The 72,089-nt window shown below is 51.3% G+C and overlaps 1 protein-coding gene across 1 annotated transcript; it reads right to left on the bottom strand.

The window, feature by feature from the left end:
* Positions 1 to 35,546: 35,546 nt before the first annotated feature.
* LOC144721136 (uncharacterized) lies at positions 35,547 to 58,753 on the bottom strand. The gene is made up of 4 exons (XM_078598532.1): positions 58,235 to 58,753; positions 49,716 to 49,776; positions 44,140 to 44,456; positions 35,547 to 36,224 (listed from the first exon to the last, which is right to left on the bottom strand). Exons 1-4 carry the CDS (start codon positions 58,751 to 58,753, stop codon positions 35,547 to 35,549), a joined length of 1,575 nt encoding a protein of 524 aa, XP_078454658.1.
* Between the last annotated feature and the right edge of the window lie 13,336 nt (positions 58,754 to 72,089).

Raw genomic sequence — 72,089 nt, 5'->3', positions numbered from 1 at the left:
GCGTGGTTCACCCCGTGACGAGACACACGACGACACAAGGCGCACGCGCACGCACGTTTGCACGGGAACGCGCTCAGACAAAGATCCCACCCCCCCTATAGCCCGAACAGGCTGTCGATGCAAGCACCCGATACGGCACACGAGGGGGTGAGTGCCCAGCACCACACACCTGTCCGCCGTTGTATTTGCACACCGCACCAGGTACACGTTTGACGCTGAGTCGACCTAGGCGAGTCCCCAGGACCGGTTCAGATCAATCGTCGCCGGTTTTGGCCGTGGTGCGGGAATCGAACTCGGTAAGTCGGGTGGTCTCGACTTTATCGCCGCCGCTGCCCGTGCACTGACGTTTCGCGCGCACACGTACGCACACCTTCAGAGACAACCCTCGAGTAATTAACGCATTGCCTCCGCTGTTTCACAATGGCTCATATCCCTAATTACAGACAAGCTCTGTAAGTAAGGCCCGGCATAATTTCAGGTTGTGGATCATTCGAGTCACGGGGGTGCAATTTCCCACGTTTCAGTGCAGCCCCGACTCTCGACCACTCGGCTGCCTCCGTTCCTCCCGTCTCCCCCCCCCCCCCCCCCCCCCCGAGCTGCCAGTATTGATGTATCGATGTATTTCCAGACCCCGGTCCTTCCCCAATCACGGGCGCTAACACAAAGAGCGAGATCATCATTAGAGCTGTAAAAGCCCTGAATTATCCTTCCAAACAACTGCTACATCAAAGAGACTACAGAGCCCTGGTCAATGTGAGGCTAGCCTGGGAGGATGGTGGGGAGGAGCGGGCTGGGGGGGGGCTTGAAGAGGAAGGCCCGTCTCTTGGCCAATCATTGGCTGCATTATTGGTTTAATCACGCGAGTTTAAACAAAGTAACGAGCGGAGAGATCTGGGAACTCGAGGGTGGGGGGGGGGGTTTAAGAGACACGTGGAGTTCACAGACGGCCGCTTCTTCCTGTCTTCCCGCCTGCCTTACACAGTCCCCTTTCTCCACTCAATTCCTCTCTTCGAGGTTATAATCATGATCATCATCATTATCATGATCATCATCATCATCATCAGCCACAGCTCACGATCTCGTGATGCTGCAAACCAATCGGCACCTGCCCACCAGCCGATGTCATCGCTCCGTGCCGCTCCGTGACTATCCTCTGGGACGCGTTCCAATTATTTGATTGCCACTCGGTTAACATTCTCGACCGTGTCATGATCACTGCAGGCGACTATGGGGGGGGGGGGGGCAAGATAGGTTCAAATAGCACTCTCCACTGGCATTAGCCGTGGTCGGGAATCGACCTTAGGTTGCCAGAGTAACCTCCAATTAGAAGGTTTGGCTATGAACGATTTCAAAAGAACTTCAACATACATTGTGCCACCACTCCGCCCAAACTTGACTATAAATTGTATTCAATGATAACGCATAATAGTAAATTCAACTTATAACGCGCCACACGTAATTATCTCGAGAGAGAGAGAAAGAGCGGCTGAGAGGCACGAGGAGGAATCGCAAGACAAGTAGAAAGGCAGCAGCCAGGCGGCCAACCGGCTCCAACGATTGCCCAAGCTCTGCAGTTCTCTGTATATTAAGGTGTTACCGACAAATGAATGAGTGTTTCTACACGTGGGAGGACACCGGAGCACCCGGAGGAGACCCACGCGTGCGAGGGGGCAACCCGCTATCCCATGCAGATGGAACATGCGGAGTCCGTATTGGACTCGTGCTGTACTATCTTCTCCTGGCGAGCCAGAGTACGACACCTCCGTGACGACCACGGGAAGGAGGTTTCACAGCATCTGCGCGGTGATCCACCGACCCTCACTGCCTTCACATTGCTGATAGATATCAGCGTGCGCCCCACCATCGATGGCCTTGTAACTGAGGGGTATACACTGGGAGACGCAAACAAAAATTGCACATGGATTAGGAAAGAAGCACGTGTGAGACGTCGCATTGGGAAAAAAAACGTGAGCGTGCTTGGGCAGGACACATCGCTCAAAGGCATGATGGCCGATGGACAATGTTGCTAATGGAATCGCAACCAAAGGAGATAAAAAAAATATCCTAATAACCATACTGTTTGTTCTTTCGGTAAAGTCACGTAGGTAAAAAATGAAATTAAAATTAATAAAAATCTTATGTTTGTTTAGAATTTTGGAGATCTTTTTGGTCACGCCTGCTATGTACCATACATGTACCATACATAGCAGACGTGACCAAAAAGATCTACAAAATTCTAAACAAACATACGATTTTTATAAATTTTTATTTCATTTTTTACCTACGTGACTTTACCGAAAGAACTAAGAGTATGAATCCTTGCAGTCACGAAAGCTTCAAATCTAGAATCCTAATAACCAGTTTATTTTATTTTACCGTGTAAGGCCCCACTGAGCTATATAACTTATTTTCAGAAGCAAGCTAGCCACAAATGATAGCTCACGAAGTGGCTCATAACGTGAACATTTATAGCAGCCAAATACTATAAACGCACGATTCTAAATGTGGGAGGGAAAAACCGGAGGATCCGGATAAAAAAGCAGGGCGACCACGAGGAGAGATACGTGCAAAGTCCAAATAGATAGGGGCCAGGATCGAACCCACGACCTCCTGTATACCGTGCGAGGGAGTTAACATCTCATAGCCACCGCGACACCCCAGATATTGACCACTGCAGAGATGGAGCGATGAGATGAGTCCATGTGGAATTGCGACATCGTTTGTGGCATCGTAGGACCCTGACAGATGGCGTGGGGATGCCTCTATCCAGCCGTGGAGAAACCGTAATATATATATATTTTTTTACTTTTAATGATATATGTTTGCAAACAAAAATCCAACATCATGCGTGAATGCAGTACTTGAAGTTATGTATGACCAATTACACATTTTATTTGGGTTAATCTTGCCTCTTGCTTGAATGAGATGGTTGAGGTGACCTCTGGAAGCTATAGCCAGATTTATATACCAGTCACCACTAGTGATGATGATTATCGTGGCTTTGGAGTTGAACTCATGTGTGTACTGTATATATAACTCCAAAGACTGTTGGGGCAAGTGCTGTTAGCAAGCACCAATGAAGGTCCACATGGCACAGGAGGGGGGTGGGTGGCCAGCACCACGCACGACCTCCTTTGTCTCCCCAGTGGCGATGTTTACACACCGCACCAATTAGTAATTTGAGGCTGAATCGATCTAGGGGAGGCCTAGGACCGATTCAGATAAACGGTCCCACTGTTCTTTACATCGTCTCGAGGCGCGGTAGTAATGCGATATTTCATAGCCAACGAAAATGCTACTTATAATATGCGCGTTACTGAAAACATATACACATGTGAATGAATACACAGAAGACGAATACTGTATATGCATATGCCTGCAATGTGTCCATCTATAATAGAGGTTTTTGCGTTAGATCGCGTAAATATATAAATGTGTCGTTAAAACTCCGTCGTTAAAATGTATACGTGATATATTTGGCCTTGCGGGTGCTGCTGCCGCACCAGTGAATATTCCGGTTTGTCAAACTGACGATTTGTATCGAGAAGGGATCGGGGTGGGAGTGGCACGAGATGGCTTCATCCAACAGTGAATAGACACTGACTCACGACGATGATGATGATGATGATCTGGAGAAGAAGGCTTCATCCAACAGTGAATAGACACTGAGTCACGACGATAATGATGATGATGATGATGATCTGGAGGAGAAGGCTTCATCCAACAGTGAATAGACACTGAGTCACGACGATAATGATGATGATGATCTGGAGGAGAAGGCTTCATCCAACAGTGAATAGACACTGACTCACGACGATAATGATGATGATGATGATGATCTGGAGGAGAAGACTTCATCCAACAGTGAATAGACACTGACTCACGACGATAATGATGATGATGATGATCTGGAGGAGATGGCTTCATCCAACAGTGAATAGACACTTACTCACGACAATGATGATGATGATGATCTGGAGGAGAAGGCTTCATCCAACAGTGAGTAGACACTGACTCACGACGATAATTGATGATGATGATGATGATCTGGAGGAGAAGGCTTCATCCAACAGTGAATAGACACTGACTCACGACGATAATGATGATGATGATCTGGAGGAGAAGGCTTCATCCAACAGTGAATAGACACTGACTCACGACGATGATGATGATGATCTGGAGGAGAATGCTTCATCCAACAGTGAATAGACACTGACTCACGACGATAATGATGATGATGATGATGATGATCTGGAGGAGAAGGCTTCATCCAACAGTGAATAGACACTGACTAACGACGATAATGATGATGATGATGATCTGGAGGAAAAGGCTTCATCCAACAGTGAATAGACACTGACTCACGACGATAATGATGATGATCTGGAGGAGATGGCTTCATCCAACAGTGAATAGACACTGACTCACGACGATGATGATGATGATGATGATTTGGAGGAGAAGACTTCATCCAACAGTGAAAAGACACTGAGTCACGACGATGATGATGATGATCTGGAGGAGAAGGCTTCATCCAACAGTGAATAGACACTGACTCACGACGATGATGATGATGATCTGGAGGAGAAGGCTTCATCCAACAGTGAATAGACACTGAGTCACGACGATAATGATGATGATGATGATCTGGAGGAGAAGGCTTCATCCAACAGTGAATAGACACTGAGTCACGACGATAATGATGATGATGATCTGGAGGAGAAGGCTTCATCCAACAGTGAATAGACACTGACTCACGACGATAATGATGATGATGATGATCTGGAGGAGAAGACTTCATCCAACAGTGAATAGACACTGACTCACGACGATAATGATGATGATGATGATCTGGAGGAAAAGGCTTCATCCAACAGTGAATAGACACTGACTCACGACGATAATGATGATGATCTGGAGGAGATGGCTTCATCCAACAGTGAATAGACACTGACTCACGACGATGATGATGATGATGATTTGGAGGAGAAGACTTCATCCAACAGTGAAAAGACACTGAGTCACGACGATGATGATGATGATCTGGAGGAGAAGGCTTCATCCAACAGTGAATAGACACTGACTCACGACGATGATGATGATGATCTGGAGGAGAAGGCTTCATCCAACAGTGAATAGACACTGACTCACGACGATAATGATGATGATGATCTGGAGGAGAAGGCTTCATCCAACAGTGAATAGACACTGACTCGCGACGGCGATGATGATGATGATCTGGAAAAGAAGGCTTCATCCAACAGTGAATAGACACTGCCTCACGACGATAATGATGATGATGATGATCTGGAGGAGAATAATAGTAAACCCACTAAAGCCCCGACCGGGTAATAAAATGAGATCTGATTTTACACCGAAATCGATCCATGTGTTCGGGTGGAGGGGGCTCAGTTTCCGAGCGGTGGTGCCGTGTGCCGCGTGAGTGTCGCGCGCGCCACGGTGGCTGTGAGATGTTAACTATCTCGCCTGGTATACAGGAGGTCGTGGCTTAGAACCAGAACCCTGACGCCTGCTGTGCATTTGGAGTTTACATGTTCTCCACGTGGTCGCGTGAAGCTTTTTCTGGGCCCTCCGGGTTTTTCCCTGCACATTAAAAAAAGCCACACGCGTTTAGAGTATCTGGCTGGTATAAATTTCCACATAAAGGCCGCTACGTTGACCTATCGTTTGTGGCCAGGTCGCTTCTGGAAAACAGCTACATAGCTCAGTGGGCCTTAGCTGGTAAAATAAAATATATATATTAGTTTCGTGTGTGTCCGCACTGAACCCTCATGTCCCGCTCTCTCCGTTGCCCGTGTGGTTTTGAATTAATCTCTCGCTCGATATTTTGCACTCAGCTGGCTTGGAGTAGGGATTATTATTGGCGCTGCCACTGGAGAACAATGGATGTACGGTGTGTCGAACTTCTTCCGCACCGTACGTAGCCAACCGCGCCAATCGGAGGTGCGGGCGATGGGCAACAAGCTAAACACAAACAGCAGTTCTAAAGAAGTGAGTTTTCAATCTAACATGAGTTTCCAATCAAGGTACGCCACATATGTTGCTATCATTATTATACGAACATGATTGACATGACAATACGATGTTTGCTTGATTTTATTTTATGAACTCAAAGAGATTTCCTCTTCAAATGAGCATTGAGCCATCGGTTTTCATCTCTTGTTTACAGCCCTGAGCCGAGTGGCGGACATTACACATTCATATGACAGGAGCGCGTCTTTCCATAGGAGAACCACTATTGACTTCGTCAGGAAATGGTACTCGTTTTATCGACCCCCAAATGTAAGATGGCCTGAGTCAAACCTCCCCCTTATACCCAGTTAACCAGGACTTGTACGTCGCAACCGTCCGATTGTCGAGCGGCTCGCTCTATAGTCTATAGTCCAGGCATCCACTTTACCATGGAAGTCCAGTTTACCATGGGAGTCCAGTTTACCATGGACCATGGGAGTCAAGTTTACCATGGGAGTCCAGTTTACCATGGGCCATGAGAGTCCAGTTTACCATGGGAGTTTAGTTTACCATGGGCCATGGGAGTCCAGTTCACCATGGAAGTCCAGTTCACCATGGACAATGGTAGTCAAGTTTACCATTAGAGTCCAGTTCACCATGGAAGTCCAGTTCACCATGGGAGTCCAGTTTACCATGGACCATGGGAGTCCAGTTGACCAGGGAAGTCCAGTTTATTATGGGAGTTCAGTTTACCATGGGAGTCTAGTTTACGATAGGAGTCTAGTTTACCATGGGCCATGGGAGTCCAGTTTACCATGGCTCCGTAGCCGCGTGCGGCTCTTTGAGGACTGCTTCGTCACGTCGTGTATGAAGTGCCACTGTCTCGTATTAACATTGAGGTTTTTTGTTTGTTTGTTACCGAATTCGAAACACAAATGTCTCTTTATGTTATTTCGGTTGCTGAACCCTGGTCTACACGCCGTGCCCACTGGTCTGGCATTTAACAAGATGCCCAAATACATTTCAGAGAACCAGCGTTTCTGGAACGGTTCCGGCTGAAATTAAGCGATGTGCGCTTCTCCCCAAAGCAAAACAATAGCAGCTGCAGCTGCAGCAGCAGCAGGAGCAGCAGCAGCAGCAACAACAAAGAGGTCGCGCGTTCGTCCAGGTTTGTTTCACGGAGCGCGGTGATGGAGTGCGCTCACGGGCGCCCGTATTGATGACATCTGTCGCGCTGCTTGTAAAACACGAGCTGGGTCAATGCCTCAGCCGACATGGAGCCGAGCTGGCCTGTAATTGAGCGTTGAATCAAGGCACGCCTCAACCCCTCCCCTCCCTCCCCTCCCCCTCCCTCTCCTCTCCCTCCCTCTCCCTGCCCCCCGCCCGCCCGCTCACCCCCACCCCGCCTCCTACCCCTCTCCGGCTCTCCCTCCCTCCCCCCCTCACGTCTCCATCTCTTCTCTACCCCATCTTTACATCTCTCTCTCTCCCACCAACCTCCCTCCCTCTCCACTCCCTCATCTCCGTCCACTCCTTAATCTCTCCGGCTCTGTTTCCCTCTCGCGGTCGCTCTCTCACTCTCCCTCTCCCCACTCCCTCGTGTCTCCATCTCTGCGATCCCCAACATTTCTACATTCTCCCGTCCATCGTTGTTTATCTCTCTCCCCACCGACAACTCCCTCGTCTCTCATTCTTTCTCACCGTCCCCCTTCTCCCCCCTCGCTCTCCACTCTGCGATCTCTCTCTCTTTCTCCACCCTTACATATCTCCCGATACCCCCCCCAACACCACCCCGTCTCATATCCCCAGATATTGCATCTCTCACCTGGCATCGCGTTTCTCATCACACCTTCTCTCCATCCTTCCACCCTCCATCTCTCTCCACTTCCCTATCTCCCTACCTCTCTCTCCCTCTCTCTATCTCCCCCCCCCCCCATCGCACCTTCTCTCTCTCTCTTCCGTCCTCTCTCCCTCCCCTGTCCGTGCCCAGGCGACGGTAATGAAGCAAGTTGCTGTGAACCATAATGCGCCTTTACGCGCGGGGGGAGACGCGGCTGACGGATGTTTGCGCGCGGCGACAGCGCCGCTAATTCGCCGTTACCTCCCAGGGCGCCCACCGCCCAAATGGAGAAACGGAGAAAAGGGGGCCTCCTTCTATTGATTCTTTAGCATCGCCCCTTAATGGGAATCCCTCTAGCTCTCTCTCATCTCTCTTCGCTCTCTCTCTCTTGCTCTGCTCTTTCTTCCGGCGCCCATGCCTCGCATGTCTTTCGCTCTCTCTTTTTTTTTACGATCAGTGGAAGCAAGAAGATGCTCGGTGTATTTGGCACTTTCTTCGTTCATCATTTTGTATGTTTTTTTTATATGTCTGCTCTCTCCTGCAACTCTCCTGCCCCGCGTCTTTTTCGTGCTTTCTCTTTCTCTCTAATCTCTCCTCCAACTTGTCTGCCTCACATCTGTTTCGTTCTCTCTCTGCTCTCTCCTCCGACTCCCCTGTCACGCATCCATTTCGCTCTCTCCCTCTGATCTCTCCTCCAACTCCGCTGCCTCGCGTCTCTTTCGCTCTCTCCCGTAATACACATTTACACAGAGACCCGTAGACTCACATAGAGGGCCGTGCTCTCACATAACAAAATTAATAAAACACAATATGGCTTCTTCACATATCCGTCTGTCCACACGAATTGAAAAAAAACTAAAATATTTCACAACCAATCAGGCGCACGTCATTGTGGGAGTCCATAATTTCAGCAGCAATTGTTTCAAGATAATCAAACTCTGGACCGGTTTCGACACGCAGTGTCTCATTAGCAGAGTCAGGCTTCTTTGAATCAAGATTCACTCACGTAGGTTCACACAATCGTAGACTCTCATTGACTTACACAACGACCCATAGAATCACATGGACACGCATATGCAAAGTCACCCACAGACTCATAAACACACCCGAGTAATCATCCGAACTGCTCGCTCGCGAATTATGGAAGCCGGCAAGTGGTGTTAGCGTGGTCCATGGGCTGAAGATCTAGACCCACGTGTAGTTACAAAGACTTCCATAGAGACCCATTGACATGCAATGATCAAAGGGGGCAGTGAGTGGTATGACTGTGCGTGATCCATCGTTTCAGAGCGGTGACCGCGGTAGCACCGTGGGCTCTTCCGCAATTGGCCATCGCCGGTGTGGGAAGAGGTCGCCGCATCTGGCGTGCCGTCGACATTCACTCGCCCGTCGCACGCAGCGACGTGCAAAGAAAAGGACCACCCGTATAGCCTTGACGGACCTTGGGGGCAAGTGCTGTTCGCGAGAAAGCGCCTATAAAGGCCGGCGTGGCGCACGAGGGGGTGGGTGACCAGCACCACGGCCGACCGCCTTTGTCTCCCAAGCGTGGAGAGCACCTGGTGCGATGTATGTTAATACAAAAAAAACCCAAATCTTTGTTAACACATCGCACCAGATACTAATTTGAGGCTGAGTCGACCTAGGGGAGTCCCAGGACCGCGGTGTTTGTTGATCGTGGGCGGTAATCGAACCTCGGTCGCCGGATTCGTAGCGCAACGCGCGACCCGCTAGACTACGACGCACCGCGCTCATCCCCGTCCTTCGCTCGCCTCAAATAGCAGGAACAACAACAACAACAATAACCACAAACAAACAAACAACAAACAACGTCGTGATTCTGCGGCGGTGCGACGCGACGGGTGGCGGGAGACGGATGCAGCCGGCGCGCAGGCTGATTGAAACAACAGCAAATTGCAGCCATTATCCTAAAATGATATTAGGCAAAACTGGCGAGATGGTTATTAAACGAATCACATTGCAAAAGTCATCTGGCTCATCTCGCCCGCATTTGCATAAAAGCAATTAGCAACATCAGTAGAGTCTAAATAAGTATAATCGTTCCGGCAGGCGTCCCGAAAAACCATCCAATTTACTTTTATTGCTGCCGAGCGATAAATGCGCGTATCATGTACCCTTAAATAAATGCGCCAACCTTTAACGAGCCCCCGAAGTTCCCTCCGCGGGATAAGCGCGAGCGGAGGAGGGCGAACGTAGTTAGCGGAGCGCCTCGTAAGCCCGCGAGTGCAATGGCGAATTTCCAGGATTAAATAGCTAATTAGAGGCACTTTAATGTGTTCATAATACCTCGTTTAATACAAACCAAACAGAACAGGCGCGAGATGCAATTAATCTTGGCTAAAGCCGTTGGCAGCCACTTCATTAAGCCACTCCTCCGCACACGCGATGCAACAGACAGGCAGACGCGCGTGTGTGTGTGTGTTTACGTGTGTCTCTGTGTCTGTGTGTGTGTGTACGTACGCGTGGCTGCGTGGGGAGCGGTAGCGTAGCGGTTAGCGCGCTGCACTACGAACCCGGCCACCCGAGTTTCATTCCCGCTTAACGGCCAACACTGGTAGCGATTATTCTGAACCGGTCCTGGGTCTTCCCGAGGTCGACTCAGCCTTAAAATAGTAGCTGGTGCAGTGTGTAAAAAAACATCGCCACGGGGGAAACAAAGGCGGCCGGGCGTAGTGCTGACCAAACCACCCCAGCGTGTGCCGTGTCGGCCTTCATAGGTGCTCGCTAACAGCACTTGCCCCTACAGTCGGTGAAAGCCTATATGGGGGATCTTTGTCTTTATTCCCTACATCACCTTTCTTCCCCGAAGCCCCCCCCACGACCCATCCCCTCTGTATCCGCTCCCCAAACCCACCCCTGCCATTGCCTCCCCCCACCCCCCTCCTCTCGGCTCTCTCTTTATGTTTTTTTTCCGAGCGCGCATAATTTCATACGAAGGGCACTTAGGATGGCAATGCTATTATGAGCGCCGGAATGTTGTTCTAGTTTACGAAGGGGTTAGAATATTAAAAGTTAAAATATACCCCCACTAAATACGCCCACACGGATGTAATTGTTGTGCGTGTGTGCGTGTGCATATTTGCGCGCGCGCGCGCGTGTGTGTGTGTGTTCTGTATGGGTGAAGCGATAGCGCATTGCGGTACAAACCTGGGGGTTCAATTCCCGGTCACGGCAATTCCCGGTCACGGCAACCCCCCCTCCCTCCCTCTCTCCCTCCCCCCGTGTCGACCATGGATCTAAACAAGCCCCATGGAAGTAGGTTTGGTGTACATTATGAAATTGCAACGAATGTATATGTATGTTAGTTGCACAGGGACAAAAATCATCCGCAAAGCCTTTCGGGTTGCCGGCTGACAGGCGCTGTGAGCGAGCATCTTCGACGTGAGTGGGTGGGTAGCCACCATCACGCCAGCCTCCCCAGTGCTGATGTTTGCACACCGCAGCAGGTGCTCAGTTAAGGCTCAGTCCGATTTAGGGAACGTCCCAGGACTGCTTTAGATATTCCTCACTGTGTCAGCCGTTATTTATTGCTCGTTCATCAATCGTGCCCTAACCACTACGCCACCGCTCCTCCGCGCGTTGGTGCGTACACGGACACACACACACACACGCGCGGGCACAACACACGCCTCACATCACAATAAGTTTGTGTGAATAATTGGGGGAATGACGCGCACGTTAATGCGTAAAAGTGGCCCTGATTCTCACGCGCGCGTTACTAACGGCAACGATTAATGAATGTTCCGAATGACCAAATAGCGAAATTAAACTCATTAAGCCCTTTATATATTTTCGTCACAAGCGCACTCATTTACAAAGACAAAGAGCCACTTATAGCCTCCACGGCAGGCTGTTGCATCAAGTGCTGCTAGCGAGTACCGATTAAGGCCAGCAAGGCGAACGAGGGGGGCGGCGTGGACAGGCACACGCACACACGTGCAACACACACGCACACACGTGCAACACACACGCACACACGTGCAATACACACGCACACACGTGCAACACACATGCACACACGTGCAACGCACACGCACACACGTGCAACACACACGCACACACGTGCACCACACACGCACACACGTGCAACACACGCACACACGTGAAACACACACGCACACACGCACACACGTGCAACACACACGCACACACGTGCAACACACACACACACACACTCGTGCTCCACACACGCACACACGTGCTCCACACACGCACACACGTGCACCACACACGCACACACGTGCAACACACACGCACACACGTGAAATACACACGCAAACACGCACACACGTGCAACACACACGCACACACGTGCAACACACACGCACACACGTGCAACACACATGCACACACGTGCAACGTACACGCACACACGTGCAACACACAAGCACACACGTGCACCACACACGCACACACGTGCACCACACACGCACACACGTGCAACACACACGCACACACGTGAAACACACACGCACACACGCACACACGTGCAACACACACGCACACACGTGCAACACACACACACACTCGTGCTCCACACACGCACACACGTGCAACACACACGCACACACGTGCAACACACACGCACACACGTGCACCACACACGCACACACGTGCTACAAACACGCACACACGTGCTACAAACACGCACGCGCATACACATGTATATAGACAGTCACTTAAAAGAAGACACACACCAAGAGCCCCTTGTCAGTGAGCACCTATTAAAGCAACTTGGCTGGCCCCACGCCTGACCGCCTTTGTCGCCCCACTAATAAAGATTACACACCGCACCGGGAAGTATTTCAAAGCCGAGTTGAACTAAGGGGAAGTACCCCAAATCGCATGCGACATGACTCTCCACCCGTTTCGTAGACGGTGCGCAAACCTCTGCGCCACCGCTCCCCAAATGTACAACACCAACGGAACTCGTCATTCTCCGCGAACGTGAGACGGTGACCTCACCACGCGGCACCTGCGCACCTTGATACCACGCGAAGCGTCCAGGGCTCGCCGGCACGAGGCAGAGCCGGGAGTTGAAAGGTTAACTGACAGATACGCGCGCATCTACGCGCACGCAAAGATCCCCCGCGTCGTCTTTAACAGACAGTTGGGGCCAGGTGCTGTGAGCGAGAACCGCCTACGAAGGCCGGAACGGCACACGAGGGGGCGGGTGGGCCAGCGCCACGCCCGGCCGCCTTTGTCTCTCCAATGCAGATATGTTTACACATCTCACCAGCTACTCGTTTCAGATATTCGTCTCTGGTGTTGGCCGCGATCAGGAATTTAACTCGAGTGGCCGGATTGGATGCACAGTGCGCTACACGCTACACTGCACCACCACAAATACAAAGCTCCCCGCCCGTACAGCCTTCTGGTGGCGCAAGGACTGTTAGTGAGCATCACACACATGCATCGTGTCTACACCAGCGCCGTATTGCGATATTGTCCAATCACTTCTTCCTAAATTGGCTACCGTTTTAGCCAGTTCATCAATCATATTCCGTACACACACACACAATAATAATATGAAGCCGCGTGCGCACGCACACGCACGCACACAATAATAATATGAAGCCGCGTGCGCACACATACACACACAGCGAGCCGGATAATTTGAACTAAGTTATCCAAGAAGCATTTCATATGCAGTGATATGGAGGAGCAGCAGCAGCCACATTTTTTTTTCAATCTTCGCTTAAAGCAGCCCGCTGGGGTAAACGTCGGTCCGCATTAGCAGCGCGGATGTAAGGGAGCGGCGGTGGTGGTGGCTGCGGGGTTACCTGGGGGAGTGGAGCGGTGTACGGGAGGGGGGGGGTCTACCTTGACCCACGTGCGACAACCACGGGGTGGTGCGGAGAGATGGGAGTAGAGGGGGGGGGGGGCGAAGGGAGAAGGGGGACACGGAAGGGTGAAGGGGGGGGGGGGTATATATTTATTCATTTCTATGCGGCGAGCGAGGCAAGAGGGAAGGGCAGGAGGGGCGTTTAGAGGGGTAGGGAGTGGGGCGGTGTAGAAGTGGGGGGCTGGTTCCGGGGGTTGGGGCGGTGTAGAAGTGGTGGGTGAAGGGGGGGGGGTATTAGTGGGCGGTGTGTTAGTAGCAGGTGGTGGAGTGGGGGTGGGGGCGGTGTATACGTAGAGGGTAGTGGGTGGGGGGCTGTATAAGTGGGGGAGTGGGGGGGGATGTTGAAGTGGGGGGGGGTGTTTATACCGGGCCCATCCGACGAGACCTTTAACTCAGCCGGGGTGGGCGGACACGCGCATTGATTGGAGCGCTGACCTCGCTATTCAAAGTGTTATTTGAGAACTATTAAAATAGATCAACGCATAAATTGACTTCCTTGTAGTCGCCTTAATGCGCCATTTATCATCATTACCTCCTGACGACTTAATTCGCGAGCGAGGCGAGGGGCTGTTAGCGGCGGGCGGCGTGAATGTGCGGAATAAATGCGGCTGCCGGTACGAGTGGCAGCCTATCCAGCGCTAAGCACTCGCTAACGGCGCGTCGTTTGTCACGATTATAGCGCGAAAGCTGTTCCCGTTGGCATGGGGGCAACCCCGGAGCCCAGCGAATTGAATGAGCCGCTTTCGCTTCCGTCCCTATGCCGTGTGGGTTTTTTTGTGTTTCATGATGAGGAGCGGGGAGGGAGGGAGGAGTGAGGTGGGAGGAGCTCTGGCGAAGACGGAGCTGAGTTTGTGGTGGTTTCGTTTTTCGGTTGTTCGGTCACGGCGCTCGAATGGGTCACACGAGCGCGCTCGCAAATTGGATGCACTCAGATATAAAAGCGACAGAACACCGCCACTGAGTGGATGCGACGTCACCAGGGCGCTTGCGCCAGGCTAGGTGCACGTTGAGGCCACGTGGAGTGTTGGAAGGCTCGCAGCTGGCAGGAGGTATCGGGGAAAATAAAAACCAGGGTGCAATGGGTTGGCTGACTGAGATTAGCTGGCAAATGCACCACCTGTGCTCCACACTGTGCCAACTCACTGCGTTTTAAACGCCCGGCGATCTGCCCGTTGTTGTGAGCGTCGCTCCTCTGCCCTCCGTTGCTGTTGGGGGGGCGACTGCCATCCAACTGCCCAGTAGTGTCCAAGGTCAGCCTCCTCCACAGAAGCCGATCTTGACACGGCTGTTACCCGCCATCGGCAAGTCCACTCAGGTCCACACACTCCTGTATCACATCTTTCCAGCACGTGCTGCACCCGTTTATCTCACGTACAGACACAAATGCAAATATCTCCCATATAGCCTTCAACAGTTAAGGCAAGTGCTATTAGCGAGGACCTATGAAGGCCGGCACGGCCAACCCCACCCTTTGTCCTCCCAGTGGTGATATTTACGCACAACACCAGATACTAATTTTCAGGCTGAGTCGACCTAGTGGAGGCCCATGACCGGTTCAGATGATCGTCACTGGTGTTGACCGTGAGCGGGAATCGAACTCGGGTCGCCGGCTTCATGGCGCAGCGCGCTAACCACGACACTTCCGCTCCCCATACGCACACACACACACACGTACACACAAACACACGTACACACACACACCGCGTGAACACGAGGTGGCTGGCATATGGCACGGGGCGTGCGAGTCATGAGGGAGGGAGTGAGCTTAACTCGCCAACATAATCAGCCCCGAGTTAAATAACAACGACAACAATGACAATAATAGTACACGTGACGTGAAAAGTGACACTGCTGCTCAGAATCAGACTGAGCATCTTTATTGATGCTGGAGGAATCCGATGAGCTATGAAGCTCTTTTCACGGATGTCCAGTCACGTGCCGATGGGCGAGACTGGTGACGGAATGGCAGTCAGAGGAGGGTGACGCGTCCGAGAGGACGACCACGTGGGAGATGGAGCTATGAGATCAGCTCGCGTGGAGGAGCGAGATGGATGGATTGTAAGTAAGCAGCACTGGACGTTTGGCGACGGCGTGAGGAGGCCTTCATCCAGCAGTGGATTGAACACAGCTGGTGATTGATGATGATGAGCGTCCATGTCACGTGTCCACGCTTTCCTCTGTATTATTAAAAAAAAAATTGCACGTTTTGGCAGTTATTAGCGGAGTTTAGTCTGACGTTTCGGGCAATAGTCCTTTAGAAGGGTTTACTGGCGTTTCATTGGCAGTACCTCTGACGTAGAACAATTGTGCATGAGTAAGATATCAAACATATCTTCATTTAATTTTGTATCAGTTATGTTATCCATATTTATGGTTTGTCTACTCCTCATTATCTGATTTATTATTAAAAATAAACTGTTCGTGCATACATGCATATAAAAGGTTATTATTTAAAATAAATAGCCAACAAAACAAAAGGCTCGTCTCTCGACATAAAATAAAACATTATAACTAAAACACAAAAATACAGTATTTTATTTTGAATATTGATAAGCACCTGCCTTGTAAAAACATTTTTTTTTTGCCAGCAGAATATTTTTAGTAGCAAACTCTCAATAACCCAACCTCTAAAGAGCATATCATGAGTATAAATACATATATAGTAAATACATACGCTATATTTCGTACATATTTATATACAAATACATTTACTGTTCTTACCTCGACAGTTTAAAACGAGATATCGAACTTTAAGCCAGTTTAAAATTGTGTCGATTTAAATCGTTCATTCAAGTCCATTAATCGCTCGTTCTCTGAGTTGAATAGATTTGTAATACGCATCATTCAACGCATCACAATCTTAATAATGTATCGATTAATCGATCGGAATCGATTATTTTGGGGGGGGGGCACGACGATAATGCATCGATTATTTCTGATGAACGCGAGTCACGCACGCGCGTCACATCGATGTCAATGACGTCACAAAGGAGATAGACAGCCAACGAAGGAAATTCACTCCAATTCTAAACGCCGTGGGGTTTACTCTCCTACACTCCGGTGTGCTCACGCACTTTACGCGACGAACCTCACTAATCGGCTGCGTCGGGTGTTGAAGGTGGTTTAACGACACATTTCATATTCACCCGATCTAACCCGAAAGCAAGTGCGATCATAGATTGTCGAATCGATCATTCCATCGCGAATCGTGGCCACGCGCGTGCACTCTGCGAAGTGAAATAACGAAGTCCGCGGGGGGTCGGATGCGAACCGCGGGTCGCCGGGTTCTCTACCCCGTTCGTGTTTCCGCGACCGGCGGCATGATGCAATTTACAAAAATAAAAAATATCCTCTCCCTGCCTGCCTGCCTGCCTCCTCCTTCTCCTGCTCATTCCTTCCTTCCTCCCCTCCTGCCGGCTCGTGTTATTTGATTTCATTTTTTTTATACCCCGCCATCATTCACGGCGCTCTTTATTTGTCACGCCAATTGGGGGGGGCGGGGCGGGGCGGGGGGGGGGCAGGGGGGGAGGGCTCGCTAATACAGGCGCGGCGTCACGCTCCGTTTTGGTTAAGTGGATTTTATCCTAAGCATATTGCATTGTAATCCGCGCGGTCACACTTACAAGAGCGCGACGTAATAGCGCTATCAATCACCGAGAAACCACCACCACCATAACCACCACCCCCACCACCACCATCACCACCCCCACCACCACCACCACCACCCCCACCACCATCACCCTCACCCCCCCACCCAGCCCACCAACCCCAATCACAACACGCGCACACACACAGCCACTCAATCAGCATCACACCCAGCCAACACACATCACACCCAGCCCACCACCACAATCACCACACACACACACACAGTCACTCACCCATCCACCCACCGTCAATCACCACTCAACCCGCCCCACCACCACACACAAGACACCCCCCCCACCCATGCAACCACCCCGCGATCACCACATGCACCCGACCGACCCAACTCAACGCGCCGCTCACGCCTCGCTTGAACCGCCCATGAGCGACACGGCGACTCATTGGGGAGCCCACTCCACAGCGGAGTTCAATTCTCGAGCACGCCTAACGGCAATGGCGGGCTGCAGCTGAAACGATCGTGGGGGCCGTCCATCCTCCGCGCCCATGACGTTTCACGACGCGGGGTGTCGATTATAAGCGTGATTTCTCTTGTGCGGCACTGTATGTGTCATGCCGTATACTGTGTGCGGAATCGGCAGAAGCATCTGCCGAATTTAATGATCCACCCGCGGGAAGACGTGGCCGCAATAATCGATGTGAATCGATTAATCGTGACGTCACAAGAGCACGTGCGTGGTCACGTGCTCCAGCACAGCGCTTTACTAAGACCGTGTGCCATAATGCGCATCAGCATCACCATAATCACTAACATCATCACCATCATCACTAACATCATCACCATCATCACTAACATAATCACCATTATCACTAATATCATCACCATCATCACTAACATCATCACCATCATCACTAACATCATCACCATCATCACTAACATCATCACCATCATCACTAACATCATCACCATCATCACTAACATCATCACCATCATCACTAACATCATCACCATCATCACCATCATCACTAACATAATCATCATCATCGCTAACATCATCACCATCATCACTAACATCATCACCATCATCACTAACATCACCACCATCATCACTAACATCATCACCATCATCACTAGCATTATCATAATCATCACTAACATCATCACCATCATCACTAACATCATCACCATCATCACTAACATTATCACCATCATCACTAACATCATCACTAACATCATCACTAACATCATCACCATCATCACTAACATCATCACGAACTTCAATATCGTCGTCATCATCGACATCTTCAACATCGGTGTCATTCTGAGCGTGAACGGCAATCGACATAGTCATCAAATACGATACCATCGTCATCATGATCAGCATCAACATTAGCATGAGCATCGTTCATAGCATCATCAACATCAACAACATCGGACTAATATATCATCCCGAATGAATCACATCTAAAAGTTATCTTACATCGCCATAATATATCAGAACCGGAATTTGAATTTATCCTGGAGGAATCCGATGAGCTGTGAAGCACTTAAAAGCTTTTTCATGATGTCGAGGATGGGGCGGGTGAGATATTATAATTAATGTACATCGTTGTGGCATGCAATTAGCACGAATGATATTGTATAAAACGGAATTATTAGTGTTAAGACGAAGGATGCAAATACGTGGAATGTTCAAACGTTAATGTGTGTGGGATATAAACACGTGGTCTGGTGATGCGTTTGCGTTGATGGTGCTGCACAAGCACAATGAATAACATACAACTGATTGTGTGTGTGTGTACCCTGTAGGCCGGGCGTGGCGCTGGCCACCCACCCCCTCGTGTGCCGTTCTGGCCTTCATAGGCGCTCGCTAATAGCACTTGCCCCAACAGTCTGTTAAGGCTATACGGGGCGTCTTTGTCTTTGTACCCTATAGTGGGGAACGGTAGTGTCGTCGTTTGCACGCAGCGCTATAAACCCGGCCGCCCGAGTTCGATTCCCGCTCACGACCAATACAAGTGACGATTATTTGAACCGGTCCTGGGCCTCCCCAAGGTCGACTCAGCCTCAAATGGATACCTAGTATGACGTGTAACCATCTCCATTAGGGAGACAAAGGCGATCGGGCGTGGTGCTGGCCACCCACCCCCTCTTGTTCCTTTCCGGCCTTCATTGATGCTCACTAACAGCACTTGCCCCACGGGTCTGTTAAGGCTATGTGGGAGGTCTTTGCCTTTTTACCCTATACATTGCACAGTGCCATATATTGACACGCAGTACTGTAAAGTGATTATAAACGAGTACACCACTACATATAGAGATAGACACGCGAGAAAATGCGTGCGGGTTTTATTGTTGGGAATACTGAACTTGAGAATAGAAAGCAACACAGCCTGACGAAGAACGTCTTCAATCACGTCAAGTGGATGAGTTCACAACAACAGCCGATATTCGCCACCAAATGCCGGTGACTTCACCGCTGCACTTTGAGGCCACGTGAAGTGTCGAAGGCTCGCTGGCAGGAGGTCTCGGGACAGACCCTGAGGTTACATTTGATTCACTGACTGAGACGATTTGCGGATGCACCACCGGTGCTCCCTACTGCGTCATCGCAGTACCTCCGATTAGCATGATTGGATACGTACGGCGCGAAAGAAGTTCAACATTCCTGTACATACAACACACACACACACGCTGACAAGGGAAGTTCGCTGAGAAGTACGCGAAGAAGCGTGGGCAGATACATATTTAAAATTAGGCTGAGAGACACAAAGAAGAACACGTGGATTAGCGAACACGTGCAAATTAGAGGCGTAATTGACTGATCACGGAAATTAAGTGGCTTGCCCGGAATATATTCCATGGAAGTTATTATAATAATAATAACAACTTAGATTTACAAGGCGCCATTAAACAATTGATCTCAGAGTTGACCCATGCGTGCAAATGAGGACAATGATTGAGAAGCAGCCGCAGAGAGAAGCGCTAAAGAGACAAGAGAGAGAGAGACCCCGAGAGAGAAGCTTTGTTAAACACGTGGGACTCAAACGTCTCACGTGGTCAGGATTCGCGATCGAATGCTTGATTTTTGGCGAGATCGCGTAAATACGAACGCGTCGCGTGAACACACACGGGGCTCAGAAAGTCTCGAGTGACTGGGAGTTCCTTGACCCTTCAAGGGTCAAGGGAATCCCAAAAAGGCCGGTGGCCACTCCAGGATCGGAGCCAAAGGGCAGCCAGAGGGAGCGGAAGTCGCCCTTGCCTCCGAGAGCACGTGACCACTGCCGAGACTGTGACGTCATCGCCGCATATGCGCAAGGTTGGGTGCACTTTGAGATCAGGGGAAATGTATGAGGCTGGCGATGAAGGAGGTCAGGGGATGCAGACCTAGAAGTTTATGGGTTTACCTGGCTGAGATTATGGGCCACTCCACACGAGTATAGCATGTAACAGACAGACTGTTGGTGACAAGTGCTGTTCAAGAGCACCTATGAAGGCCGACACGGCACACGAGGGGGTGGGTGGCCAGAAAACACGCCCGGCCGCCTTTGTCTCCCTGGTGGCAACTATAAACTAAACTGTAAACTATTTTTGTTTTACCAGGTAAGGCCCACTGAGCTGTATAGGTCTTTTTCAGAAGCGACCTGGCAACTCAACGAAGTGGCTTATCACGTGGCCATTTCTGACAGCCAAATATTGTACTCTAATGTTTCTAAATGTGGAGGGAAAACCCGGAAGACACGGAGGAAAACCCACGCGAACACGGGGAGAGCATGCACACTCCAAATATACAGCAGGCTTGGGATCAAGCCCACGACCTCCTGTATACCAGGCGATGTGGTTAACATCTCGCCACCGTGGCACCCAACATACCAAGTGCTCATTTGATGCTGAGTCGACACAGGGAAGGCCCATGGTCGATTTAAATTTCCGTCCCTGATGTTGGTCGTGAACGGGAATAAAACTCGGGTTACCGGGTTCGTAGCACAGTGGGTTAACCGCTGTCCCACCACTCCACACAACAACTACAACAACCGCCATTCGCCACTATGTGACGGTGACGTCACCATGTGACGGTGACGTCACCACGGCGCTTGTGGCAGGCTATGTGCACGTTAAGTCCACGTTAAGTGTCGAGGCACAAGCTTAGATGTTTAACTCGTGTTTTAGTGGTGCATGTATTGAAGGTGGAGGGGTTTTACCAGCCCCCTCGCACCCGTCCACCACCAGTGACGATAATTTGAATCGGTCCCGGGCCTCCCGTAGGTCGACTCAGCCTCAAATGAGTAAACCACACAATAGTTGAGGCTGTAGTTAGTGTGAGCTAATAACGGCCTCGGCCTGCTACCGTAAGTACCAAATGATGCTTCCGGAGCGCACTGAGTGTTGCGGTGCGCGCTACCACAATGCTCACGTACCGTGCAAAACACGGGTGCCCCAATATGCCCCCCCCCGCCGCCCCCTTAAAACGGAATCAAATGCCCTGCATCATCGCGACATGGCCAGACGCAGGAGTTTCACCGCCGTCTGTAATTATTAAGATCGGTTCAGGTAATCGCCTGAGGATGTGGCCCGCGCCACGGAATGGAAGTACGCGCGCGCGCACACACACACGGGGGACACACGTGCCCCTGCACGCTTCCGCACGATCCCGCACACTCACACGCACTCCCCTGCACATATCTCTATACACACGTGCGCGCACGAACCTGCACCCTCACGGCCATGCATGATACTGCACTCTCCCGCAGACACGCGCCCAAGCACGTGAACTACACTTGCACACTTCTGTACACACGCACGCTCCTGCACACTCACACACAGGCTCCTGCGAGCATACACACACGCTCCTGCACGATACGCACACACGCCCCTGCACTAACGTACAAACATTTCTGCGAACACATTCGCACGCTGCGAGACATGCACACACGCTGCTGCACGCACATACCCACGCCCCTACACTCACATACACACACATTACTGCACTAACACACACACGCACACTCCTGCAGACACACACGCGCTCCTGCACGAACACACACCTGCACACACGTACACACACATTTCTGATCTCACACACTGCTGCACGAACACATACACACGTTCCTGCACACCGACATATCCGTGCGAACGCGCTCACCGCAAACAGACCGCGTAAACTGCGCGCTCCTGCACACACACGCACGCACAAGCCGTACACCCGCACGCCTTATATTCCACTCTCCCGCACATCATGTGACGCGTGCACACACCCCCCTCCCTCTCAACATCCCCCCCTCACTCTTCGCCCCCCCCACCACCCCCCCCCCCTGCTCCACCCCCCACTATTCGCCCCCCCCCTGCTCCACCGCCCCCCCCGGCCCCCCCTCCCGACAGCAACTTAAACGGCCCGCGCCCGCGCGAGCTAGCAGCTCAATTACCCAGAAAATATAGTCAATTAAAGGCAACTGAAAGGACAGCGAGACGGGTCATCGATCTTTGCCAGTCTAATTTCGTAGCCCGACATCTAATTTTGTTTCGCCTATTAACGGGCGAGATCAGGACAATATAACACGCATTAAACAAGCGATGAAGTTATTTTCTTGTCAAAACCAATATCGCGACACAATCGACGCGATACGCGTGTTCGTGTGTGCGCGTGCGTGTGTTTGTGCGCGTGCGTGCGTGTGTTTGTGTGCGTGCGTGTTTGTGTGCGTGCGTGTGTGCGCGTGATGCCTTTGGAGAGCGCGCTCGCGCGAGACAGAGAGACGGCGAGAACTCATCAAGGCACACACAGCTAAAGATCCCCCGTGTAGCCTTGACAGACTTTTGGGGCAAGTTACTGCTTGCGAGCACCTGTGAATGCCGAGCACGGCACACGAGGGGGTTTGGGTGGTTAGCACCACGCCCGACCGCCTTTGTCTTCCCCAGTTCTGATGTTTTAAAACACACCGGACCAGTAGTCATTTTGAGGCTGAGTCGACCTATGGGAGGACCAGGACCCTACAGTACACACACGCACCGCACACACTACACACTCACCACACACACTACACACACTCACCACACACAGTACACACACTCACCACACACGGTACACACACTCACCACACACACTACACACACGCACCACACACACTACACACACTCACCACACACACTACACACTCACCACACACACTACACACACACTACACACACTCACCGCACACACTACACACACTCACCACACACACTACACACACTCACCACACACACTGCATACACTCACCACACTCACTACACACACTCACCACACACACTACACACACTCACCACACACACTACACACACTCACCACACACACTGCACACACACTACACACACCACACACACTACACACACTACACACACTACACACACTCACCACACACACTATACACACACTACACACACTCACCACACACACTACACACACTACACACACTACACACACGCACTCCCCACAATATACACACGCACCACACGTGCCCGACAGCCGAGTCCTAAATAAGATGTGCGTCGGTTGTTGTTAAAGAGAAGATGGATCTAGTGCGAGATGTTTAGTAAGGAACCCAGATCACTTCACGTGCCCCAAAGTGGCTGTGTTTGCGTTGTCAATGTGCATCTCCAGAGAAGTGTGTATATGTTTGTGTGTGGGGGGGGGGAGCGGTGGTTTAGCGGTTAGCGCGCTGCGCTACGAACCTGGCGACCCGAGTTCGATTCCCGTTCACGGCCAAAACCAGTGACGATTATCTGAACCGGTATTGGGCCTCCTCTAGGTCGACTTGGCCTCAAATGAGTACCTGGTGCGATGTGTAAACATCGCCATTTGTGAGACAAAGGCGGCCGGGCGTGGTGTTGGCCACCCACCCCGTCGTGTGCTGTGCCGGCCTTTATAGGTGCTCGCTAACAGCACTTGCTCCTACAGTCTGTTAAGGCTATACGGGGGATTTTTGTCTTTGTGTTGGGAGGAGGCTCATGAAGGACGCTGCTATCCGGCAGTCGGAAGCAGTCGCCCTTCAGCAACAACGGAGGGCAGAGGAGCGACGCTCACAACAACGAGCGGAGCGCCGGGTAGCTAAAGCACAGCAAGTTGGCACAGTCGGGGGCACAGGTGGTGCATCGGCCACTCATCTCAGTCAGTCGACCCGTGGCACCTGCTGGGTCTGCCGCGTGACCTCCTGCCGGCGGGCGTTCGAGACTTCACGTGGCCTCAACGTGCACCTAGCCTGGCACAAACGCCGTGGTGACTTCACCACCACTCAGTGGCGAACGGCGGTTGTTGTTGTTGTTGTTGTTGTGTTTGGGGATGATTTAGTGCAACGCTTTGTGCGCTGCGCTGCGAAGCCGACTTCCCCGAGTTCGATTCCCGCTCACGGCTACGCGGCCAACACCAGTGACAATTATCTGATCCGGTTCCTGCCCTCCCCTATGTCGACTCAGCCTCAAATGCATACCTGTTCCGACGTGTGAACATCACCAAGTGGGGGAGACAAAGGCGGCCGGGCGTGGTGCTTCGCCACAAAAACCCCATCGCGTGTTGTGCTGGCCTGCATCGGTGCTCGCTGTGCGTGAGGTTTTGTGTTCCTATAGGTGTATGAATAGTACGTGTACATAGTACGTAGCACATATACATCGTGCGCAGCACTTGCCCCATATGTCCTCTTGTAACACACGTGTCGTGCGCCGTTATGCTTGTGTGTGTGTCTGTCTTTATTGGTTTAGATGCACCTAGCCTGGCACAGACGCAGTGTTGTTGTGTTTGCATTTCTTTATAGGAACATACACGCGTGTATTTGTTTTAATGTGTGTGTGTACCCGTGTCTGTTAGTCAACCCGCTCACAGCACTTGCCCCAACAATCAGCCAAGGCTATATGGGTGGTAGGGGGGGGGCGTCTTTGTCTCTGTGTCTACACTGTGTGTCCGCGCGCGTGCGTGCGCGTGCGTGCGTGTGTGTACATGTGTGTGTGTAGTGCGTGTGGTGAGTGTGTGTACTGTGTGTGGTGCGTGTGTGTAGTGTGTGTGGTGAGTCTGTGTGTACGTGTGTGTACACGTGTGTGTGTGTATACGTGTGTACACGTGTGTGTGTGTGTACACGTGTGTGTGTGTACACGTGTGTGTGTACACGTGTGTGTGTGTACACGTGTGTGTGTGTACACGTGTGTGTGTGTGTGGGTGTACACGTGTGTGTGTACACGTGTGTGTGTGTGTACACGTGTGTGTGTACACGTGTGTGTGTATACGTGTGTGTGTACACGTGTGTGTGTGTACACGTGTGTGTGTGTACACGTGTGTGTGTACACGTGTGTGTGTATACGTGTGTGTGTACACGTGTGTGTGTGTACACGTGTGTGTGTGTGTACACGTGTGTGTGTGTACACGTGTGTGTGTACACGTGGGGAGCGGTAGTGTAGCGGTTAGCGCGCTGCGCTATGAACCTGGCGACCCGGGTTCGATTCCCGCTCACGGCTAACACCAGTGACGATTATCTGAACCGGTCCTGGGCCTCCCCTAGGTCGACTCAGCCTTAAATGAGTACCTGGTGCGGTGTGTAAACATCGCCACTGGGGAGACAAAGGCGGTCGGGCGTGGTGCTGGCCACCCACCCCCTCGTGTACCGTTCCGGCCTTCATAGGTGCTCGCTAACAGCACTTGCCCCTACAGTCTGTTAAGGCTATACGGGGGATCTTTGTGTGTACACGTGTGTGTGTGTGTGTACACGTGTGTGTGTGTCACGTGTGTGTACACGTGTGTGTGTGTACTCGTGCGTGTGTGTGTGTACACGTCCACCGCATTTCCCCAGCGCGTGTCGCCCCTTCGTCCAAGTCCATTATTTACCGCGTCTCGGCGCCGCGCATCGGAAGGTTGCTGCAGCGCCGCCTTTAATGAACGGCCCCATCGATTTAGCTTCTCTCCATCATTGTTAGAGGCGTCTGGCTGTTAGTCTCTAATGATGCCGCTTGTGCGCGCCGTGTCTTCGCTGCGGCCTCACCACCCACCCACCCTGCCCCCCCTCCACCACACCACCACCACCTCCACCACCACCTCCACCACCACCTCCCTCCTCCTCCTCCTCCTCACCCCGCAACCCTCAGCCCAAGAGACTCCTCTGGCCCAAATCGATGGCGGAATTGCTCCTCATGTTGCCCTTCCGCGCAATGCGAAGTGGCAGGCGGAGCGAGGAGCGGAGAAATCCGCGCAGACGCCTCCCCCCCCCCCCTAACCAACCCCCCCTAACCACCACTACCCACCCCCGCCATAGCCCCCCCTCTACCCCCCCTACTCACCCCCCCCATAGCCCCCCCCTACCCCCCCGTACCCCCCCCTACCCACCCCCCCCCATAGCCCCCCCCCACCCCCCCTACCCAACCCACCCCCCATAGCCCCTCCCCATAGCCCTCTTAGCCCCCCAATATCCCCCCCACCCACCGACAAAGACAACAAAGACCTCCCATATAGCCTCAACAGACTGTTGTGGCAAGTGCTGTTCGCTGTGAGCAGGAATCAGAATGTGCATTGCCACTGGAGGAATCCGAAGAGCTGTGAAGCTCGTTTTCGCAGATGTCCAGAGAGGGAGGGGCACGGCACGCGATGCGGCGTGGACGGTATCGCGATGTTTACGCATCGCGGCAGGTACTGATTTGAGGCCGAGTCGACCTAGGGGAGGCCCAGGACCGATTCAGATCATGGTGGTGGTGGTGGTGTTGGCGGAGCATGGGTGGCTGGGTTGGTAGCGCAGCGCGCTGATTGCTGCTACTGCTGGCCTTGTACTCGGCATTTGGGTGCGTGTGTGTCAAGTATGCGTGTGTTAAGTATGTGTGTGTGTGTTAAGTACGTGTGTGTGTGGTGTCAAGTACGTGTGTGTGTATAAAATACGTGTGTCTCTAGCATGCATATGTTAAATAAAGTGTGTGTTAGTATGTGTGTGTCTCAAGTATGTGTGTGTCAAATATGTGTGTGTGTGTGTGTGTAAAGTACGTGTGTGTGAAGAATGCGTGTACGTCAAGTATGCGTGTGACGAGTATGTGTGCGCGTGCCAGGTATGTGCGTGAGTGAAGTGTGTGTGTGTGTGTCAAGTATGCTTGTATATCATCCACGTACACACGGATGTTCATGTGGCTGTAAGCGCGCGTGTCACCTGTACGTGCCAAGTATGTGTGTCAAGTATGTGTGTGTTGAGTGTGTGTTCAGTATGTGCGTGTGTCAAGAATTTGTTGTGCGTGTGTATGTGTGTGTGTTCATATCCACGCACATGCTGCTATTGACTTTGCGGTGCAAAGTGTGTTCATATCATTGGCGTCAAACGCGTGTGTGTATTATGTGTATGTGAGTGTATTGATATACATGCACACACGACTATCGATTGTGTACGCCACGTGTCCGCGTGTGTGTGTGTGTGTGTGTTCGTCAGTTGTGGATGTGTCCGTGTGTCGTATTCATGTCCATCTGTTAGTTGCGTTCGCGCCACGGCATTGCGGGACATCACACACAACAAGAAGCACCGTGGAGAACGGCTGTTCGTGTGTATAGTGACGTTGGGATTTTGACATGTAGGTATGTATGTGCATGTACGCAGTGTGACATGTAGGTATGTATGTGCATGTACGCAGTGTGACGTGTACATACATACATGTGGGGAGCGGTGGTGTAGCGGGTTAGCGCTACGCTGCGCTACGAACACGGCCAACACCACGTGACGATTCTCTGAACCGGTCCCGGGCCTCCCCTAGGTCGCCTCAGCCTCAAATTTGTACCTGGTGCGGTGTGTAAACATCGCCACTAGGGAGACAAAGGCGGCCGGGCGTAGTGCTGGCCACCCACCCCCTCCTGTGCCGTGCCAGCCTTCATATGTGCTCGCTGACAGCTCTTGCCCCAACAGTCTGTTAAGGCTACACGGGGGATGTTTGTCTTTGTACAGTATTAGACATTGATGCTTTAATTAACATCGATTATTATCCTTCTAATAGCAGGACCCTCCTGCAAAGAGAGTCATGAGACTCGGCGAGGCTGTCCCGGATTAAACCAGCGTAGTCATAATCCAACATTAACTAAACAAATATCCTTAACTCTGGAAACATCCTGACAATTCATCGAATCGATGGAACGTGCTTGGAGTTTCGATGGGGTTATGTGAATTGCCTGTCCACATCGAGGCCACGATACAGACTCAGGCGTCGTGAGTTGACCCATCACACCTGGTTCTGTCCCGTGGCCTCCCTGGCAGCGAGCGAGCCTACCACACTGCAGGTAAACGGCCTCAAAGTGCACCTAGCCTGGCACGGGCGCCGTGGTGACGTCCCCGCAACTTAAGAGTTGCGTATGGCGGCAGTTGTTGTGTTTGCTGTCCACATACACACGGCAACGGACTCCTTACAATTACGGCAAAGTGTGAATTTGCATCGCGTATAAAGTGTGAATTTGCATCGCGTATAAAGTGTGCGTACGACATTCAACCGCATCGAAGGGACTCATCACCTTGACCAGTGGGGCAGATCGGGGTGGGGGTGTTTGGGGGTCAGTCAGAGGCCGCCTGGACTTGAACAGGGGTCACGGATTCGACAGCACGGATGTCCGCGTGAAGGGAGTTCTAGACATTGAGAGCAGCGAAGGATAGTGAGCGACCTCCCACCGAGTGAGGGTTCACGCGGGGGGGGGGGTGGGGGGGGGAGAGCATCGATTGGTGGTGCTGAGACTGCGTGTAGGGGCAGACAGGGGTAGATGATAGGGGATGGATAGACAAGGAGAGTACAGTATATACAGTATATATATGTGTGTCACATTTGATTAATTATTATTTATATCTCGCCCCTTTTGCCAAGCCGCTGCTGGACTAAGCCTCCTCAGGTCGTGTCGGTCAAGTCTGGTGGTTTCAGGCATACGTCAACGCGACGATGATGAGGTGTGGTGAGGGGAGGGTTCACAAACGGTGCAGATATTCCTCGATCACCAAAACATTCGTCGACGGAGTCGGGGATTGACAGCAATGGATTGGGCAGATAGCTGCAAATGATGAATAATAATAGTATTGCTATTATTAGTATTACTACCACTCCTACATGACGTGATATCAACTTTCTGTTGTTATGTTTGGCCGGGATTGCCGATGTTTCCGTAGTGTATGTTGAACTTGTTTCGCGCAGCGCGTAAGGGGCCGTCCATAAATGACGTCACGCGATTTTGGACGATTTTTTTACCCCCCATCGTCACGCGGCGTCATAAAAAGTCAGACCCCCCTCAAATATGATGTCACAAAGCTCTGCCCTCCACCCCCCCATTTTTTTTAAACATGCTTCAAAAAGCTTTAAACTATTGTAATTGTAGTGCGTATTTAATGTTCCGCTGCACTCTGATGTTGTAGGAGAAAACATCTATTAAAACGTCTATTTAATTAGGTGGAACGTGTTGTCTATATTTATTTAAAGTTGCGCATTTTGATATGACGTCACATTTCTCAACCCCCCCCCTCGTCACACATCGTCACAAATGTCTGACCCCCCCCCCCCCAGGTGCGTGACGTCATTTATGGACGGCCCCTAAGCCAACCGTGGCTAATCGGATGATGCGGGGGAAGGACTTCAAACGAAACACACACACACATTCAGTTTTCACGAAATGAGTGTTCAATCAGGATGATTTAAAAGTGCACGGCTCCAGTGGTCTCCTAATATCGGAGGAAAGAACGTTCCAGACGGGCCGCAGAAGCGCATCTGAAAATCGCTGCGACGCCTTTGTTCGATGGCCAGCCCGAAAACAAAATCCGCTGCCGCGTCGATGAGCGGAGTTCGCGTTATGTTTCCACGGTGCGTACCCCGTATATACTTGAACGGCCGTGTCGGTGTCCGGTGTCACTTGCGTGGTCTATGTCAGCCGCGTACAGCGGGTGACGTTTGCTGTCAACTTGTGACCCCCCCCCCCTCCTCTTCACTCCCTCCGGGTCGTCCTCGCATAAAAGATAATTCGGCGTCTCAGTGTGTGGTTCTCAGCTGCTGAAATACAAACATTTGTTTCGTCGACACAAACATGAACAACAACAAAATACACGAACCGCATTGGTCATTAACCCTGCCCTTATTAAGGCGCCGTCAACACCCGGTCTCGAAATTGTTTGCATACGTCACACACACACGCACACGCGTAAAGATACACCGTGTAACCTCAATCATACACACACACACACACGCAAATAAAGAGGCCCCGTATTACGTTTGATAGATTCTTGGGGAAAGTGCTGTTCGCGAGCACCTATGAAGGCCGGGCACAGTACACAAAAAGGGTGGGTGGCCAGCATCACCCCCCGGCCGCCTTTGTCTCCCCAGTGGCGATGTTCACACACCGCACCAGGTAATCATTTGAGGCTGAGTCTACCTAGAGGAGGCCCAGGACCGGTTCAAATATTCGTCCCTGTTCTTGGTCGTGAATGGGAATCGAACTCGCGTCGCCGGGTTTGTAACGCAGCGCGCTAACCGCGACTCTGCCGCTCCCCACTTAACATCTGTGAAAAAAAGCGTTGTGTGTCATCGCATTCCTCCAGTCTAAATACAGATTCTGATTCTGAACATCCACATACATAGAGCACATGTTTCCTTAATAAGAGCAGTGATACTCCCACGTGTTCCTACACAAATCATACAGTACGTAATAAAGATCAATCATGTGCATCCGTGTGTCAATCCACTGCTGGATGAAGGCGAGTTAGTACTTGGGATTGTTTGACCATACTTCACCACTCTGGTCAGTTCGAAAGGTGATCGGGGCGGGGCGGGGGGGTCCCGAAGATCGGTTCAGGTCGTGGGAATCGTTTGCCTGGGATTCGACCTCTGGTGGCCGGGTTCATTGATCCCAACCTCGTACATACATGGGCTACATTGATGATGGCAGGCGAGACAGAGCACAACAACGGAGATCTGGGATACACGAGCAAAACTAGAATCATCAGAGAACACATGTCAACGCTGAAAAGGGTAAAGGCGCGATCGTTAAATTAAAGAACAAAAAAAAGTTAAAACGAATTTGCTGCATCTGAATGTATTTTTTGTATTCACGTTCGTGTCCGTGATATGTGACGACAAATAACTTCCTTAAGTCGTCCGAATTCGCGAGTACGCGTTGCAAAATATCATCCGCGATTGATTGTGGCAGCCAAGGAAGGGGATGGGAGGAATCGAACATCGCCCGCCGAATAGAGATGGGAGCGAATAAACCGGTGAATGTGCGGATTCTTAGGTGGATTATCAACATTGGCAGATCTTGAAAGGCGGCGGCGGTGGTGGAGTCTTGGGGACGACTTCATCCAGCAGTGGATTGACCATGGCTGCTGCTGCTGATGACGAGTTGTATTATTCACGTGCAATGCACAAATGTGGGTTCGCTCACTGAAAGGGGGTGGCAAGCTGATCAATACACATTGATCACTCCGTACATAATTATTTTAATTTAGAGATAACGACTCGTGTAAAAACAAATTCACTACGTAAACACGGAAGAACCCCCCCCCCCCGTGATGTATCAGCGAGTTGAATCGATGGGAGAAGCAGTGGCGGCTAGAAGCACGGCACGGATCTTTGATTTGAACACTCCGGGTGTTTTAATTTCAGTTCTCAACGATGTTCCGGGAATTATTTTGGCCTAATTAATGTTGAGTTATTATTTGCGGTTATAAACTTGTTCAAGGTATTATGAGATGTGCAGGGTACAGTGAAGCGGGATTATTGTGCATATGCGTAACTTGTATCCTAGCCTAAGCAGCGTTCTGTAAAATATCCAGAGATACATTAATCCCTATTAATCCTCTGTATCGCCAACCCGGAATCCCATTACCTTGATCCGCGAGAATCTGTGAATAATGATACGAATGGGAATTGCTATCGATACAACGGCAGTACATAAAGCGTGGGGAGGGGTTTACTCTACAGAGTCAGGATGAGTGGGAAATGCCAGGGGAGATCATTTGTGCGTGTTTGTTATTTTCTTTAAGGATCAAGTGTAGATATTCTATCCGGTACACGTTTGCGATTGTGGACAATGTATTTATATTCATAGGATGATGATGATGATGATGGCAATGGAGATTGATCATGATTGATGTGGTGATAATGATGACTGATAATTCATTCATTATTACGTGATTGATGGTAATGATCGGATGATGACGGTGATAACGGTGATGGTGGGGACAAACACTGATTTTTGGTGAGTATGATGATGATGGTGATGATCGGATGATGACGGTGATAACGGTGATGGTGATGACAAGCACTGATTTTTGGTGAGTATGATGATGATGGTGATGATCGGATGATGAGGGTGATAACGGTGATGGTGGTGACAAACACTGATTTTTGGTGAGTATTATGATGATGGTGGCAATGATAATCCATGGTTGGTGGGGAAGAGATAACAAATGTAGTCTCAACATCCACCAGCAAATGTTCGCTTAAGACTGTGTTACTTTATATTTGATGTCTGTTTGTATTTAAAATATCACACTGCTTGCCGATCAGATAATTACTTGTTTAATTTTTCTGCAATATTAAGTACTAACACAGGAGCACTTACGTGCCACACTCATACGAGCGCTTACAGATTTACTTGTATAAATTAATTCAGTTTACCACACGTATATATACAGGCAGATAAATACATACACATACATGATGTGGTGTATATAGCCATATGACACACGCGCGCATATTCACACACGTGCATACACACATACTCCCACTTACACTCATACATAGCTTTAACACGTTGGCTTTCGCGACCAATATTATCCATAAGAGGTTTTTTTTGGGTACTAGATCGCTTAAACATAAATGTGTCGTTAAAACCCGCCACCACTCGACGCAGCCAATTAGCAAGGTTTGTTACTTAAACAAAACATGCAAATTCGTTACGAGTACAGCACGCCGGTGTACTGGAGAGTAAACGTATATTTGTGCAGAAAGCCTCCTGTTTCGTTCTTTCATACAAAGACAAAGATCCCCCGTGTAGCATTTGTCTCCCCAGTGTCGATGTTTACACATCGCACCGGGTACTCATTTGAAGCTGAGTCGACCTAGGGGAGGCCCAGGACCGGTTCAGATAATCGTCACCGGTGGTGGCCGCGAGCGGGAATCGAACTCGGGTCGCTGGGTTCGTGGTGCAGCGCACTAACCGCTACACCACCACTCCCCGCATCAAAACACTCATACACACAACATTTAAACTCGCACCAGCATGAGATCATCCACTCATTGTGGCGCTTAAAACGCTAATTATCCTTCACTCACACACACGAAAACTGCACGGACAACGCATTTTAAAATGTATTTTTATGAACCAAAAACAACCACACGCACGCACACACGCACATATATATGTCTCCATTGCAAAAAAAACAAATATAAATTATACACCCGTTTCGAGCAATAATACAACCCTCACACACACACACACGTGTCTATAGTTAACCCAGTTAAGTCTGACACACGCGTCTATAATGATCATATGGTCCGGATGATAAGACGCTCCAGAAAGTACGACGCATCCAAAACTTGTGAGAGGTATATTCTTAGGTTTTTTCGGTAAAGTCACGTAGGTAAAGAAATTACATTTAAATAAATAACTTTTACTTTTATTAATTTTATTTTTTTACCTACGTGACTTTACCGAAAAAACCTAAGAATATGAATCCTTGCAGTCACGAAAGCTTCAAATCTAGAACTTGTGAGAGGTGTCAATGAAGTTGAGTCGACCGAGGCCATTCCCATGAACGCACGCGCCTGCCGGATTACAAGTCGCATCCCCCAATGACAATTACTCTCAAATACAGAGGGAGGGAGAGGGGGGGGGGGGAAATGTGCGTCTCATAATCCGGATAATCCGTTAATTCAGTTCGCCCGACGCAACACGCGTGTTACAGTGAAAGCTGCGCTCGCCAGCCGAGTCGTGGGCTTGAGCGACACCGGACCGCGCTGCGTGCTTACTAAACCACCGTGATTTTATGTCTAATTATACAAATAGTTCCACTGGCATCCATGCAGGGGAGGTTGGAGAGAAGGGGGGGGGGTAGAGCTGGGGGTGAAAGGGGGGGTGGGGGTAACGTAAGCCGCAAGGCAGCCGCGCTTGTTAACGCGGTCCCACGCCTCGTCCGATGTTCGGCTGATGTCCTCTTGCGATTGGCCACGGTGTCGATTTTAATTGCTTTCCTAAGTGGCTAGTCATCATTTGACGGGGGGTATGGGGTGGTGGTGTGGGGTGGGGGGGTTGATGAAGGGGGTGGGTGGGTTTTGGTGGGGGCTGTTCGCCGTGGGGGGTTAGCAGAGGCGGTCACCGGTATGCAAATGAGGTCCATCAGAGAGGAGCTTGATTGTTTAATTTCCATCACGACCCGGCACGGATACACACACCACACACACCACGCGCACATTCGCGCGGGGAAGCGACACGAGATTTCGCACACAGCGTCAACTTATTTACAATCCTCGTAGCCTGGGGGGGTATTTGTATACAACTGGGGGGCTACCCACACACAGTACACGTGAAGGTTATTTTTTGTATTGTCTCTGTACGTGTGTACGTGTCTATATATATAAGTATAGTTATGCGTTAATGATCATAAGTTATTAATTTACTGAACGACCACGCATTTAGGAGGAGCGGTATAGGGAGGCATCACTATCGTGTCCCTATCTTCACGCGGACTCGTTCACCTCCGCGACTGTCAAACATCCACACGCACGCGCGCACATCAGCAGCAGCGGCAGCAGCAGCAGCGACTAACACTGCACGCCGAGAGCATCGGACACCTCCGATTAGCACGGTTGGCTACGTCCGGTGCGAAAGAAGTTCAACATACATACGTACACCCGAAACAAAAAAATAATTAACGGCGAAAAAAATGTTGAACCCCGTGACACAAAAAAAAAGCCTTTTTGTTGTGCGCGGCGCTTGATCGATCGATCGAGTCACAAACATTAAAATCGTTAATCCCGACTCGTGGCATGCACCCGACTTAAAACGCGAACGACTCCCTCTCGAACGCGTCCGCCAATGTACAAGAAACGAGTTAACAGCCGTGCCGCTGTTTGTCTTCGTCGTCGTTGTTGTTGTTAGGCGGCGGACGGTGCTATGAGTTTCACATCGTCTCGGGGTAGGAAGCGGAGAGGAAGAAACGGAGCTAGGGCGAGATCGTTTCTCTGCGAAGTCGAGGGACGGGCGGGGAGGGCACAAGGGTCCTTGGAGGGCATGGGGACGAGAGGTCGCGCAGGGACAGCCAAGGCTGCTATCTCGTGAGGGGCACCTCCTCCCGCTGGTCCAGAGTGAGTGCCGCGGGCTTGCTCAGCACGGACGCCGCGTACGGCAGGAAGCTGCTGTCGGAGCGCGTGGTGCACAGGAAATCTGGTCCCGCTCCTCCTCCCGCCGCACCCCCTCCTCCTCCAGCACCGCCTCCGCCACCCGCCGCTCCACCGCCTCTCTGCGCCGCCGCCGCCGCCGCCGCTGCGGCCGCGGCGGCCGCGACCGCCGCGGCCCCGGCCCCACCCGCCTGGCCGCTGGCCGCCGCGTGGCAACTCAGGCAGGAGCAGTGGGCGCCGCCCGCCTGCTGCTGCTGAAGTCCGTGGTGAGCCGCCGTGTAGAGCGCCGCGGCGGGAGATCGGAATCCGCACAGCAGCTCCGGTCGCGAGTAAGGGTGCGCGTGGTGCAGAGCGGCGCGGAACGAGTCGAGGGGTCGCAGGGCGGCCGCCTGGAAGGGGCTGGCGGCGGCCGCCCCGGGCCCCATGCCCACGGGGGGGTAGTAGGGCAGGGGCACGTGCGGGGGGAACGGGTAAGGAAGCCCTCCCGTGGCGGCCGCGGCCGCGGCGTGCGTCATCATGTAGGTGTAGAAGCTCGGGTCGGCCGGGTGAGGCCAGGACATGGCCAGGCGCTGCCGCTTGTCTTTCATGCGCCGGTTTTGGAACCAGACCTGTTGCAGGAGAGAGAGAAGGAGAGCGTAGCGGTTAGCAGCGCGGTGTTGCGGACCCAGCGAACTGAGTTCGATTCCCATTCACGGCCAACGCAGCTGTCGATTATCTGAACCACTACTGGGGGCTATTCCTAGGTCGGCTCCACATCAAATGAGCACCCTGGTGCGATGTGTAAACATTGCCACAAGGGAGACAAAGGCGGCCGGGCGTGGTTCGGGCCACCCACCACGTCGTGTGCCGTGCCGGCCTTTATAGGTGCTCGCTAACAACGCTTATCCCAAAAGTCTATTAAAGCTATACGGGGGGTCTTTGTCCTTGTTTGGTGTTGAGTTTTTTCACTTCTGCGTTTGGTTATTGAGTACAGATCGGAAAAGCAGACAGATGGGGGTTTTTTTAATTAAACACATCAACATTAATATGAAGCTGATATAAACATATTTCATTCAATCAACAGCAGAGTAAAATAATGATGATTAGGATGGAAGAACAAATATTTCATTCAGCTCGTGCCGTCAATATCGTTGTTTCGAGCGAGCAACCAGAATCAACCACTCACTCCATGGAGCGGTGTTTGAATGCTCTCCAGGTCCGGTCACGCGTTGTCACCCCCAACCCCTACTCTGTGTTGTGGAATGATAATTTTGTTGCGATCATGATGATGATGATTAGGCGATTACGCGTGATTATACATGACTGGGAGACTTCCTGGAAACACCAGTGGTTTGAAGATCGGGCTGCAAGGTGGCCAGTCTATGGGTAGGTAGCGGCAGGGCCGTCCATAGTAGGGGAGGTGCGAGGCCCAGGGCAAACACAATGTGCCCCCCCCCCCAAGCGAGGGGCCCGGGGCAGTCGTCCTGATTCGCCGTACCCTAGGGACGGCTCTGTGTAGCACGGTAAAGCGATGCACATTTGAGTCTATTTATGTGTGGGAAGGTGTTTTAGTATGTCCCACCCCACTTCGTGTTCGAGGTAGGTGTTCTCCGGGCTCTCCAGCTTCCTCCTACGTGGAGCGAAACGCTCATGAATGGAATTGGCCCAACAATACACTTGCAGGAGCCTCCGTAAAGCAAATCCTTGGGACACATTGATGCGACTTTCCTTTTGTCATATATATTTTTTCGACCTGTTTTATAAAAAAATTTTACGAAAACATTCCGATGTGGAAGATCGTGAAAGGCGATTGTGTTTCAACTGTTATTTCCACGTGCGTACGTCAACGTTTCGACCTACTGCCCTTATTCAGCCACATACCTGTCAAGGTCAGTTCATCTGCCACTGGATTAAAGTGCACGTCAATGACTGTGAGTATTCAGTCTGCAATCATGTGGCTCTATGAGCCTTAGCGAACTATAGGCTGACTGAATCTTACAACAAAAAATAATCCATCTTCTTGACAGGCGCGTGCAGGCTGGTGTGATATTTTTGATAAGCACCGACTCTTTAGTAAGCACATTAAACTTATCCTACAAACAATTGTCATCAGATTGCTGCGAATGTGTGGTAATGCCAGCTCACCCTGACTGGGAGTAGGCATTCATCCAAGGTAATGATTACGTAGCATCTAATCTCAGTGTTCAATGGCGGTGGTGGTGGTGATCGTGGTGATAGTGATCATGGTGGTGGTGGTAGTGGTCGTGGTGGTAGTGATCATGGTGGTAGTGATCGTGGTGGTAGTGATCGTGGTGGTGATGATCATGGTGGTAGTGATCGTGGTGGTGGTGGTAGTAGTGGTACTGTGGTAGTGAGCATGATGGTGGTGGTAGTGATCGTGGTGGTAGTGGTAGTGGTGATAGTGATCATGGTGGTGGTAGTGATCGTGGTGGTAGTGATCGTGGTGGTGGTGGTGGTAGTGGTGGTAGTGAGCATGATGGTGGTGGTAGTGATCATGGTCGTGGTGGTAGTGATTGTGGTGGTAGTGATCGTGGTGGTAGTGGTGGTAGTGAGCATGGTGGTGATGATCATGGTGGTAGTGATCGTGGTGGTGGTGGTAGTAGTGGTTGTGAGCATGATGGTGGTGGTAGTGATCGTGGTGGTAGTGGTAGTGGTGATAGTGATCATGGTGGTGGTAGTGATCGTGGTTGTGGTAGTGGTGGTAGTGATCATGGTGGTGGTGGCAGTGATCACACTAATTTGTTCCGTGTTCATTACGAGGTCCACGGAGTGCGAGGAGCTGTAACGATCCTTGGGGTCACGACCTCACTTCATAATGGGGGGGTAGGGGGGGTCCCGCTTTACACAGAGAAAGGCACCCGTTGCCAAAAATAATAAATCCTTAATTTATTTCGTTTTATTCCAGCGTTTCCATCTGTAGATAATTTACTCCCAAACACATTGCGGGCCGCGCGAGACACCTATCTTTTTGTTTTTCAATCTCTCTCTATTATTTTATTTAATGAAAGATGAGCTTTAAATTGTGTCATTCCCCCGCCGCTGCTGCCTATGCGGGTCGTACTCCGTGCATGACCTCTGGAACGATGGCCGTGGCCCGGCTATATAAGGCTCGCAGCCACGATCACGCGCCGTGATGGATCTGCGCCGCGCACGGAGAAGCTCAAACCAAACCGTCAGTCAATCACGAGCCGCACTCTGCGGGCCACGGGGAGGATTATTTATCAGCTCAGGGGTGCATCAGTGTGCGCGGTGTGGTGTGTGTTTGTTTGTTGTGTGTGGATTTGTGTTTGTTCGTGTTTGCGCGTGCACACGCAGGTGCTCGCTAACAGCACTTGCTCCAACAGTCTGTTAAGGCTATACGGGGGATATGTGTCGTTGTGCAGTGGTGCATCTGCCAGGAGTGCAACGGCTGTGGGTAGCGGTGAGGGAGCGGCAATGTGGGGAGCGGTGGTGTAGTGGTTCAGCGCGCTGCGCTACGAACCCAGCGACCCGAGTTCGATTCGCGCTCACAGTCGACACCAGTGACGATTATTTGCATCGGTCCTGGGCCTTCCCTAGGTCGGCTGAGCTTCAAATTAGTACCTGGCGCAGTGTGTAAACATTGCACCAGGTACATTGCCACTCGGAAAACAATGGCGGTCGGGCATGGTTCTGGCCACCCACCCCATTGTGTGCCGCGCTGGTCTTTATAGGTGCTCGCGAACAGCACTTGCCCCACCAGCTTGTTAAAGGCTACACGGGGGATCTTTGTCTTTGCATCTGCACCTCAGTCAGTCAAACCCACGCAACCTGGGCCCGTCCCGTGACCTCCTGCCAGCAGCGAGACCTCGACACTCCACGTGGCATCGGGGTGAACATGGGCCTGGCACACGTGTCGTGGTGACGTCACCACCACTCAGTGTCGAAGGACGGCTGCTTGACACACACACACCCCTCGTGTGCCGTGCCAGCCTTCAGAGAGGTGCTTCCTGACAGCCCTTGCCCTAAACGTATGTCGAGGCTATACGGGGGATATTTGTCTTTGTGTGTGTGTGTGTCATTGCGTGTTGGTGTGGGAGTGTGGAATGGCGGTGTAGTGGTTCGATTCCTGCTCACGGCCAACACCAGTGACGAATATCTGAACCCATCCTGGGCCTCTCCTATGTCGACTCAGCCTCAAATGAGTACCTCGTGTGGTGTGTATACATCGCTACTGGGGAGACAAAGGCGGCCGGGCGTGGTGATGACCACCCACCCCATCGTGTGCTGTACCGGCCTTCATAGGTGCTCGCCAACAGCACTTGCCGCAACAATCTTTTAAGGCTACACGGGGGATCTTTGTTCGTGCTGTGTTTGTCGGTGTGGGAGTTAGAAGAGAGAGAGAGAGGGCCTGGGATGAGGCTCCGCGCAGTGGAGAGGGCACGCAGGCACAGTAATAGCATCGTAAATAACCCGACAAGCGTCTGTGTCGTCACACAAAACATATAAAATAACATTTAAATCCATCAACCAAATGGGCCCTCCGGACCAAAGTTTTTTTTTCTATCAGCAGAAGGTCTTACATTTGATCCGCATAATGATCAAGCAGCGCGCGCGTGTGTTGACGTGTGCGCGTGTATGTATGTTTTCGAACTGCACTTGCCCCATCTGTCTGTGTAGGCTATACGGGGGGGGGGGTGGAGGGGATCTTTGTCTTTTTGTTCTGTGTTTGTGTGCACGTGGTTACGTGTGATTGTGTTGGAATCAGCCGTGCAGTGGTTAGCGTATTGCAACTATGTTAACTACCTCGCCTGGTATACAGGAGGTAGTGGGTTCGATCCAGATCCTGACGCCTTCTGTATATTTGGAGTTTGCGTGTCTCTCTCCCCCTGGTCACGTGGATTTTTCTCCGGGTTCTCCGGTTTTTTTCTCTCCACATTTAGAAACACGCGTTTCGAGTAGTTGGCTGATAAAAATGTCCACGTGATAAGCCACTTCGCTGAGCTATCGTTTGTGGCCAGATCGCTTCTTTAAAAAGATCTATGTCACTCAATGGGCCTTACCTGGTCAAAACAAAAACATAGTTTAGTTTTTCACGCAAATTTGGTGATGTCACGTGCCATGTAGGGGCATTCTGGGAGCATCGCGCCATTTGGTTACAATTGCACCTTTATAGCTGCCATGACTCACATTGTCATTGTTACTTTTATTTGTGTCCAGCCTTCACGCGCCTGTCACGTGACGAGTTTCTCACGATCGCGTTCAAGCCACTCCTCTCATTACCACCGTCCAATCTCAGGGGCAGTCGCCGCTAACTCGGGGCAACTCGAAGCGATTGCCAATTGTGGTTGCGTCGATTATGGATGATCCGCCCAAAGCACCTCTACACCCACCTCTACGCCCACCTCTGCACCCACCTCTGCACCCACCTCTGCTCCCACCTCTGCACCCACCTCTGCACCCGCCTCTGCGCCCACCTCTACGCCCACCTCTACACTCACCTCTACGCCCACCTCTACGCCCACCTCTGCACCCACCTCTGCACCCACCTCTGCACCCACCTCTGCACCCGCCTCTGCACCCTCCTCTGCACCCGCCTCTGCACCCTCCTCTGCACCCGCCTCTGCACCCTCCTCTGCACCCACCTCTGCTCCCACCTCTGCACCCTCCTCTGCACCCGCCTCTGCACCCTCCTCTGCACCCACCTCTGCTCCCACCTCTGCACCCACCTCTGCACCCGCCTCTGCACCCTCCTCTGCACCCGCCTCTGCACCCGCCTCTGCAACCTCCTCTGCACCCACCTCTGCACCCGCCTCTGCACCCTCCTCTGCACCCACCTCTACACCCTCCTCTGCACCCTCCTCTGCACCCGCCTCTGCACCCGCCTCTGCACCCACCTCTACACCCTCCTCTACACCCTCCTCTACACCCGCCTCTGCACCCGCCTCTGCACCCACCTCTACACCCACCTCTGCACCCTCCTCTGCACCCACCTCTACACCCTCCTCTACACCCACCTCTGCACCCGCCTCTGCACCCGCCTCTGCACCCACCTCTACACCCACCTCTACACCCACCTCTACATCCACCTCTGCACCCACCTCTACACCCTCCTCTGCACCCACCTCTACACCTACCTCTGCACCCACCTCTGCACCCACCTCTGCACCCACCTCTGCCTCACACCCTCGTGCCGGCCTCCCCTCAACTGAAGGTTCGTCTAAGGAGGTGGCCGAGTGGCTTAAGGGGGGGGGGTATTCATAGCGGCTGTGGTGGAGCCAGCAGCGCAGGGGACGAGCATGAGTTCCTATACGGGGTTCAGCCACCCTTGATTCACTCAAACTGTCTGCCTGTCTCTCTCACTCTCTCGTGTGGAGTGTGAACTCTCTGCCCAGTTGCCGATGAGTCTGCAAGACAAGCCTCAGTGGTGTAGAGGTTAGGGGATTGGGATGTGGGGGGCTGAGCCATATCATTGACTGTGTTGTGGCCTCACACCCACCTCTCGCCAAGATTGTGTATGCACCTCGAAGCAAGGTCATATAACAACAAGGTTGTAAACCATCGCATTTTAAACGTGTTTGGTTGACCTAATTATTTCACCGTATTACTGCTCTGACAAATGCAAGCTTTATATTTGTTGGACTTGTGATGAACACCGGGCTATTGTTTTCATTTGTGGAGGAAGAGAGAGTAAGACCTTTTTTTAGTTGTTGCAAACAACCGCAGAAGTTGTTCTCTGCGACGGTGACTGTTCGTGAGTGAAGTGCAGTATCTGTGCAACAAGGTGGTGCAATGCTTGCTGCACCTCGAGTGAGAGCACACAGTTCATGATAGATTGGGAGCCGTTAGTATTTTATCATAGGCTTAACAACAAATAACAAATCAGTTTTTTTGTTTTTTTTTATTATGTTTAAATTAATCATTTACAGCCATTTGTAAATCCACTGCTGGATGAAGGCCTACCTACATTGCGTCGGTCCACGTGCATTTGTGGATTGTCTGAGCGTACTTCACCACGCTGGTGGGTGGAGGGGGGTGGGTGGAGGGGGGTGGGTGGAGGGTCCAGGCCAGGTTCCGTTACATCATCACTCGCCACTAACGTGAGCCGTGGCCAGGGGTCAAACTGAGGTCGCCGGCTTCATGGTGCGATGCGCTAACCCCCGCACCCCGCAACGCACGGCCACCAAATTCCCTGCCTTCTTCTCCCCATCACCGTTCTCATTGTACTCACAATCAGCATCTGGCATTGCGTAGCTGGTAACGGAGATGCGGGGCAACGATGGTGGCGTTTTGCCTTGAAAAAATTAATTGGGTTCGTGATGAACATTAATAGTTACACACGAATGATTACCATTATTTATTGGTATGATAACCACCAGAAGGTGTGATATGTATGTCGGTAGAACTTATTTCGCAGCGTATGTAGCCAACGGGAAAAAAGGGGAGGGGACATCAAACTAAACACAAGAAGCTATGAAGCTCTTTTTTGCACAGATGGTCAGCAAGTTACATCAGAACAAAATGCATAAAAGGTGCAAGAGTAAGATGGAGAGAAGTTAAACAAGTCACAATGAAGTGAATAAAGGCATATAAATGAGGCAAGGGAGTACACATCGCGCAAGTGTATTGATTCCTGCAGTTTTATCAACAGCAAATGCAAGCTTGGGGCAAGGCAGCAAAACAACAACAACAACAATCCAACACAACACAATCCCTCAATTCTAGCGCGCTTCAAAATGGAACTATCAACACACTGGGTAATGTTCACAGTTACAAATCACAGTTGCAAATGTGGCTGCTGTATCCTGAGCTCGTCTTTTTTTGAAGGCGATGTTTTGAAGGAAGAAGTGCTCGGTGAAGGGAGGAAACTAGGTTCTTCCAAAACGTTGGTGCTGCAAGAGCGAAAAACATCGTCACCTATTCCAATTTCTTTGTTGTATGCATATTAAAAAAAACAATTTGTTAGGTTTTTTGGGTACGACAATTGGGTTCATGAATTAGTTAAGTGTAGCGCAGATTTGTCAATAAGGAGTTTATGGATGAACATGGCCCAGTTTAGATTTTTGCTTGCGTAAAGTGACGTGAGATTGAAATTTAAGTAAAGATCACAATGGTAGGTCCTGTATGGTATATCCAGTAGAATTTGAAGAACAGAATGATAAAGCGGGTTAAGCCTATTCCGTGTTTCATTTGTAGCTCATATGTGAGCAACGTCACAGTACACACGAAGTGGTCGAATGATAGCTTCAAAAGTTTGCAGGCGCAATCGAATGGAAAAAAGAGCGTTTGTTATTTGTATTAAAAAACAAATTAGATTTTCTTCGAGACGTGATCAATAGGCGGTTGGAAAGTAAGTTTTGAATCACTCAGTAAACCCAAGCATTTGAAGCAATCCGTTTGTTCAATTATGTGCTTTATGATACTGCATCCCATATATCTCTACCATCTCACGATGACACCACGTGGAGACTACGTGGACACACACGCACCTCGACGGCCCACACCTCCACGACCACCTCGCGACCGACACCCACGCGGCACACCACGCATCCGTCCACCACCCACCTTGATGGTCGTCTCGGGCAGGTTGAGCGCCGCCGCCAGCTCGCACCGGCGAGGCCGCGAGACGTAGTTCTCGCGGTAGAACTCCTTCTCCAGGCGCCCGATCTGCTCCCTCGTGAACGCCGTGCGGTAGCGCCGCACCCCGTCCGAACCCAGGGTCCCTCCGGGGGGCCCCGCGCCGGGACCCGGGCCGCTGCCCTGGCTGGACTGGAGCCCCCCCCCGCTGCCCCCCAGCTGCCCGTGGCTGCCCCCGCCGGGACTCGGCGAGTCTGGGGGGCCGTCGCCAGAGCCGGCGGCGCACTTTGAGCGGCTCTCGTGTTCTGCGAGCGGTTTCGAGATGAGAGGCAAATGGAGAGAGGGTTTTCAAGAAGAGTTCCAATTGGCTAATTGATTGATATCAGTACGCAGCCCTTTGTCGATCCACTGCTGGATGGAGGCTCGTTTGACTGCACTTCATCGCGTCGGTCGAATGCGCGTTGGCGACGGGGAGAGGCTCGGGACAGGTTCGGATATCACTCGCCACTGATGTGTTAACCTTGGATGGGAATCTAACCGGTTCACGGCCAAAGAATTGTAATTCAATGTCGTGGAGTATTTTGTTGTGTTCGTGAATTCCTGCGCGTGTTTGTATATAAAAGCAGATATGTATGCATATGCGCGTTAGTTTAGGGCACTGTGCAGCACATTCGATTACCTAGGTTCAATTCCTGGCCATGGCTAACCGCAGTGGCGAGTGATATTTGAATCAGGCCTGAGCCTACCCGAGGTCGACTCAACCACGAACAAGTATTTGGCGCTGTCTGCAAACATCGGGATTGGGGATACAAAGGCGGCCGGGCAAGGTACAAGCAACACCACCCTTTCATACGACATTAATACGGGAAACAATACAAAACGGGGGATCTTTGTATTCATATATATGTGTATGTCCGCGTGTGTATGTGTGCGTGTACATCTATATTTACGTCTGTATCTGCGTATGCGTGGGTAAGCTGCACTTGCCCCAACAGTCCGTTAAAGGCTATACGGGGGACCTTTGTCTTTGTGTGTGCATAGCGCGTGGTGATGGCCACACCATCCCCTCGTGCGCCGTGTCGGCCTTCATCGGCGCTTCGCGGACAGCACTTGCCCCGACAGCCTGCGTGGGCTACGCGGGGACCTTTGCCTCTACCCGTGCGTGCAGTATATGTGTGTCCATATATAAAGACTTCTGGTCAGCGTTACGCGTTATCTTGATCGATTTATCACAAGGAGGTACAAATCATTCTGACAATAATTCTATATTTACCAATGAAAGCCTCGCTGAGTCTCAACCAAATGTATTTTTTTTTCTTCACAAGGGTCCTCCATGGGTTTACGACCTCTTAAATGAGTATTGTTATTTATGTATTCTGCTGGTGAAATCTCCAGTTCCCAGAGAAATCCCCGAGCATACGAGGGGATAGAAATCAATGCGTTTGAGTGCGGCGTTCCGCATAGACCAGGGGGTTGGAAACCAAAAAAAAAATAACAACAAGAAGAGCCATTTCTTTTTATCGAATTCGCAAAAGAATAAAAAAAACACCCCTCGATATTTCAAGAGCCGCAATGCACTGCGGTGGTGAATACGAGACGGGTGTGGGTCCTCTAATAAAGAACTGTCACGAAGCGGTTCCTTCAGGAGCCACCGTTCGCGGCTCCTGGGCATAGACAACAGGGGTATTGTGTCCGGCGCATTGTGACGCTGTGATTGTAACCCTGTATGTATAATAGGTAGCTACGGTCAGCGCACTGCGATGCGAATACAGATGTCGGAGTTCGATTCGCGGACACGGCTAACATCAGCGGTGAATGATATCGAACAGATTTCTGGGTCCTCTCCTCCCCCCTTCAACAGAACGCGTTGACCAGCGTGGTAAAGTGTGGTCAAAGACAAAGATCCCCCGTATAGCCCTAACCGTTGGGGCAAGTGCTGGTAGCGTGCACCTATGAAGGCCCGTCATGGCACACGAAGGGGTGGGTGGCCAGCACCACGCCCGGCCGCCTTTGTCTCCCCAGTGGCGACGTTTGCACACAGCACCAGGTACTCATTTGAGGCTGAGCCGACCTAGGAGGAGGCCCAGGACCGGTTCCAGATAATCGTCACCGGTGTCGGCCGTGAGCGGGAATCGAACTCTGGTGGCCGGTTTCTTCGGGAAGCCTTCATCGAGCAGTGTAGTGAGAAAGTATTATCGTTAATGTTATCATTTAGATTCATCCCATCAGCGATTAATGATCACTTTTCCGTTAACAATTGTATTCAGCTATAAATGATGTTTTTTTTCTAGTTTGCGTGTTTGTATCTTTTGTTTTTGCCTTGTTCGTGAGATTAACCTAGGAAGCCAGGTGGTCATACAATGGTGCAAACGTTAGTCGTCTGATCCACTACCTACACAGTCTTGATTGTTACAATTTATTTGAATAGATACATTTGTCAAATGACACACGCTTCTTAATCCCGGAGATTGCCCGAAATAATAGTGCAGCAATAATAGTGCAGCCGCCGACTGTCTACAGTGTGTGGTCCGCCGTGTGGCACGAGTTTATTCCACTGCGTGCCACGTGCTACTCTACCGTGTGCCAGAGGTCGCAGACGGGTTTTGATTCCTTACCCGTACCCGTACCCGGCCGCATCAGGGTCGCAAACGGGTACCCGTACCCGTACCCTACCCGATACCCGGCCGGGTATGGGTATGGTACGGGTATCGGGTACCCGATTGCAACCTCTGGGATGAAGCCATGTTGCAGGCGCGGGTGGGTTGATTCTAGGCACTTGAATTGTGAGAAGAGACAAGACGTTGGGAAATGAGTGACAAACGGTGACTCACCAGTGACTCACGGTCTACCCGTACCCGTAACCCGGCCGGGTACGGGTAGCCGGGTATCGAGTAGGGTACGGGTATCGGGTACCCGATTGCGACCTCTGCCGTGTGCCACGTGCTACTCTCCCGTGTGACACGTGTTACTCCACTGCGCGTCACTATGTCGTATGTCACGTGCTATTATGTTACCACGTGTTAACCCACTCGATTCGGCGCTGCACATTTTGATGTATGAACACAATTTCTCCAACGCGAACTTTAGACTTTCGCAAAGATTCGCGTTTCGAAAGAGAGATGATGCAGAGAAACACAATCGAGTTACCGAACCTCCATGTGCATGCACGTTTACATACTTTAAAAAAATGTTCGTCATATTTGTATGTTTCATAATGATCATCATCAACTGCGCATCATCATCCAGCTGTTAATCAGCATCCATCAACCATTCATTAAATATATGTTCTGCTCATTATCATCAATCGACTACAACCTATCATCATTGATCAACTGGGAATCATCATGATCATTAATACATTTTTAACAATTATAATCATCGCCAAAATGATCATCATCATCTTCACACATCATCACGAGCGCCAATCAATCAATCGACCACAAATAATTCCCGTGAATAGTCACCAGCGGTGGATAGACCAAGGCTGATAATTATTCACTCAATGTTTCATGGCCGATTGATTGATGCGCGTGATGATGGATGAAAATGATGATTGTAATCATGATGGCGATGATTCTAATAATCAGCCATGCTCTGTTCACTGCTGATTAAGTCCCCCCCCACCCCACGCCTCGACCATCCCTCACGGCTCTGCGATGCCACCACCCATCTCACTCGCGCACGAGGGCTTGGTAGTCTCTCCATGTGTACGAGCCCGTGATCACCGAGTGTGTGCTTGCGACTGGGTGGACACTGCAGACAATGTCATCATTGTTGCTGTTGTTGCTGCGTGTGTTCTTAATCTATTAAGTCAGAGCTGCGTGATCGATCATGCCATTATCATCATCATCATCAATCACATAATCCATGTTCGATCCACTGCTGGATGACAGCCTTCTCACGCTGTCGCCATCCGTCACGGTCCACTATTGCTATCCATCTTATCGTATTGAAGGCTATAAAAAAGGCAGCGTGAAAGACATTACGTTGTTTGTAAAGTAATTCGCAAACGTTATAAATTGGAACTTGTGTATTAATTTTTCATCGAATAGGGTACGCACTAAAGGTTATACTACAATAACACGAATAGCATTCAAACAATATATTGCGAATCAATTGTAATGTCCGTCTGACGAGCGGAAGGACGTGTCAACTACACAACAAAGGGACGAGCTAAGAGGAGCTGCTGCTGCTGCTGCTGGTTAGGGTGAGACTTTAGGAACAGACCTCGTATGTACTGAATGTATGTTGAACTTCTTTCGCACCGTACGAATCCAGATGTCGAGAAATCTAACAACGACGGGATCTATGAGAAAGAAGGAAGCGACGGCGAGAGGTGACGGTGTCAGCGTTTCCGTGATGTCATTTTCACGACAGGGTATTCGTTTATCGCATGACGATTACCGTGATACCGTTGTCCCCCTATGTGTAACTGTTAGCGTTCGATCTGCGTTCTTATTATCGTCATGTTCCTGTGCTCTGCTGCACTTCAAGGGCGAAACAGGAGCACTTTAGTGTTCTTCAGCTGCGGTTCACTTGACGCACGCCTACCACCAGCCCTGTGATATACTGCGACTTCGCAGTCAATCTGTAGCGCTCAGAACCCATGCGCTGTCCGTTACTCGGTGCCTAAGTGAGCAAATTAAATAGAGCCGAGTACATGAAGACGTCATATCAGTCAATCGCTCCGGCAAAATTTTAGTTTTTCCATACGTATTTACATTTATAAAGAAATCATTTAATTGGATATATATATAGTTATACATGTAAATGTTGCGCGCGTTATTTCACATATATTATGTCTGCGAAAAAAAAACGTATATAAATTGTACCTAATGTAAGCAAAGTTAATCACGATATAACAACGACGTCTATGCAAAACGGAACGATACGATAATCGTGGTGGACCTTATATCGTACGATACATCGCGATATCGCCATTTCGCGGATAACCTACTTTGCATCAGCCGCCATTGGCCGTGATGACCCCGTGACCTTGATGGTCACTCGGAAGAATATTGACGGTCGTCATTGCCTCCCGCTTGACGGAGTGGAATGTTTAGGCTCCGTGACAATACCCCAACTATTCAGCACCAATACCAATAGCCGCCATTCGCCACGAAGTGACGGTGACGTCACCACAGCGCCTGTGCCAGGCCAGGTGCACTTTGAGGCCACGTGAAGTGTCGAAGGCTCTCTGCTGACAGGTCTCGGGACAGACCCAGCAGGTGCCATAGGTTGGCTGACTGAGATGACCGGTAGATGCACACCAGCTGTACCCCCTACTTTGCCAAACTTGCTGCATTTAAAGCGCCTTGCGCTCCTCCGCCCTCCGTTGTTGTCGGAGGGCGACTGCCTCCAACTGCCCAGCAGCGTCCTTCACGAGCCTCTTCCATAGAGGCCGATCATGACACCGCTGGTACCAGTCGTCGGCAAGTCCACTCAACCCCACATCCTCCCGTACTGCGGTATCCAGCACCACCACCATGTTCAATTGAGTCACGTGCGTCACGTGAGTGAGTCATGTGAGGAGTCTGAGTTGTGCCAGGTCACCCACGAGTCGCCCCGAATGTTCCCAAAATCTCGGAAGCTCAGCATGTTTTGAGCCTGGTTGCCACGTGGAGACTGCATGGGGGGTATCAGGTGTAACAGACTTGGGGTGCGAGGTGTTCCAGATGGTGACAGTGCAGCAACTGGATTCTTGAATCTATCTGTGGGGTGTTGTGTGTGTGTTGTGCCCCCCCTCGTTTTCCTGGTGGCGGGGGGGGGGGGGGGGTTCACCGGGTGCACACATGGAATTGGCCAAACATCCTCTCTGCATGGCCCTCCTAAAGAGGAGTTCTGAGACTCATCTTTCTGTGCTTGGCAAGCCGCGTAATTATTCTACACCTCTGCACGCGCGCCCCTTTCGCAAATCCACTGCTGGTTGAGGGACTGTCCATACCTCGACGGGGCGTGAGGATTGTTGGAGCCTCCTCCTCGCCAAGCTGAGCAAGGCGAGTTCATAGCTGTGGAAGTATGGGCAGGTGCAGCACAACAATGGACTGCTCTGCACTACTCTCTACTGCCAACCACCGCCTGTGACGACGATGTTCGTGGCAGTCATCCAATCAAGCACGATCCTGACTCGATCGACCGTGCACTACCAGACATCAATAAGCATGCGACCGTGTGTAGTGCGCATCGATTACAATCAATGGATCGTAACAGATCGAGATGGCGGTGGATTAGAGAGACTTTCATCCAGCAGTGGAATGATAATGGTTGATGCTGATGATTATTGATTATGGTGATTGGTTGTGATATAAATGATGATGATGGTTGATTGTCATGATGATTGATTATGGTGATTGGTTGTGATATAAATGATGATGGTTGATTGTGATGATGATTGATTGTGGTGATGATGGTGTTAACGATGGAGGGGTCGGTGGTGGAGGGATAACCTTCCTGCACCATCAACCTACAGTAAATATTTGCTTAAACATTTGTTGATTGCATTGCACGAACTTCCTCTATACTTATGCAAATCTTTGAAATATCGCTCAGACGTGGGCAAAGCAGTCGCCTATATAAGTAGACGTTTCTGCAACCGGTTGCAAGAAATTGCGCAACTGGTTGCTCACAGTAGAGGCTTCGGACTCTTCAAGCATCCGATCGGGTCAGCGATCCATCGCGAGTTATTATCGGCAATTACCGATCGTCGATTATACAATGATCACGCTCCTCGTTGCATAAACTACTCGCCGAGACGTGGACAAAGCGGTGGCAGGCGACTCGCGATTGTCGCGCTAATTAGTCGCGCAAGCGGCCGCTTCCAGCTGTGGGTGACCCCCTTGCTCGAGATTGACGCTGCGACCGAAGCGCCGTGACACCTCGGAGCGACGAGTGACGGCGCGCGTTCGATTCCTTGCCGGTGTCAAACACACGGGGGCAAGGGGACCCCCACCCACCCCCCACCCACCCCCACCCAGGGATGGGTGAGGCACCTTTGTCCGGTACCCGCTGCGGCTCCCAACCACCAGCGGGAGACGGGACCGAGCTCAGCGTTGTCCGGAACTCAACCGATGAACGTCTCCCGCGCCTCGACTCCCGGCTCACGGAGAATGATCGGTGAGGAGCGATGTCTGAACTCCGAGGCAACCCCCCTTCCTTCACCGACCCGCGTTGACCGGCGCGGTGAAGTATGGCTGGCTAAATAACCAGTAGATTCCCCCTTGCCCCTCCTCCCCCAGCTTGCGATTCGATTCAAAAATTGATTGTTTTGTTGTGAATGTAGCGGCATCGAGTGTAAAGAATTAATTAAACTTACACATCAATACTGTATATGTATATAGTTACAACCCTAACAATAAACTGTGCATTGCGTTTATAGCCAGTACCTGTGTATGATTTAAATAATAATGATGATATACCAACACCCGAATGGTAGTTGAACTGAGCCTGAAGAATAATGTTTGTTGTTGTCAGATCTTCCTTTGGGAAGAATCGCCGCTCCCATTCATGAGCGGTTGAACGAAGCTAATGCTGTGGTTAGTTGAATTAATGCATATTTTGTATTCACTAATGTATATGTTGTAAATATATGTATTACTCACTTACAGGCGTCGCCCAAAATTTCCAGCTGACAGTCCTGGGCGTATATAAAGACGTTAATTACATTGTCGCTACAGAAGGCATGTCTGCAATATCAATTGCTGTGCAGTACTTATATACTTCCACGTCTGTGCTATCCACCTTTCACAAACGGCAGTGAATATTATTTCTCAAACAACTCGTCAAACCGATTTAAAATAACGAAAAATATTTGGTGGCGATTATGCACTTGCGTTGGTAGTGATGCACAAGCATAATTAATAACAATAATAAAACACTTACCACATTCGTAAATATCACAGTGGCTTTCAAATAAAAATATTAAATCGGCGACGTTTTGGGCAATTGCCCTTCGCAGCACATGATGACATCAGTGCCATTGTCTAAAACGTCGCCGATTATTTATTTGTTTTTCTTTAAAGGCCCACTGTGTTATTTACGTGAATGTGTTGTGTTCGTTTCTCCTGAAACTCACACGATGGGTGACAGGCTCTCTCATCCAGCAGTGGATCGACAACGGACTGTACGCCTTACAGCCACGAGGAGAGAGAGAATGGGTGACGCGCGCGCGTTTTCGCTCACATCATCAGCGCTCATCAGCGAGCCGCCGCTGGCCATGTTAGAGACCTGCTACGAACGACTGTGAAGGGACACGTGGTCCAGAAGACCACAGCACAGACCCTGGAACAATATCGGCGGTGCGATCAAGGCCACAGCACAGGCCCTGGAACTCTATCGGCGGTGTCAGAGTGCGAGCTGGTGAAAGCGTGTCGCGGTATGCGCCGTGTTAATGATGCGGTCACTGTCATTAGACTAACACACGTGCCACAGCGCCGCGCATCGTGTGTATGCCAGCGGATCGGTGATTGGTGAAGGTCATCGCAGATTTAGCATCGCGAATGATGTGTGCGCGCAACGAGGTGACGCTCTTAGTAACGGCCGTGTAATAACGATGACGGTTTACGAGGATTTCACAGCGTTATGCACTTTTACATCTAAATGGCAAACTAATTACTTTAGAACTGCTTTTCGTGTTTAGTTTGTTGTCCTTCCCCCGCACCTCCGATTAACATGGTTTGCTACGTTCGATGCGAAAGCAGTTCAACATACATACATGTACGCGTTATGAAGACAAAAACAACGTTCCCCCGTGTAGCATTTAAAAGAAAGTTGGAGTAAGTCGTATTCGCGAGTAGCACATATGACGGCCGTAACGGTACACGAGGGGGTGGGTGGCCAGCACCACGCCCGCCTTTGTCTCTCCTGTGGCGATATTTACATACCGCACCAGGTACTCATTTGAGGCTGAGTCGACCTAGGGGGGGGGCCCAGGATCAGTTCAGATGATCGTCACCGGTTTTGGCCGTGAGTGGGGATCGAACCGGGATTCGCACACCCATACAAAAAACAGGCGAATTGATGCACAAACGCACACAAACACGTACCCACGGACATACATCAACGCACATGCACGTACGACGCACACGTGTACAACGACAAAACAAAGACAAAGATCCCCCGTATAGCCTTAACAGACTGTTGGGGAAAGTGCTGTTCGCGAGCACCTATGAAGGCCGGTACAGCACACGATAGGGTGGGTGGTCATCACCACGCCCGCCTTTGCCTCTCCAGTGGCAATATTTATACACCACACTATGGACTAATTTGAGGCTGAGTCGCCCTAGGGGAGAGGCCCAGAACCGGTTTAGATAATCGCCATTGGTGTTCGCCGTGAGCGGGAATCGAACTCGGGTCGCCGGGTTCGTAGCGCAGCGCGCTAACCGCGACACCACCGCTCGCCACGCACATGTGTACACACACGCATACACGTACACACATGAGCATTCAAACCAACGCACTCACGTGTAACCTGACACACGCGTGCGCAAGCACGTATACACGGAGACAGAAGGACAAAAAATCCCCCGTGTTTACTCAGCCTCAAATGAGTAGCTGGCGAGGTGTGTAGTAAACATCGCCGTTAGGGAGACAAAGGCGGCCGGGCGTGGTGTTGGCCACTCACCCACCCCCTCGTGTGCCGTGTGGCAGCCTTCATAGGTGCTCGCTAACACCACTCGCCCCAACATGCAAACATGTACACGTATGAACATACAAATTCATATATATGTACGCGTACTCACATATACGCGCACACACATATATACACAAAGATCTACACGCACACACGCGCGCACACACACACACGATCCGCCCTGTGAGAGTCAATTGAAATATCGCATCACTTGACCTTCAACGCAGTTTAAACACACAGATAAACACAGTCACAGAGAAAACAAAGCCAAATGTCACCCGTATAGACAAATGCATGCCGTTGGGCAAAGTGCTCTGAGCGCGCACCTCGGAAGGCCGTCACGGCACACGAGGGGGTGGTGTGGTTTACACCACGCCCGGCCGCCTTTGTCTCCCCATTGGTGATGTTTACGCACCGCGCCCCGTACTAAATGTTGGCTGAGTCGACCTAGGGGAATTCCATGGCCGGTTGAGATATTCGCCACTGATGTTGGCCCTGAGCGGGAATCGCATTCGGATCGCTGGGTTCGTAGCGTAGTGCGCTAACCACTGCTCCACCACTCCCCACAGTCGCACACGCACACACACAGAGGCAGACACATCATGCCCAGTCACACTTACAGCCATACACAGACAAATCCACGCACTCACGTAAATACACACAGAAACACACAATCACACATAAACACAATATGACAAACACACTCACTCACACATACATAAATACACACGCACACACATACATGCAAACACACTGAAACAAACACACGCACAAATGTACAATAACAAAAGCAAACACACACATAAAAGACACAAATACAAATATACCCACACACAATTACACACGCACACTCGCGTGTGTAATCACAGTTCGTGAGATTGTAAATGCCGCGGGTTGTTGGTCAAAGTATTGAATCTGTTGACGCGTGCATTGCGAGCCCGTTACAATGACACATTAGCTGAATATGACAGTGGCGATTTTAGAATGAAGCGTGATAATGTATTATAAAAATAGAAAAATAAACTCAACACATTAATCAATACCACCGTCGCCTTAAAATAGCAATTCAATGGTAGGCGACGTTTCGGCGAATGACCCTTCTTCAGGGCACACGTGGGCAGTGCTGCTTGATGAATGCTTTGAGATGGGTGTTGTTAATTGTGCTTGTGCTCCACTGCCAACGTAGCGGAAGCAGCATCGCCATCACATAATTTGTAGCATTATTATGATTAACTAAAACTGTGAACAGGAATTAAAAAAGTATCTTTCCAGTCACAACTTCCGTCCGATATGAATTATGACGGCGGGGCCTTCATCCTAGCAGTGGATTGACCACGGTTGATGATCACAATGATGATGATGATGATGTTCATGTTAATGATGATCATGATGATGATCATGATGATGATATCATGAATGCACGAACGATGGTAACTTTCCAAACAGGAACGAGAGTTGTGGTTTATTTTCTTGCGCTATGAGAATTGCGCATATACCCCGTGTAGAATAATACATTATCGTATTGTATTACATATATATTATATAGGAGTTAATTGCAGTGGTAAGTATTCATCATGATTGCCTATTATATTATCAAATCGCCATACAAGATGTGGTGTTGATCTTTAAGGTATTGTCAGCGCCAAGCGTTTAAGTTTTTGTACGTGTTCATTTGCAAATTAATTACGTGTTGAATGTATATATATATATCTTTATATATCGTGGAAATGTATTAGCATCTACGATAGCTTTAGCAGCAATGAGAGCTAGTATCAATTGGTATAAGTGTAGGTGTGTGCGCGTAGGCGTGTTAGACACATGTGTGCAGTGTCTGCTACATTTGTCAATTCCGTGGTGGGGAGAAACAACTGACGTTAAATCGAGTTTTGTTCAGATGTCACCAAAACATGCTGCGTCTTAAATTACACTTACTGCCTCTTAACAACTGTAAATAATGTAGCGATGTCATCCTGAGGCATACCGAATAAAATCGCACGTCTTAGACAAATATTGAACGGCGCGTTATTTAACCCTAGTTTATTTTTAATTCAACGTATAATATATAATATGTAGTGCGAGTCACGTGTGTTTTTGTTATATATATGTGTATATATAGCGTCATGCGTGAAACATTACATTTTACTGCAGTTCATACGTCATTTTATTTATTTACTGAGTGTAAAATACACACGTTTGTTTAAATACGTCGATTTTATATTTCCTTGCAATTTTCATTAAAAAAACTATAATTTTAAAATAATTCTAACTCGACTGTTTTAATGATCAATAATCTAAGACAATACTAACTAGACGCAATTACACCTTTTCAAAATATAGATATATAAAACGTTATATTAATTCTACGTCGTTGCGAGTAATTCGTGAATTACGATCAATTGTTTGGACGTTCAGGCAACGTTCAAAGGTAAAACAAAACGACAAATCTGCCGGTGTGTGCCCGCGCGTGTCCTGTTACGATCGCCGTTCTCTGTCGCCGAACATTTGAGTCGCCGCGTCTCTCTGTCCGTGAGGTCGCCTTTCTCTACCTCCATCGCTACGACCTCTCCCCCCCCCCACGACCGCCTCCATCGGCTCCTTCCTTCTCCACAGCTCGCTTGTGATTCACGACCCCCAACCAACTTGGCTGCGTTAAAAAAATGTAAGCGCCTCACGAATAACCTAACGATCACGTCGCAGAACGATGACAGATGGCAAAGACCTGGAGAGGCTTTCATCCAGCAGTGGATTGATGATGGCCGATGATGATGATTATTATATAATGGCCTAACAACGACTCTTTCAATTGTTTTAAATCTCGACAGACAACAGTGTTTCATTTCGCATCACGTAAGTCACCCCCCTGCCCCACCCCCCTTACTGACCCACAGTGGTGAAGTATGGTCAAACAGCCGTAGAGAGAAAGGCCTTCATCCAGCAGTGGATTATTATTAGCGAAGGAGCTGCATCACATCACGCAAGTCGCTGACGCGTTACGCGCAAGAGTCATCGTCGCGGCAGGAGACCTCAGACGCGCCAAGCGGGACTCGCTCTCTGCACGGCTAACACGCCCGCCTCTACTGCTGGCTGATGAGACCCAAGAAAGACGAAACCAAGAAAGTCGAAACAGGTCCATAGTTTTACCCGCTTTGACGACGAGCATTAAAGAAGACCACTTTTGTTTTTGGTGAGTCCACTACAATTATTCGTGTGGATCATTCTCGTGACTTGTTAGCGCGGGGGGTGGGAGGAGGGGGACAAGTTATTGAATACAGCATCGCATGGGTTCCATTCGTTATCACGACAGCACTCGAACTGCATGGCACACTACCCAGCACGTCGCCAAAGCACTGCTGAGAGATGACCTCCCCGCGCGCCACGCGAGTCGCGGCGTGTACTCGTTCGCGTCGACTTCGCCGCGCTGGGCAGTGCATCTCGGGGAAGCCCCTGGCCGTGACCATCGGCTACAACGTTCCCATCCTCGCGACGCGCGTGCCGCCGCCGACTTGGTAAGAGGGATTTTTTGCTAGAGCGAGGAGGAGGCAGACGGTGAACGAAGCGGTTATCGCCGGTGCGCGCTGTGAGCGAGGCACACGTGAGTTCGATTCCCCGGCCACGGCTAACATCAGTGGCGAATGATGTCTGAACCAGACCCCTGCGTGCCCTCTTCATCGTACCGCACGCGCACGCACGCAAATACAAAGACCCCCCGTGTAGCCTCAACAGACTGTTGGGGAAAGTGCTGTTAGCGAGTATTCATCGTGATTCGGGAATCTAACTCGGGTGACCGGGTTCGTAACGCAAGGCGCTAACCGCTACATTGCCGTTCCCCGATACGTGTACAGAGGCACACGCACACAGATAGTCAAGCGTACACATACACACACAATCACAAATACAAACATCCCCCGTATAGACTTAACAGACTTGCGGCAAGTGCCATTAGCGAGCATTTATGAAGGCCGGCACGACAAACAAGGAGGGTGTGGGTGGCCAATACCACGACCGGCCGCCTTTGTCTCTCTAGTGGTGATATTTAGACAGCGCACAGGTATTCATTTGCGGCAGAGTCGACCTAGGGGAGGTCCAAGACCAGTTCAGATAATCGTTACTGTTTATTGGTCAATCACAGATATCGACATAATACATAAAACACACACGCAGAATCACGCACACACACACACACAATCTCACATACACACACACACAGCAAGATGTACACACGTAAACACCCGCTCACGAGGCGACACTCACAGACAGTCCCCTCCCGTGACCCCCTCTCTCCTCACCCTTTCCGCCAGGACTGTCGCTGCTTCTCCCTTTTCCCGTAGCAGCTGCCGCGACTGTGCTGTGTTGCTGCTGCTGATGCTGCTGCTGATGCTGCTGCTGATGATGATGATGCGCATTGGCCGAGTCTCGCAGTGGCGGCGCCGGACACTCGGGCGATGAGCAGCTGACCTCCAGCTCCTCCTCCAGTATCTCGTCCTCGGAGGTGCAGGGCTCGCCTCTGGCGGGCGCCTCGGCTGCCCCGCCGTGCTGGCGGATCACGTGAAGGGACCGCTCTGGTCCCGACAGCGACGCCGGCCCGGGGAGCGCGGCCTGCCGTCGAAAAAGCTGCAGAAGAGCCCCGCCGCTCCCACCACCACCACCGCCGCCGCCGCCGCCGAGGGACAGTCCGCTGGCGGCGTGGTCTGCCTGCACAGCCGCACGGAACGCGCTGTGCACGGTCGCCTCGTCGCGCGAGAAGAGGTGGCCCGGCAGGGAGGCTGCTCGCGGGCTGAGACGAGCGCCACCGCCGCCGCCGCCTCCGATGCCTCCGATGCCGATGCCGTGCGCGTGCAGGGGCGGCGGCGGGGTGCGGTGGCCCACGCTGTCCTGGTCAGGACTTGGCGGCGGCTCGCATCGTAAGTGGGACTTGTGTCCGCCGAGCGCCCGTTCGGACATGAGCATCATCAAGTCCCTTCGCACGGCGTCCATGGGCGCAGGGAAATAAATAATGACGACGACGACGCTGCTGATGATGATGATGATGAGATAGCTCTAATTATGTGTGAGAGTGTGCGTGTGTGTGTGATACTGATGCTACGCGCTAACCCTAAGCGTCTGTTGAAATACAATTCGACAGCGAGCTGAACACGTGCCTCGTGTACTTGGACTCAAACCTCCCCCACCCCACCCTCCCGCCCGCTGGCTCGACGTCGTCGTCAGCGCCGGTGATCTGAGCGGCTCGTGAAACGTCGGCGTCCGCGGCTCTCTCGCCGTGTCCTGACTCGACTCAATCCTATATACCTCGACTCGTCTACCGCCTGCCAATCCCACGTCGCAACACCACCCCCACCCCCCGGTGTCGTCCTACAACCTCGAGCAATCTGTACTTGCGCCCTGCCACTCGCCCCTCTTCGCAAGCTCGACGACGACTACGACTACGACGACTACGACGACGACGCTGCTAAACGACGACTGCGCGCTCTGCAACGCCCGAGATTGCCACTCGCGGGCCACGAAATCTCATCGCCCGCTTCGGCCCGCGTCGCGCTAAACTAACAACTGCGTCTCCCACCACCACCACCACCACCAACCACTACCACCCACCAAAACACCCAACCACCAACCACCCCACCCACTCCTAGCCCCCCCTGCGCTCGAAGCCAAAGAAGTCCCCGACACTTCGCTGCCGTCCGTGGCTTCGCCCGCGGGGACTGCGGAGGCGAAGTGCGTGTGGCTCCGAGTCCGCGCTCCGGTTAAATCGCGCCCCCTCTGTAATCTGTCAGCCGTCCGTCCGCCCCGTGCGCTCCTCTCTAACGGCGGTCATCTTCATTAGCGAGAGGATGACGCCAGCGAGCCTTCAGGAGGCGATAAACACAGGCGGCAGGGGCGACGGCGGTGGCCGCGTGTGTTGGGGCGTGGGAGTGGGGTGGTGGAGAGGGGGGGGGGGTGAGATGGGGAGGGAGTGTGAGAGGTGGATGATGGAGGTGGGGGGAGGCGGGTAAAGTGTTGGGTGTGACTCGCGTTGCGCTCAAGAGAATTGTGTGTGTGTGTGCGCGCGTGTGCCACAGTCGTGTGCGTGTGTCACAGCCTGCGCGTGTGTCACAGACTGGCTGCTTTAGTGTGCGAGTGTGGCTCGATGTGTGTGCAGCTCCATGTGTGTGCAGCTCCATGTATGTGTGGAGCTCCATGTGTGTGGAGCTCTATGTGTGTGGAGCTCTATGTGTGTGGAGCTCCATGTGTTTGGAGCTCCATGTGTGTGGAGCTCTATGTGTGTGGAGCTCTATGTGTGTGGAGCTCCATGTGTGTGGAGCTCCATGTATGTGTGGAGCTCCATGTGTGTGGAGCTCTATGTGTGTGGAGCTCTATGTGTGTGGAGCTCAATGTATGTGTGGAGCTCCATGTGTGTGGAGCTCTATGTGTGTGGAGCTCTATGTGTGTGGAGCTCTATGTGTGTGGAGCTCTATGTGTGTGGAGCTCAATGTATGTGTGGAGCTCCATGTGTGTGGAGCTCCATGTGTGTGGAGCTCTATGTGTGTGGAGCTCTATGTGTGTGGAGCTCCATGTGTGTGGAGCTCAATGTATGTGTGGAGCTCCATGTGTGTGGAGCTCTATGTGTGTGGAGCTTTATGTGTGTAGAGCTCCATGTGTGTGGAGCTCCATGTGTGTGGAGCTCCATGTGTGTGGAGCTCTATGTGTGTGGAGCTCTATGTGTGTGGAGCTCTATGTGTGTGGAGCTCCATGTGTGTGGAGCCCCATGTGTGTGGAGCTCCATGTGTGTGGAGCTCTATGTGTGTGGAGCTCTATGTGTGTGGAGCTCCATGTGTGTGGAGCTCAATGTATGTGTGGAGCTCCATGTGTGTGGAGCTCTATGTGTGTGGAGCTCTATGTGTGTGGAGCTCCATGTGTGTGGAGCTCCATGTGTGTGGAGCTCCATGTGTGTGGAGCTCAATGTATGTGTGGAGCTCCATGTGTGTGGAGCTCTATGTGTGTGGAGCTCCATGTGTGTGGAGCTCCATGTGTGTGGAGCTCCATGTGTGTGGAGCTCCATGTGTGTGTGGAGCTCTATGTGTGTGTGGAGCTCTATGTGTGTGGAGCTCTATGTGTGTGCAGCTCCATGTGTGTGTGGAGCTACATGTGTGTGGAGCTCTATGTGTGTGGAGCTCCATGTGTGTGGAGCTCCATGTGTGTGTGGAGCTCCATGTATGTGTGGAGCTCTATGTGTGTGGAGCTACATGTGTGTGGAGCTCTATGTGTGTGGAGCTCCATGTGTGTGTGGAGCTACATGTGTGTGGAGCTCTATGTGTGTGGAGCTCCATGTGTGTGGAGCTCTATGTATGTGCAGTTCCATGTGTGTGTGGATCGCAATGTGTGTGGAGCTCCATGTCTGTGGAGCTCCATGTGTGTGTGGATCGCAATGTGTGTGGAGCTCCATGTCTGTGGAGCTCCATGTGTGTGGAGCTCCATGTCTGTGGAGCTCCATGTGTGTGGAGCTCTATGTATGTGCAGTTCCATGTGTGTGTGGATCGCAATGTGTGTGGAGCTCCATGTCTGTGGAGCTCCATTGGTGTGGAGCTCTATGTATGTGCAGTTCCATGTGTGTGTGGAGCTCTATGTAAGTGCTGCTCTACGTGTGTGGAGTGTGGGCATCTCTACGTGTGTATCTCTGTTTTTGCAGCTATATGTGCGTGCATCTATGTTTTCGTGCAGCTCTGCGTGTGTAACTCTATGTGTAGTTCCATGTGTGTGGTACTCGATGTGTGTGTACTGTGTAGCTCTATGTGTGTGGAGCTCGATGTGTGTGTGTATCTCCACGTGTGTGTAACTCAGTGTGTGTATCTCCACGTGTGTGTAACTCTGTGTGTGTGTGCATCTCTGTGTGAGAGTGCAGCTCTGTGCGGCTGCTTCTGTATGCTCGTCTATGCGTGTGCACGGCCCTACGTGTGCAAAGTTCCATTACTTGTGTGTGTGTATATCTCTCTCTATGTGTCCGATCTTTAGATGTAACAACGTATGATGATAATCGTGTTGAACATATTTTGCTGAGTAATAATTATAGCGCTACGTATGGCGTAGAGCTATGAGCGAGCGTGTAAGCTCTGTGATTGGGTGTGTAGCTAAATATGTGTGTGTGAGTGTGTTGCCAGTGCGTGTAAATGCATAAATGTGTATACGCAGCATCTCTCGTCTGTTCAACTGAGCACAGGAACTGGAAGATGAAGCCGAGTCCCAAATCTGTGGCAGGCCGACACAACGACATCTGAACGTCAGGGGAGCCCACTGCCGCGGTCACTTCCTGAGACCTCAACAAACTCACCGAGAGGTCACGTGACCCTCAGTAGAGGACCCAGACGGAACACGCAGTTCCGCACGACCTTTTAAAAACTTGACCAAAAACACAGACAAAGATCCCCCGTATAGACTTAACAGACTGTTGGGGCAAGTGATGTTAGCGAGCACCTATGAAGGCCCGGAACGGTACAAGAGGGGGTGGGTGGCCAGCACCACGCTCGACCGCCTTTGTCTCCCCAGTGGCGCTATTTACACTCCGCACCAGGTACTCATTTGAGGCTGAGTCGACCTAGGGGAGGCCCGGCACCGGTTCCGAAAATCGTCACTGGTGGTGGCCGTAGCGGGTATCGAATCCGGGTCGCCAGGTTTATAGCGCAGCGCGCTAACCGCTACGCTCACACACACTGACGCACACTCACACACTCACGCACACTCACACACACACTCACGCACACTCACACACACTCACACTCAAAATCACGCAAACTTACGCACACTCACGCACACTCACACACACTCACTCAATCAAAAGACGACCGCTATCGGCCGGAATTTGCGTTTCTCAGCGGCAAATTGTCGGACGAACGAACAGCGGCGATGGGCTTGTGTCTATTGTCCCTCCGTCCGTATTCACGTTCAGAGATTCTCGTCCCGCGATGCGTGCAGTGCAACGTATGCACGCGTGTGTGTTGAACTTCTTTAGCACCGTACGCAGGCCAGCCGTGCTCATCGGAGGTGCGAAACACGGCCTGGAAACCCATCGCGACGATTGTGGCGGTGCCAATCAGGATCGTATCTGCCCAGATATGGAACGAAATTCTAACTCTCTTATCGGGAAGACAATTTGGCTCGCAGGAGTTGAGAATCAGAATCTTTATTTAGACTGGAAGAATCCGATGAGCTATGAAGCTCTTTTCACAGATGCCGAGCAGTAGCGTAACATTGTCTCGTCTGCAGATTATACTGCGCTTGCGTCTATAGGCTCACGCGTACAGAAGATACAGCGCAGATTTGTAACAAAGATTGAGACCAAATTACGTGAACGTGATGGGGGTTGTTTTGCTTTCAGACATGTGTCTATATGTGTCTCTGACTGCGTGTCATACGGATATCCATGTATCTGTGTCTCTTTGTCTGTGTCAGAGAGAGCATGTTATCAGTATGCGCGATACGGTATATTGACTTTTTTGTTACATCTAATGAATTTATTTTGAAATCTCCGTGTCCATCATATGAAGATAAATATACATTCCTTTGTCAGTCAATATCCCCATGTGTCCGTCTGCCTGTCAGTCATCTAATGTGTCTGTCACCTATCTCTATATCGGCCAATCTGTATTTAATATCAGTCTCTCATCTATGCTATACCCTTTCTATACATATGTGTACGTGTCTGTCGGTATATTGTCCGTCCAACTTCATATCCATGCGTCGCTCATCACTCGATCTGTCTGCCTACGTTGTATCTTTCGCGTCTCTCCAATACTCACGTGTCCGTCTGCATCTATACCGATATAGATCCGTGTGCTGTTCCAGCTGTCTGTCTATCCGAGGGCCCCACGTGTCTTTGTGACTGCGCGTCCACAGCACCAGTGCCTAGTACTCTATTCCACACTCTCCATGGACACGATGTCATCTGTATACGTGTGTACGCATTATAAACACAAAGGCAAACCCCGTATAGCCTTACGTGCCGTTGGGACAAGTGCTGTTAGTGAGCACCTATGAAGGCCGGTTTGGCAAACGAGGGTGGGAGACATTATATACTCAGAGTCACGTTCACAGTTCCTGACTTTGTGTTTCGTTCGTTGTCCTTCTCCCGCATCTCGTATTAGCACGGTTGTCTGCGTACGGTGCGAAATAAGTTCAGCATACACATATATATACACAGTTCAACTTGCGTGCTCGGTGATTATTTGTTTCGAGAAGTGGACAACTGCCAATAACAACGACAAACATCAACCAGGGCTTAATATCTCACGAAATATTTTCAGCCCCACCCCAACCCACCCACCCGACCCAACAGCGTGCTTGCGGTGGGTGTGTGGGAGTTGTGCAGGGAAATATTTTCCGGACACTCAGTCCTGGACAGCTCCGACAGACAATGAAGTCCTGGCAGCAAACGACAACATCGACGGAGTTAGACATTCGTGTAAATACGCGAAACTATGAAACAAATAAAACATTGCTGTTCAGGAAATCCGTAATCACAGCGAGCCGACTTGATACTAACCTTACAATGAATCCACTCATTCGCCGAGATAAGCAATGAGATTTCTCCAGTCGCGACCATTTGTCGCCGTGTTCTGCTTTGCCAGTGAAGACATTTAATGAAGGAATGAATGAGCGAATCACCGTGCAGGCTGCGCGCGAGGAGAACAATAAAGAATGACACGATGTGTGTGCGTGTGTCTTGTGGGCAGCGGTGGTGTAGCGGTTAGCGCTACGCTGCGCTACGAACCTAGCGAACCCGGGTTCGATTCCCGCTCACGGCCAACACCAGTGACGATTATCTGAACCGTTACCTGGGCTTCCCCTAGGTCGAATCAGCCTCAAATGAATACCTGGTGCAGTGTGTCAACATCGCCACTGGGGAGACAAAGGCGGTCGGGCGTGTTGCTGGCCACCCCCACCCCTCGTGTACCGTGCCGGCCTTCGTAGGTGCTCGCTTACAGCACTTGCGCAAACAGTCTGTTAAAGCTATACGGGGATCTTTGTCTTTGTTTTTTGTATCGGCTCCGACGTTCCTCGTCGAAGACACCGGGCGATGTAAACCATCAACGGCATCATCGGAACAGCAACGTCGGCGACGGCGGACCGCTGCGCGCATCTCCTTCATGAGTGGAAACAGAAAGGAACGAGCCACAGTGGCCGCGATTGTGGCCATGCAGCTCAAACTCTGAGCCACGGAGTAAACAAACCCACTGCGGCCTGCGGCTCCTTCAACACAGGAGGAGGAGGAGGAGCAGCAGCAGCGCTCCACGGACTCGCTCCTGGAGCCCTCTTGTGGATAGCAGACCTACGCATTGGCATCTAGCTCCTGTAACATGCTGCTGAAGCTGCCGTACGCAAGAAGAGAATCATGCAACGCGATGTGGTTTATACAGCGTCTGCATGCGGCTGTCGCTGTACAGACGCAGGGCGCACGGTTATTCTTCAGAGAAAAAGAGACGCAGTCGTATACAGAGTTGGGGGGGGATTCGCTTATTGCCTTGGCGTGTACAGGGCAGTGTGTCTATGCGTCTCTATTTGAGTCTCTGTGTGAGTGTATAGGTCTCTGTGTGAGCATATGCATCGCTATTTGAGTCTATGGATCTCTGTGCGAGCCTATGGAACTCATGTGGGGGAGTCTGTGGGTCTCTGTGCGTGGTGTCTCTGCCGCAGCTACTCGCGGACGGAGTTTGTCTGGAACAGCGGATCGGCAACCTGCGACTCCGGGCGCGCGCGAGGGCTCATTAAGAACGGCCTCGTGGCGTAAATTCGTCGACGTATTCACGTGCGTGGCTGGCCTCTTGCAATATTGAGTTGTTGTACCGAGTTCGCGAAAAGAATGGCTCTTCTCGTATTCTTTGGGTCTTTCGGCAAAGTCACGTAGGTAGGTTCAAATTCATATTTTATGTTCGTGAATTCCCGCAGTCACGAAAGCTTTAAGCCGAGATGGCTCTTCTCGCTGTTTCCGTTTGTCGACCCCTTTCTGGCATTCACTTTGGCTGCTCTGTGTGCGTATCCGTGTATCCTACGCCTCTATAAACACACACACACACGCGTGCACGTTTACAGTATAGACGCACACATCCATACACTTCCGCACTTTACAACAAATATCCTTATGAAAAGAAATACAAAGACAACGATTCCCCCCTTAGCCCTAATAGGCTATTAGGGCAAGTGCTGTCACCACCACGTCCGTCCACCTTTGTCTCTCCAGTGCTGAGATGTCGACACACCTCTCCAGCTATTCGTTTAAGGCAGAGACGACATTGGGAGAAGCGCAGGACTGGTTCAGATGTTCGTCACTGATGTGGGCCGTGAGTGGGAATCGCACTCTGGTAGCCAGTTTGGTGGTGCAGCAACGCTCACCGCTCCCACATACAAACAAAACAGGCGCGCTAGGATGCACACACAGACAAAGATAAAAATGCCCCTTGTCGCCTTTACAGACTTTTTTGGGGCAAGTGCTGTTCGCGAAAAGCACCTATGAAGGCCGGTACATGCATTGATACACCCATACGTGTACACATGCATACACGCATATATATTAAAAAAAAACATAGTTAATCTTGCACACACATATGCCACAAGGGATATATTCTTATAAACTGGGATACATGTGCACGTCTATTTAACTGATCGATCTCCGCCATCCAACAGTGATAACAAATGTAACTCTTTATCCAGGAAAGCCACATTCAGTCGTCGGGTTAATTTTCAAAAGGGTCCTGCCACGGTGGGTCTTTATTTTAAGATGTTTTTTTTCAAACAATTCATGGTGACATTCTCACACGTGGGAGGGGGGCAATCGAAGTACTGGGAGAAACGGCACGCCCTTGGGCGAGGGTGCAACACTCTTGTCCGCCGTACCCAGGCGATGGCACCTCCTCAACGCCCGCGGGAAGGGAGTTTCACGACGTTTGTGCGGTGATACACCAAACCTGCAGCCAGACACGTCCATTTGGGGGGGGGGGTGTCGGGTGCGGGTGAATCCTGCTATGTGCCGCGCCCCCTCTAAAGACTTCAAACTAAACCTTAAGTATCTGACACCGTGACATCGAAGCTGCGCCCCCCCCGCCGCAAAGCGCGGGGCCCGGTACGGTCGCCCAGATTCGCCGTATCCTAGGGACGGCTCTGCCTTACAGCACGACCGCCCTGTAACCGGGAGAAACGTGAATGTGTTTAGTTTGTTATTGTTTCGTTTGTTGTCCTTCCCCCGCACCTCCCATTAAGCACGGTTCGGCTACGTACGGTGCGAAAGAAATTCAACGTACATAAATACTGTATAGGTTCACAAACTCGCGTCGCTTTCGCCGGAGGGTCCGCGGCGTTGTCGGCTCGGATCGCGTCGCGGGCAATGAGCCACGTGCGGCGCGGCCGCACGGAGGAGCTAACACGACGCGTCCCGTCGAGACGGAACAGATACACGAGCGTGCGTGGGACACGCGCAATCTGTCGTCATGTTGAGGATCAATTTCCTCGGAGTCATTCGTCAATGCGTCACGTGTTAGCGAGGTGTCTGCGTGGTGATTCAAAGCATCAACGCGCGCACGTGTGTGTGTGTGTGTGTGAATGTGTGTGTGTGTGAATGTGTGTGTGTGAATGTGTGTGTGTGAATGTGTGTGTGTGTGAATGTGTGTGTGTGTGAATGTGTGTGTGAATGTGTGTATGTGTGTGTGAATATGTGTGTGTGTGAATATGTGTGTGTGTGTGAACGTGTGTGTGTGTGTGAATGTGTGTGTGAATGTGTGTGTGTGTGAATGTGTGTGTGAATGTGTGTGTGTGAATATGTGTGTGTGTGTGAATGTGTGTGTGTGTGTGAATGTGTGTGTGTGTGAATATGTGTGTGAATATGTGTGTGTGTGTGTGAACGTGTGTGTGTGTGAATGTGTGTGTATGTGAATGTGTGTGTGTGTGAATGTGTGTGTAGGACGAGCGGTAGTGCACTTGCGCTACAAACCCGGCTACCCGAGTTCGATTCCCGCTCACGGCCAACACCTGTGAAGATTATCTGAACCGGTCTTGAGCATCCTCTAGGTCGACTCATCCTCAAATAGGTACCTGGTGCGGTGTGTAAACATCGCCACTGGGGATGCGGTGCTGGCTACCCAGGCCCTGGCGAACAGCGTGGGATTGTGCGCTTCGTGTACACACCACACGAGGCACTCATTTGAGGCTGAGTCGACCTGGTAGAGGCGCAGGACCAGTTTAGATATTCGTCACTTTTGGCCGTGAACTGGAATCGAACTCGGGTCGCCTGGTTAGTAGACCCGCGACGCGCCAACCACGACACTAACGCTCCATGCACAACGCTCACAACATGCGCACGCATACATACATATATATATAAACACACATCTATATACACATACAAACACACGTATATGTCGATATATGTATAAAAGTACAAAGATAAAGACCACCCGTATAGAATTTTAACGAACTTTTGGGGCAAGTGCTGTGAGCGAGTAGCACCTACGAAGACCGGCACGGCACACGAGGGGGTGGTGTGTCCAGCACCGCGTGTTTACACACCGCACTGGGCACTCACTCGAGGCTGAGTCGACCTAGGGGAGGTCCAGGACGGGTTAAGAGCATCGTCGCTGGTGTTTTCCGTGAGCGGGAATCGAACCTCGGCTCGCCGGGCTCGTAGACGACCGCTCACCCTACAATCTCACCACGACAGTCGCCTTCCTGTCCCCACTGCTCATGTTGCCTACACACAGCACCAGGTACTCATTTAAGGCTGAGTCGACCTCGGTGAGGCCCAGAACCAGTTGCCATAATTCGTCACCCATACTGGCCGTGAGGGGCAATCGAACTCGGTTCGGCGGGTTCGTAGCGCATTGCGCTCACCACTGCGCGCCAGCTCCTCATTCATTACACGTGTGCACGAGCACTCGCATGCGCATATATACACACGCGCGCGCACTGCGCGCGCATTGCCACGTTACGCGTGTGGTATAGAGCAGAACGCGTTACAGATTTTGATTAAAAGTGTTGCCTTTTTCGGAGTAGTGTCCGTGCACTGCTCAGACGAGCATTTCAATCGATGCAGAAGTGAGAATGCGCCCACGATTTGAAACTAACTGGGCACGTGACGCGCGCGTCTCAGGAATAAGCAGCAGCACGTCTCTCTGCGCGCGCTGGAACGGCGGTGGCGAGCGGTGGTGCAGCGGTTAGCGCCCCGCGCTGCAAACCCCAAAGGCCCGAGTTCGCATCTTTCCCGCCCGATGGCCGGCAACAGTGACGATCACCTGAACCGGTTTTTTGGATCCGTTCCTAGGTCGACTCGGCCTCAAATGAGTACTCGGTGTGGTGTGTAAACGTTGCCACGGGGAAGACAAAGGCGCCCGGATGTGATCCTGGCCGTCAATCCTCTCGTGCCCCGTGCCGGCCTCCATAGGCACTTGCCCCCTACAATCTGCCAAGGCTATACGGCGGATCTTTGTCTTTGTAGAACGACTGATTTCAGGGTAACGGAATTACAGACTGGGATGCATTCATTAGACGGCGCGGCAATTACAGCTGCCTCCCTTTTTAATTTCAGAAACATTCATCACCCCAACCTGCTGTGCGAGATCACATTTAGAGAAACTATGCAAGGCCCCCCTTAGCCCCCTTACCCCCCCCCCCTCACCCATTAGCCCCCCCCCCCTCCGAAATGAATGTTATCACGTTCTAATTGCCCTATACTGTCTAATTCTAATTATCAGAATGGGTCTCGAGCCGTAATTCCGTTACCGTCAAATTGACCGGCTTGCGTAGTAAACTGGACGAATTTTAAACGTGGAAAAGCCCGTGATTTATTCGGTAAGCAACTTAGAAGATGTGTGCTGCGTTGCAAAGCGATTCCAATTTCGGACCATTAATGAATAAGCGTCCCTCAAACTCTATCTCACCTACCCGCTTACACGCTTTATTCAGGATAAACACTTGCCACAAGACTAACATACAACAACAAAAACCACGACAACAACATGGCTAATGGTGGTAACGACGATGATGATGATGACTTTAACAACGACGCGTGAAGCGAGCAATGTTCCTCGTCGGGAATTCCGCGAGCCGCCTTCTGCATCCTCCTCGTGGCGGGGTCGTTGGTCGTGCGGGACCCCCCCCCCCCACTCCGGCCCGCCGCGCAGTAATGTCAGGTGGTCTTTGTTTAACAGCAATGATCGTCACATTAACAAGGCGCTGATGCTGCACGCCCTGCACAGACACACACAGGCACGCGCACGGTGCATTCACTCACCTTGCGCGTTCATTACCGCGCTGCACACACGCGCGCGCGCACACAAAGACCAAGATCCCCCGTGTAGCCTCGACAAGGCTGTTGGCGCAAGTGCCGGCGGCACGGCACACGAGGGGGTTTGTGGACGGCACCACGCCTGCTCGCCTTTGTCACTCGAATGGCGATGAGTAGACACCGCGCCGGGTGCTCATTTGAGGCTGAATCGACCTAGGGGAGGGCCCACGACCGGTTCAGATAATCGTCGCTGGTGTTACCCGTGAGCGGCAATCGAACCTTGGTGGCCGCCGGGGTTCGTGACGGAGCGTGCTAACTGCTGCACCACCGCACGCTCACTCACACGCATCCACATACACACGCACACACGTCCCCACACACATACCCACTCCCACACACACGCACTCTTACGCACAACAACCGCCATTCGCCACTAAGTAGCGGTGACGACACCACGACGCTTGTGCCAGGCTATGTGCACCTTGAGGCCACGTGAAGTGTCGAACGCCTGCTGGCAGGAGGTCACGGGGCAGACCCAGGTGCCACGGGTCGACTGCCTGAGATGACCGCACACGCACTCTTACACACACATACGCGCCCACACGCACAGACGCACGCTCGCACACACGCACTCTCAAAGATCAAAGATCCCCCATATAGCCTTAACAGACTGTAGGGGCAAGTGCTGTTAGCGAGCACCTATGAAGGCCGGAACGGTACACGAGGGGGTGGGTGGCCAGCACCACGCCCGACCGCCTTTGTCTCCCTAGCAGCGATGTTTACACACCGCACCAGGTACTCATTTGAGGCTGAGTCGACCTAGGGGAGGCCCAGGACCGGTTCAGATAATCCGTCACTGGTGTTTGCCGTGAGCGGGAATCGAACCTGGGTCGCCAGGTTCGTAGTGCAGCGCGCTAACCGCTACACCACCGCTCCCCACACGCTCACACACACGCACTCTCACACACACACGCTCACACACACACTCTCTCACGCACACACACACGCTCACACACACACATACGCTCACACACACGCACTCTCACGCACACACACACGCTCACACACACACACGCACGCTCACAAACACGCACCCACACACACACGCAGTTTCACACACAGGCACGCACACATACGCACTCCCACACACGCACTTTCACGCACACACACACGCTCACACACACGCACTCTCACGCACACGCACACACGCTCACGCTCTCACGCACACACACACGCTCCCACACACTCTCACACACACGCACACGCATCATTCATCTCGCCGCATCCCCACCGGAGCCCGGGGTCAGCCACCGCGCCTCCTGATGCGTCATCACGGGCAGTCATTAGCGCCCTCTTATAGGAATCATGGCGTTCACAGACGCGGGCCCCAAGTCGCTGTGTACGGGTGCATTGGCGAGCCGGTGTGCTTATTAACTAATGTCGTCGTGTCTGTGTTTCATTTGCACATTTGCATCGCATTTTTCCGTGCAGTAGGACTACGTGGGCACATTCCGTGTTCATGTTCAAACGACGCGCGTTCGCTTTCATCATGCGCGTCTTCTTTGAACAGTGGATGCGTTTGCACGCGTTGCTCTGATTGTTGTACTCTACTTATACTCAAATATATGTCTCACTCATCAAAGCGACTCGCGATCTCCAGTATCTTCTTCCTTGCAAGTATATCTGTCTCTATGTGAGTCTATGTCATTTCGCGTTTAAAGTATATATATGTGTAAGCAGTAAGTCCCCGAGTTGCGGAAGATCCGACATACGGAACATTCGGGTTTACGGATCGTTCTCGGGAACCTAACCCTTCCGTAACCCGGGCACTGCCTTATCTACTTCTGGCCTCACCGCGCTGTTGTAATTAACATCATCAGCCAGTCCCTTGGCTAATCCACTGCTGGATGAAGGCGTCTCCGCGCTGCGTCGCTCTTGCAGACAATCGTCGGATCATACTTCACCACCGCGCGTACCGAAGACAGATTTTACATTCAGTCGAGTGATTGGCGACGAGACAATAGGCGCGCCTCGTGCCGTCAGCACGCAAGCGGGGAACCTTCAACAGCAGAGCAT

The sequence above is a fragment of the Lampetra planeri genome, chromosome 10 (genome assembly GCF_965212315.1).
Source record: "Lampetra planeri chromosome 10, kcLamPlan1.2.h2, whole genome shotgun sequence".
NCBI lineage: Eukaryota > Metazoa > Chordata > Hyperoartia > Petromyzontiformes > Petromyzontidae > Lampetra > Lampetra planeri.
This window is presented reverse-complemented; position numbering and strand designations above follow the sequence as displayed.

Bases quoted from the DNA above. Each gene is read 5' to 3' on its own strand.
- LOC144721136 (XM_078598532.1), bottom strand. From the start codon at position 58,753: ATGGACGCCGTGCGAAGGGACTTGATGATGCTCATGTCCGAACGGGCG. The intron at 49,777-58,234 runs GTCAGCTGCTCA...CCCCCCATGCAG, and splicing joins TACTGGAGGAGGAGCTGGAG to TCTCCACGTGGCAACCAGGC. The intron at 44,457-49,715 runs GCGACTCGTGGG...AACCGCTCGCAG, and splicing joins AGATTTTGGGAACATTCGGG to AACACGAGAGCCGCTCAAAG.